Source organism: Pelophylax lessonae, assembly GCF_965119305.1.
Source record: "Pelophylax lessonae genome assembly, chromosome: 10".
Classification (NCBI taxonomy): Eukaryota; Metazoa; Chordata; class Amphibia; order Anura; family Ranidae; genus Pelophylax; species Pelophylax lessonae.
Window position 1 is genome coordinate 3101347 of NC_138777.1, and position 72089 is coordinate 3173435.

Sequence of the window (72089 nt, forward strand, 5' to 3'; positions counted from 1 at the left end):
ACGTGGCCGACAAACCCGAGGAGCCGATGGAGCACTAGAGTTCATTTTTTTTATTTTACATTCCTGTTTATTCGACCATCAATGTCCTCCCGGGTACGGGGTGTACGCCCGTCTCTACCCCACCCCCTCCCACAAGTACGGCATGTACACCCCCGTCTCCCCCGGCTGGGCTGAACAGAAATGGTTCTCTTTTTCTATGACTTGTGTTGCTTTGATCCCCAATGAGGTGAATAAAATAAAATATTTTTTTTCCTTGATTTGAATTTTATTTTTGAAAATTTGAAAAGTTTTTTTTTTTTTTTTTTTTCCATTTTAAGTTTCAGGTATCACAGACAGTATCCGTTTCTATATACCGTATATACTCGAGTATAAGCCGAGGCCCCTACTTTTATCACAAAAAGATGGGAAAAATGATTGACTCGAGTATAAGCCTAGGGTGAGAATGCAGTGTGGCTGGCATGGTACAGGAGAATGCAGGGTGACTGGCATGGTACAGGAGAATGCAGGGTGGCGGGCATGGTACAGGAGAATGCAGGGTGGCTGGCATGGTACAGGAGAATGCAGGGTACTGGCATGGTACAGGAGAATGCAGGGTGACTGGCATGGTACAGGAGAATGCAGGGTGACTGGCATGGTACAGGAGAATGCAGGGTGACTGGCATGGTACAGGAGAATGCAGGGTACTGGCATGGTACAGGAGAATGCAGGGTGGCGGGCATGGTACAGGAGAATGCAGGGTGGCTGGCATGGTACAGGAGAATGCAGGGTGGCTGGCATGGTACAGGAGAATGCAGGGTACTGGCATGGTACAGGAGAATGCAGGGTGACTGGCATGGTACAGGAGAATGCAGGGTGACTGGCATGGTACAGGAGAATGCAGGGTGACTGGCATGGTACAGGAGAATGCAGGGTACTGGCATGGTACAGGAGAATGCAGGGTGGCGGGCATGGTACAGGAGAATGCAGGGTGGCTGGCATGGTACAGGAGAATGCAGGGTGGCTGGCATGGTACAGGAGAATGCAGGGTGGCTGGCATGGTACAGGAGAATGCAGGGTGGCTGGCATGGTACAGGAGAATGCAGGGTGACTGGCATGGTACAGGAGAATGCAGGGTGGCTGGCATGGTACAGGAGAATGCAGGGTACTGGCATGGTACAGGAGAATGCAGGGTGACTGGCATGGTACAGGAGAATGCAGGGTGGCGGGCATGGTACAGGAGAATGCAGGGTGGCAAGCATGGTACAAGAGGATGCGGGGTTGCGGGCATACTAGTGCGGCTGTGTTTCACTTACCTGTTCCAGAGGCGCCTTCATTTTAAAAATGGCGCCGCCCGGCGCCGACAAGTCATTGTGCAAGCGCCGCCGCTGCTCGGGAAAGCTGGTATACGTTCGGCTATTTCCGGCTTGTCCCGAGCGGTGGCGGCGCATGCGCAGTGACATGTATACGCCGGGCGGCGCCATTTTTAAATCTTAAACGCGTCGGAGTGGCCGGGAACTTTTTTTTTTTTTGTTGACTCGAGTATAAGCCGAGGGGGACTTTTTTTCAGCACAAAAAAATGTGCTGAAAAACTTGGCTTATACTCGAGTATATACGGTAATAATGCCAACATCAAACGGGGGAGTTTTTCAGATGAATGTTAACCACTTCTTGACTGAAAGGATTTCCCCCTTAATGACCAGGCCATTTATTGCGATTCGGCATTACATTACTTTAACTGACAATTGCGCAGTCGTGCGACGCTGTGCCCAAATACAATTGATGTCCTTTTTTCCCCACAAACAGAGCTTTCTTTTGATGTATGTATGTATGTATATGTATGTATGTATGTATATGTATGTGTATATATATATATATATATATATAATTTTTTTATTTTTTCACTTTCTGCTATTTAACATTCCCAATTAAGAAAAAAAAATGTAAAATCTAAATTTTTCATCATTTTAGGCCAATTTGTTTTTGACTACATATTTTTGGTAAAAAAAAAATCCCAATAAGCGTATATTAATTGGTTTGCGCAAAAGTTATCGCCTCTACTAACTAGGGGAAATATTTATATAGTTTATATTTTTTACTAGTAATGGCGGCGATCTGCGTTTTTTTTTTTTTTTTTTTTGTTAGCGGGATTGCGGCGGGCAGATCGGACCCCTGATTGACATTTTTGACACTTTTGGGGGGGCCAGTGACATTAATACAGTAATCAGTGCTATAAATATGCACTGTCACTGTACTAATGACACTGGCAGGGAAGGGGTTAACACTGTGGGTGATCAGGGATAAATGTGAACCTAGGGGGTGTTTGGGGGAGGGGCTTGTGAAATGATCATAGAGACAGGTGTTCCTATATAGAAGGATCACAGGAGCTCTGTGATCATTCCGGGGAGAACGGTCAGCTGTGTTCACAACATCCGACCGTCCTCTCTCAGCGGGGAGTGATGGCGGGTGTCAGGGGGCAATCGTGCCGCCAGTCCCATGGATCTTCATCCCTGCTGCCTATGCACTGTCACTGTACTAATGACACTGGCAGGGAAGGGGTTAACTCAGGGGCGATCAAAGGGTTAAATGTGAGCCTAGGGGGTGCTTTTTAACTGTGGGGGGGGGCTTGTGGAATCAGCACCAAGATCTGTGTTTCTAAATAGGAGGATTCCTGTGTTCATAACTAACAGAACAGCAGACCGTCGTTCTCTCTCCACGGGGAGCGATCGCGGATGTCCGGCGGTAATCATGGTCACCGGCCCCATGGATCAGCTTCTCGGCTGGCTAATGGGGGGGGGGGTGTATGCATGCTCCCAGGATCGATCCCGCGGATCGCCGTACAGGTACGGTCATTCACGCATCCGAGCCAGCCTGCCGCAGTATATCTGCAGTGGGCGGTCAGCAGGTGGGTAAATTCGTTGTAAGGCCTCCTGCACACCGGAGATGTGAGGTACCGCCACGAACGTTAGTGCAGGAGCAATAATTCTATCCCTAGACCTCCTCTGTAACTCTAAACTGGGAACCTGTAAACAAATTTTAAAGGGTCGCCTATGGAGATTTTTACATACTGAAGTTTGGTGCCATTCCACGAATGTGCGCAATTTTGAAGCATGACATGTTAGGTTTCTATTTACTTGGCGTAACATCAACTTGAACATTGTACAAAAAAATTGGGCTTTTTTTTTTTTTTAATTTAATTGTGTTTTTTTTTTTTTTTCCAGAAAAATCGCATTTGCTGCACAAATATGTGACATAAAAAATCGCAATGACCACCATTTAATTCCCTAGGCTCTCTGCTAAAACAATAATATATAATGTTTGGGGGTTCTGAGTAATTTTTTGTTAGCAAAAAAAAATAATTTTTACATGTAGGAGAGGAATGCAATAATTGGCTCTGTATGGAAGCTGTTAAATTGGCCACTGGATGGCGCCACACACACACAACCCATGTGATTCTATGCAATTCATTCATTTTGTATTGACGCAAATCGCAAAGTATTGGGAGCATGTGGGCAAGTACCGATATTCGCCCCTAATTTCAATAATAAATTTATGTACAAAGAGATATAAAAAAATAAAAACAATCCAACCAATCGGTGATCAGATCCTCTTCAGGGAAGGGTTGCTGGGATGGACCATAGAAACATAGAATGTGTCAGCAGATAAGAACCATTTGGCCCATCTAGTCTGCCCAATATATCTGAATCCCCTATATATTCAGGCTCCACCATGAACCCGCAGCGAGTCTGGGATCACATGTGGAGCGCTGCAGGGGGCGGTGTGTTTGGCCAGGATAGAACTCCCATGGATACAATACATATTTTGAATATCTTGGTAGAATGGTAACATTTCAGAACCACGCCCCTTCATCAGGTATGTGACGTCCTATGCCTCATAAAGGGGGTCCTGCGTGGCTTCAAAACATCGCCATTATATCATTATGTGACGCGGAGGCGTAACTAGAACCTACCCCTAGTTTAGGCCCTTCCCTTCAAGCCTGGGGCTCTTCCCACTGATCCCCGGGCCCTTTACTGTACGCCCCTTCCTGCCATCTTGGGGGCCTCCCCACGGTTGGTGGAATCCCAGGGCCCGGTCACAAGTGTGACCTTTGTGATCCTGGAAGTTCACCCACTGGTGTCAGTAGTTTTTATTTTTTAGTATTTTAATTGTATTATTTTTTATAATTTTATTTTTTTTTACAATGTGACTGACTATGACTCTGTCCATTCAGAAAAGGAAGGAGCTGGTAAATTACATATTTACCGACCCCTTCCTGGTTCTCTATTGTGACTCATCCCCTGCAGCAGCTGGCAGGAGAGGGAAGGGAGCACAGTGGGGGGGGGGGGACCAGGGGAGCACACAGGGGCCCAGAGACAGCAGAACACAAGTGAACTGGATAGGAGGAGTGGCGGGGGCAGCTTACAGAGGAACCAATCTCCTCCATTTTCCTCCTGCAGCTACAGGAGGAGGAAGGAGGACAGTGATTTCTCTACATGCTGCCCCCGCCGCCCCTCCTATCCAGGTGTACAGGGGAGCCGCACAGGCCTGGAGCATGGGGCCCGGTTGCAATTGCATCCCCTGATGTGACCTCTAAAATAAACCTTGGACCTATTTTGGAGGTCCTGGTGAGCCGGTGACTTCTTGCTTTGTTCCCCCATAGGGTGACAACTCTCTCCCTGTCTTCCAATTGTACTCCAGTGTTGTCACACTAATTTCAAATGGTGGCTACAAGTGGCTGTTTCAGCACACATGACACCGCCATGGTCCCCTGTTGTCACCTTTGTGGAACCTGCTCTGAGATGTGCTGTGCAGCCAGCGCTGGAATGGATGTGGACAGGAAGTGGCTGCAAAGAGGTTGCAGGAAATCCGCATCAATGAACTCTAACAAAGGAGGGGAAAAAAACCGTTAATATTACTACTGTGATGGAATTCACATTGAAGCTGACCACACCCATTATTATTCTTTCCCACAATTTAATTTCCTGTTTCTTTACAATTCAGTTTTCTCATTTTGATGATCAGATATTGTGACTGCGGCGTCTCTACAAACAGCGGTAGAAATATTCTACAATGTGAAGGTTAAATCAGAACTCCAGGAACATAACTCTTCATGTACAGACATTCCTCCATAGACACGAAGGATATAAATCCACATCCAGTTATTACCATGTAAAACTAGCAGTGAGATCATCATTGTATATTCCCTGTTCAGGGGGCAGAACGGTAGGAGGGGCCCAGAAGGCTCCACCCGCTACGGGGGGGGGGAGGACAAGCTGTCCCCCTGCAAGCTAAGCAGAGTTTTAGGCGGGACCCAGAAGCCTCCACCCACTACAGAAAGATATAGAAGGGGGTGGTAACAAGACCAGTCACCCTGCACAAGGTGAGAGAGCAGAGATGTGGGAGGGGCTCAGCAGGCTCCACCCATTACAGAAAACTGCAGGAGGGGGAAGGGACAAGCCCAGTCCCTCAGCAGAAGGAAAGAAAGCAGAGGTGTATAGGAGGGGTCCATCAGGCTCCACCCACTATAGAAAACTAGAGGAGGGGGTGGAGACAAGACCAGTCCCCCTGCACAAGGAGAGAGAGCAGAGCTGTGGGAGGGGAACAGCATGCTCCACCCACTATAGAATATTAGAGGAGGGGCCAGAGACAGGACCATTCCCCAACACAAGGAGAGAAAGCAGAGCTCTGGGAGGGGCACAGTAGGCTCCACCCACTATAGAAAACTAGAGGGGGCGGAGACAGGACCAGTCCCCCTGCACAAGGAGAGAGGGCAGCAGTGGGCGGTCTTAATACAGGAAGTCTCGCACCGGATTACTGCACAGATCTGGAAGAAATACACAAAGATCTCTGAGATTCAGGAATAAGATTTATGAGCGACGGATTTATTATCCCATCCCCCGCACACAGGGATACACTGAGCCCTCCTGAGGATGATGAGGAATCCTCTCCATACACCTCACACCGTCCTCTCTATGAACATTCTTCCCTCGGTTGGTGGAGCTCCTGCAGTTGGGAGGTGAATGTTCCTCTCGGCTCGTCTTTGGGGGGTCGAAGGTTCCTATAATTGAGCGCACGTTTCCCGTGGCCAGACGTCTCCTCGGGGAGCTGTGGGGAGGAAGGGCTTCCGGAGGGAGAGTCGGATTGTTCTGTACTGACTTCTCAGGAGGGGAAACAATTCGGCCAAATCCCTTCTACAACATCCAGTCTGGGTCGGATGAGGGGCGAGGGGAGGAGGAAAGGAGGGGCGAGGGGAGGAGGAAAGGAGGGGCGAGGGGAGGAGGAAAGGAGGGGCAAGGGGGGGCGAAGGGGAGGAAAGGAGGGACGACGGGAGGAAAAACTTTAAAGCTGAATGTTTAATCTGGTAATATTTCACCTTCCCTGCCCCCCCCCCCCCAATCAACATACATTTCCCTTTTATCACACACCTTATTTTATTCCCAGTGATGTCATTACTGGGTCTCTGTGCTTCTCTATGCAATGCAGGCAGATCATGGCTGGTGGGAGGGGACTGTGGCACCCTGTCTCAGTACTACTCTGAAGAGCCCTCAGTCCTGATGCAAGCAGTGGGAGGAGTTATGCAAATATAAAAATGCCTGGATGGGCGGGTGTCAGTTGGTAGGAGTGGGCGTTCCCAGGTGTCTTCCCCAACCCTCTATGCACTAGTCACCAAGCTGGACCCCACCGGTCTGAACACCCCAAAACCCTAAAATCTCCCTTCTCCCACTTTCCCCAAACTTCTAGAGCCTTTCTGATCCCCTACACAGGGCCAGGGACAAGGGGTGGGCAGGAGGGACAAGTGCCCTGTCAGCTCTGATCACATCCCCCAAAAATAACCCCACCCTGATCACATGTCCCAGATACCCCCACCATGATCAAACCCCCCAAATACCCCCCACCTTGATCACCCCCCCCCCCCAAACAACCCCACTCTGATCACACCCCGCAGATACCCCATCCTGATCACATCTGTAACGGAACCGCAACCCACACTGTACTTGTGGCTTCCTCCCAGTCGTGAACATAGATATCAGATTTTCCAGCCGCCCCCATACAAAGCTAGCCGACAACTTAGCTTGTACTGGAACTTTCACACAGTTTTTATACAGCATGGACACCCCCCCTCCTGGTCAGATTACCCCATCAGGACAGAGGTTGCCTGATTAAATTATCATATGCAGATGAAATTGTATACAGAAATAGAATTAACCTGAACTAATTATCTAGCCATCTGGACAGAAACAATATGTGAGTTTATTAACAATTAACAATGGGACAGACAGGCTTAACAGAATCCACGTCACACCTCAATACACAGACAATAGGGAGAGCCTGTCTCTGACATTGAAGTACAATACACATTATCATAAGTGTAAACACAGAACCCATCTGAAGCAATCCAAACCATTAATTATCTGTCCTTCTCTCCCAGTGACGGTGAGTACCGTCACAACACCCCCTAAATAACCCCACCCTGATCACACACCCAATACCCCCACTCTGACCACATACTCCAGTTACCCCACCCTGGTCACACCCCCAAGATACCCCCACCCTGATCACACCCCACAGATACCCCCAGATACCACCACCCTGATCAAACCCCCCTAAATAACCTCACCCTTATCACACCCCAGATACCTCCACCCTGATCATACCCCCAAGATACCCCTTCACCCTCATCCCACCCTCAGATACCCCTCCACCCTGATCACACACCCCAGATACCCCACCCTTTTCACACCCCCCAGATACCCCTCCACCCTAAACACACCCCAGAGACCTCCACCCTGATCACACCCCCAGATCCCCCCCACTCTGATCACACACCCTTGATACCCCCACCCTTATCCCACCCCCCAGATACCCCTCCACCCTTATCACACACCCCAGATACCCCCCACTCTGATCACACCCCCCAGATACCCCCATCCTGATCACACCCCCAGATACCCCTCCACCCTTATCAGACCCCCCAGATACCCCCCATCCTGATCACAACCCCCAGATACCCCTATTTCAATCACACCCCCAGATACCCCCCCCCTCTGATCACACTCCCAGCTACACCCCACACACACACTCTGATCACACTCCCAGAATTCCCCTCACTCTGATCACCCCCCCCCCCCCAGATACCCCCTACCCTGATCACATCCCCAGATACCCCCTACTCTGATCACACCCCACAATTACCCACACCCTGATCAAAACCCCCAGATACCCCCCACTCTGAGCACACCCCCAGATACCCCCACTTGGACCACACCTCCAGATACCCCCACCCACCTTTATCACATTCCCCAGATACTCCTCCACCCTGATCACGCCCCCCAGATACCCCACTCCTTCATCACACACACAATGCCCCCACATCTCACCGGTCCTGCAGCACCAGGGTCAGGAGGGTTAGCTGTGTCCCGCAAAGGCAGGACTCCAGCAGGATTTCCAGTGGCGGTGGCAGCAACCAGCGGCGGGGAACCTCTTTCACCCTGACCTCCTCCTCTGCCGCGCCCCCCCGGCTCACTGCCTATTGTTGTGCCAAGGATGATTGCACTGGCCGCCCCCCCCCCCCCCCCACACGCTATGCCACTGGACCTGGATAAGAAAGTTGTGGCCAAAGCCCTCTCACCACTATGCAGTCTGGTGTCTGGAATAGGTGGCGTTGACTCCGGGCTGTGTAGTGGTGATCTCTCACAAAACCTCAGCAGGCCTCTCCACCCATCACCTTTCACTTCCCACCTGAGTCTAAGGCCTGATAGGTGCCTCCTGGGGACTACATTCCCCATAGTTCCAGTCTCAGCAGCCTTTCCCCCTCTACTTGGGATGGGCTTTGCTCAGCTTCCCTGTAGGTGGGCGTGGTTGTCCTCCAGCTTGCTGTGGCTGCAACTGCAGCCAAGTCCAGTGTTTTCTGGCCGACTCTCTCTCTCTTCTCCCCCCCACACAGCCGCCTGGGGAGAAGGAAAGAATCTGTGTGTGAGTGGTTGTGGCATTTTCAGTGACAGCTCGGTCCTGGCAGCTGTGGGCGGGGAGCTGTCAAGTACCTGATCCGAGACCAAGGTGCTGAGAGGGCTCCCCTTGCAGCTAAGTGCGGTACACCCCTGAAGGTGGGGCGGGAGGTGTAGCACCCAAAGAAGCACAGGTTGCCAACCGGGTGCTGTAGAGCTGGGCCGGTGATCCCCTGGTGGATACTGGAGAGTACAGGGTACACAGCTGGGCAGATGTCTCTCGGGAAGCTCCAGATGAACTTGGCAAACTTGTGCACATGGCAAACTGGAGTAGAGGCCAGACCTGAGGGTCGAACGCAGGTAATCCGTCCGGGGGTGCAGGCAGGTAGCGGAAACAGGAACTTGGCCGAGGTCACAGCAGGAAGGCAGGCAGGTAGCAATGGCAAAGTCCGTAAAGCAAGCCGAGGTCATACACAAGTGATCAAACAGGAGCAAGCCAGAGGGTCAACGCCAGAAGAAGGAGATCAGACAGGTCAGGAACAAGCTGGGTCACAACAGGAAATCCAAGATAAATACCCAGAGGCCCAGGACAAGGGAAGGCTGGCGACAATCCAGCAAATTGATGGGATCAGCAGTGGTCTTATATAGGCCAGCAAATGGCCTCATCTGTCCCGTAAGGTGTGCGCCAATTCGTCATTCTTCTGCACATTCTTCAATGCGCATGCGTACAGTTGTGTGCCTGATGCACCCATCTCTAGTATTGGCAGCAATGCCAGTTCTTTCACGGCCATTTCCCTGACAGGAGCACTGCGGACCGGGGCTACACTTCCTATCTGCTAAATCCAATGGCCTATACTCCGTACCCTTACTACGGAGTTAGACCTTCCTGCTGTCTTTGGTATGATTGACCGCCCGCTCCTCCTCAAACAACTCCACTCCCTTGACCTTCAAGATTCTGCTCGTTCCTGGTTCCCCTCTGAAAGATTGTATTAACATGCCTTATTATATTTCATATATATTTCAGCTTATGCCCATTCTATTATGGAATGTGGGCCCTTGCATTTACATAGTAACGAGCCAGGCTAACACTCATTCATACAACCCTGGACATCAGACAGCTGTATTTTGCATTTAGACGACATGTTAAACACCTTTCCATTCATTCATTTGGACACTTGACAAAGTTAAGTCTGCACATAGAGATTAATGACACCACCTAAACACATTTGACAATTGCTTACATTAACACATGACAGCTGAATACAGACAGAGCGACTCGTCCCACAAAACACAGATTCAGATACAAGAACACCTCATATTGACACAGATGCATAGCTAAAACAAAAGCCCTTTCATGTACTGTTCTGTGAGATATGTGCTATTGTTAATTTGACTGATGAATTGTAACCAGTTTGGAGCAGTCTTTCCCGCTCAAAACATGCCTTAAATATGAGCGAAACTTGCAATAAAATCAGTTGTGTTTGCGCTAAGTTTGAGTGCTATGTGTCGTCACACCTCCTGGCCGGATGAGGGAAAATTCACTATCTAGGGGGGGTTAGCAACTGAAGGGCCGTGTATATCATCGTGAAATTGCCTCCTGACGTGATTTGAGCTAACACCCTCCTACCTATCCCAGCCCTCTTTCAGAGTCACCTACAACTCTACTTCCTCATCTTCTCTTATTGGAGGGGTCCCCCAACATTCCATCCTCAGACCCCTTCTCTTTTCTCTATCTACCCCTCCTCCCTTAGTCAGTTGATAATGATAATGTTTCCCTTGAAGACCTCTTCAATTCTCTATCTCCTTCTCCCTTGGTTAGCTGATAACCTCTCGTGGCTTCCAAGACTCTGCTCATTCTTGGTTCTCCTCATCGCTATTCCAGTGCTCCTTCAGAGTCACCTACAACTCTACTTCCTCATCTTCTGATACTGGAGGGGTCCCCCAACATTCCATCCTCAGACCCCTTCTCTTCTATATCTACCCCTCCTCCCTTAGTCAGTTGATAACTCCCCATGGCTTCCAATACCATCTCTATGCTAAACAATAAAAAGAGATGACACCACTCAGTCAAATCAAAATCCACAATCTAGGGTAGGCGCTGAACCTCGGCTCGCCACCAGGAGAAGCATCTGAGAAGAAAATGGTCGCACCCCACCACGGAATCCAATGAAGAGACGTTCCTTTATTCACATAAGTCGTACAGGTACAGCAGGGTAGGACAGTAGACGCGTTTCATACGACTCCGACGTGCTGACAACACCCAAACCTATCTCTCTACTTCTCCGCTCACGACCCTCAACTCCACCTCCTTCTCCCCTCTGATTCTTTGCTTAGTGGTCCCCCAAGGTTCTGTCCTCTGGCCCCCTTTTATTCTCTATCTAATACTCCTTCCGTAGTCAGTTGATAACCTCCCATGGCTTCCTCTGCGCTATATAAATCCTGTATAATAATAATAATAAAACCTGAATAATAATAATCAGGAATTATATTATAATTATTGTTGTAGTTGGTAATATTATTCTTATTCAGGGTTTATATTATTATTCGGGTTATTTCATATTATTATTTTTATTATTACATAAATCCTGAATAATAATATATACAAATCCAGAAAAATAATCATATATGAATTCTAAATAATATTATATATTATTAATACTATTATTATTCTCAATTTATACTATTATTATTCATGATTTATAAGGTATATTATAATAATTATAATTATTATCCAGGATTTATATATTATTATTATTATAAGTAGTTGTACTTTTCTGGATTTAAATAATAATAAAAATCAAAAAAATAATATTAAAATCGTGAATATGAATAATCAGGATTTATATTATTATTGTTGTTATTATTATTATTCCAGATTTATATTTTTATTTAGATTATTTCATATTATTATTTTTATTATTAACATAAATCCTGTAAAATAATAATTATATACACATCCTGCAAAATAATAATAACAAAATTTAAATTCTAAATAATATTATATATTAATGATCCTATTATTATTCTCAATGTATATAATTTGTATTCATGATTGATATGGTAAATTATATTAATTATTATTATCCATACTTTATATATTAATAATACTATTAGTTGTTGTAGTATTCTGGATTTAAATATCAATAATAATCGTAAAAATTATATATAAATCCTAAATAATAATTATCATGATTATATATATTATTGTTGTTGTTATTATTATTATTCAGGATTTATATTATTATTCAGGTTATTATATATTATTATTTTTTATTATTAACATAAATCCTGAAAAATAATAATTATATACAAATCCTGAAAAATAATCATATATGAATTCTAAATAATATTATATATTATTAATACTATTATTATTCTCAATTTATACTATTATTATTCACGATTTATAAGGTATATTATAATAATAATTATTATTATCCAGGATTTATATATTATTATTATAAGTAGTTGTACTCTTCTGGATTAAAATAATAATAAAAATAAAAAAATAATATAAAAATCCTGAATATGAATAATCAGGATTTATATTATTAGTGTTAATATTATTATTCCAGATTTATATTTTTATTTGGATTATTTCATATTATTATTTTTATTATTAACATAAATCCTGAAAAATAATAATTATATACACATCCTGCAAAATAATAATAATAAAATTCTAAATAATATTATATATTAATAATACTATTATTATTCTCAATTTATATCATTTGTATTCATGATTGATATGGTAAATTATATTAATTATTATTATCCATAATTTATATATTAATAATACTATTAGTTGTTGTAGTATTCTGGATTTAAATATCAATAATAATCGTAAAAATTATATATAAATCCTAAATAATAATTATCATGATAATATATATTATAATTATTGTTGTTGTTATTATTATTATTCAGGATTTATATTATTATTATTCAGGTTATTATATATTATTATTTTTTATTATTAACATAAATCCTGAAAAATAATTATATTTTAATTCTAAGTAATATTATATATTATTATTACTATTATTATTCTGGATTTTTTATTATTCATGATTTTTATGGTTTATTATAATAACTATTATTATCCAGGATTTATATATTATTATTATAAGTAGTTGTACTTTTCTGGATTTAAATAATAATAAAAATCAAAAAAATAATATTAAAATCCTGAATATGAATAATCAGGATTTATATTATTATTGTTGTTATTATTATTATTCCAGATTTATATTTTTATTTAGATTATTTCATATTATTGTTTTTATTATTAACATAAAATCATAAAAAATAATTATATACACATCCTGCAAAATATTAATAATAAAATTCTAAATAATATTATATATTAATAATATTATTATTATTCTCAATTTATATCATTTTTATTCGTGATTGATATGGTAAATTATATTAATTATTATTATCCATAATTTATATATTAATAATACTATTAATTGTTGTAGTATTCTGGATTTAAATATCAATAATAATCTTAAAAATTATATATAAATCCTAAATAATAATTATCATGATTATATATATTATAATTATTGTTGTTGTTATTATTATTATTCAGGATTTATATTATTATTATTCAGGTTATTATATATTATTATTTTTTATTATTAACATAAATCCTGAAAAATAATAATTATATACAAATCCTGAAAAATAATAATATTTCAATTCTAAGTAATATTATATCTTATTATTACTATTATTATTATTCTGGATTTTTTATTATTCATGATTTTTATGGTTTATTATAATAATTATTATTATCCAGGATTTATATATTATTATTATTATTATTATTATTATTATTATTATAAGTAGTTGTACTTTTCTGGATTTAAATAATAATAAAAATCAAAAAAATTATATTAAAATCCTGAATATGAATAATCAGGATTTATATTATTATTGTTGTTATTATTATTATTCCAGATTTATATTTTTATTTAGATTATTTCATATTATTGTTTTTATTATTAACATAAAATCATTAAAAATAATAATTATATACACATCCTGCAAAATATTAATAATAAAATTCTAAATAATATTATATATTAATAATATTATTATTATTATTCTCAATTATTTTTATTCATGATTGATATGGTAAGTTATATTAATTATTATTATCCATAATTTATATATTAATAATACTATTAGTTGTTGTAGTATTCTGGATTTAAATATCAATAATAATCATAAAAATTATATATAAATCCTAAATAATAATTATCATGATTATATATATTATAATTATTGTTGTTGTTATTATTATTATTCAGGATTTATATTATTATTATTCAGGTTATTATATATTATTATTTTTTATTATTAATATAAATCCTGGAAAATAATAATTATATACAAATCCTGAAAAATAATAATATTTCAATTCTAAGTAATATTATATCTTATTATTATTATTATTATTATTATGGATTTATTATTATTCATGATTTTTATGGTTTATTATAATAATTATTATTATCCAGGATTTATATATTATTATTATTATTATAAGTAGTTGTACTTTTCTGGATTTAAATAATAATAAAAATCAAAAAAATTATATTAAAATCCTGAATATGAATAATCAGGATTTATATTATTATTGTTGTTATTATTATTATTCCAGATTTATATTTTTATTTAGATTATTTCATATTATTGTTTTTATTATTAACATAAAATCATTAAAAATAATAATTATATACACATCCTGCAAAATATTAATAATACAATTCTAAATAATATTATATATTAATAATATTATTATTATTCTCAATTTATATCATTTTTATTCATGATTGATATGGTAAATTATATTAATTATTATTATCCATAATTTATATATTAATAATACTATTAGTTGTTGTAGTATTCTGGATTTAAATATCAATAATAATCGTAAAAATTATATATAAATCCTAAATAATAATTATCATGATTATATATATTATAATTATTGTTGTTGTTATTATTATTATTCAGGATTTATATTATTATTATTCAGGTTATTATATATTATTATTTTTTATTATTAATATAAATCCTGGAAAATAATAATTATATACAAATCCTGAAAAATAATAATATTTCAATTCTAAGTAATATTATATCTTATTATTACTATTATTATTATTATTATTATTATTATGGATTTATTATTATTCATGATTTTTATGGTTTATTATAATAATTATTATTATCCAGGATTTATATATTATTATTAGTAGTAGTTGTAGTATTCTGGATTTAAATATCAATAATAATCATAAAAATAATATTAAAATCCTGAAAAATAACAATAATCAGGATTTATATTATTATTATTGTTGTTTTTATTATTATTCAAGATTTATATTATTATTTTTATTATTAACATAAATCCTGAATATAAATAATTATATATAAATCCCGTATAATAATAACAATAATATATAAATTCTAAATAATATATTATTATTACTACTACTATTATTTGGGATGTATACTATAATTATTCACGATTTAAAAGTTATATTATAATTATTATTATACAGGATTTATATATTATTATTATTCTAGATTTAAATATTAATAATAATAGTAACAATATTAAAATCCTTCATAAATATATTCCGGATTTATTATTAATAATAACATAAATCCCGAATAATAATAATTGTATATAAATCTTGTATAATAATCATTATGATATTAATTATAAGGTTAGACAGTGATAAAGGGCTGCTCAGCTTTGTCACCATCCATCCTCCCGGTGACACCGCTCAGCTCTCCTAGAATTTTACAGTGAGCTGAGCTGTCCTCGCAGCGACCAATCAGGTGTCACCCTTCACCTCTCGGGTCCCTGGTTGGACAATACTAGTGCCCATCAGAAACAGAGCTCTCCCCAGGGTGTGGTCAAGGCTCCTGGCGTCACTTCCTGCGGCTCTTTAACAACTTCCGGTCACCAGACGCGGATATCCGCCATTCTGCGTTCCAGTGTGTCTGTACTTCCGCCTTTCTGCGTTCCGGGGTGACGGAAGTTCCGGCGCTTGGTGGGCGGGGTTACGCACAGTCGATGTGTCCGGAGCTCTTCCACGTCACCGAGCCGAGACCTACTGACACCGGGCGGGAGCAGGTAGAGTACAGGGCCCGGGGCCCCTCACCTTCACCCCCCTGACTTCTTCCTCAGGGGCCCCCAATACCCCCCTCCTCCTGTGTACCGGATGTGTGTTCCTCTTACCCTTCCCCCTCCGGGAATAAATGCCCTCAGGGGCCCCTCAGGTCCGGGTATTCGGTTCTGGGTTACCAGAGGGGAGAGAGAGGCCTGTGACAGGAGAGTGTCCGGGTACAGAATCAGAGGAGAAGGGAGTCATGTGACGGGAGACTGCCAGAGACTATGGATGTGTGACGGGAGAGTGCCAGAGACTATGGATGTGTGACGGGAGACTGCCAGAGACTATGGATGTGTGACGGGAGAGTGCCAGAGACTATGGATGTGTGAGAGGAGACTGCCAGAGACTATGGATGTGTGAGAGGAGACTGCCAGAGACTATGGATGTGTGACCGGAGACTGCCAGAGACTATGGATGTGTGACCGGAGACTGCCAGAGACTATGGATGTGTGACCGGAGACTGCCAGAGACTATGGATGTGTGACCGGAGACTGCCAGAGACTATGGATGTGTGACTGGAGACTGCCAGAGACTATGGATGTGTGACTGGAGACTGCCAGAGACTATGGATGTGTGACGGGAGACTGCCAGAGACTATGGATGTGTGACTGGAGACTGCCAGAGACTATGGATGTGTGACTGGAGACTGCCAGAGACTATGGATGTGTGAGAGGAGACTGCCAGAGACTATGGATGTGTGACTGGAGACTGCCAGAGACTATGGATGTGTGACTGGAGACTGCCAGAGACTATGGATGTGTGAGAGGAGACTGCCAGAGACTATGGATGTGTGACTGGAGACTGCCAGAGACTATGGATGTGTGAGAGGAGACTGCCAGAGACTATGGATGTGTGACTGGAGACTGCCAGAGACTATGGATGTGTGACTGGAGACTGCCAGAGACTATGGATGTGTGACTGGAGACTGCCAGAGACTATGGATGTGTGACTGGAGACTGCCAGAGACTATGGATGTGTGACTGGAGACTGCCAGAGACTATGGATGTGTGACAGGAGACTGCCAGAGACTATGGATGTGTGACCGGAGACTGCCAGAGACTATGGATGTGTGACTGGAGACTGCCAGAGACTATGGATGTGTGAGAGGAGACTGCCAGAGACTATGGATGTGTGACGGGAGACTGCCAGAGACTATGGATGTGTGACGGGAGACTGCCAGAGACTATGGATGTGTGAGAGGAGACTGCCAGAGACTATGGATGTGTGACCGAAGACTGCCAGAGACTATGGATGTGTGACCGGAGACTGCCAGAGACTATGGATGTGTGACCGGAGACTGCCAGAGACTATGGATGTGTGACTGGAGACTGCCAGAGACTATGGATGTGTGACGGGAGACTGCCAGAGACTATGGATGTGTGACGGGAGACTGCCAGAGACTATGGATGTGTGACGGGAGACTGCCAGAGACTATGGATGTGTGACCGGAGACTGCCAGAGACTATGGATGTGTGACAGGAGACTGCCAGAGACTATGGATGTGTGACAGGAGACTGCCAGAGACTATGGATGTGTGACCGGAGACTGCCAGAGACTATGGATGTGTGACAGGAGAGTGCCAGAGACTATGGATGTGTGACAGGAGAGTGCCAGAGACTATGGATGTGTGACAGGAGAGTGCCAGAGACTATGGATGTGTGACAGGAGAGTGCCAGAGACTATGGATGTGTGACAGGAGAGTGCCAGAGACTATGGATGTGTGACAGGAGAGTGCCAGAGACTATGGATGTGTGACAGGAGAGTGCCAGAGACTATGGATGTGTGACCGGAGACTGCCAGAGACTATGGATGTGTGACCGGAGACTGCCAGAGACTATGGATGTGTGACTGGAGACTGCCAGAGACTATGGATGTGTGACGGGAGACTGCCAGAGACTATGGATGTGTGACGGGAGACTGCCAGAGACTATGGATGTGTGACGGGAGACTGCCAGAGACTATGGATGTGTGACGGGAGACTGCCAGAGACTATGGATGTGTGACGGGAGACTGCCAGAGACTATGGATGTGTGACGGGAGACTGCCAGAGACTATGGATGTGTGACGGGAGACTGCCAGAGACTATGGATGTGTGACGGGAGACTGCCAGAGACTATGGATGTGTGACGGGAGACTGCCAGAGACTATGGATGTGTGACGGGAGACTGCCAGAGACTATGGATGTGTGACTGGAGACTGCCAGAGACTATGGATGTGTGACTGGAGACTGCCAGAGACTATGGATGTGTGACTGGAGACTGCCAGAGACTATGGATGTGTGACTGGAGACTGCCAGAGACTATGGATGTGTGACGGGAGACTGCCAGAGACTATGGATGTGTGACGGGAGACTGCCAGAGACTATGGATGTGTGACGGGAGACTGCCAGAGACTATGGATGTGTGACGGGAGACTGCCAGAGACTATGGATGTGTGACTGGAGACTGCCAGAGACTATGGATGTGTGACGGGAGACTGCCAGAGACTATGGATGTGTGACGGGAGACTGCCAGAGACTATGGATGTGTGACGGGAGAGTGCCAGAGACTATGTATGTGTGACGGGAGAGTGCCAGAGACTATGTATGTGTGACGGGAGAGTGCCAGAGACTATGTATGTGTGACGGGAGAGTGCCAGAGACTATGTATGTGTGACGGGAGAGTGCCAGAGACTATGTATGTGTGACGGGAGAGTGCCAGAGACTATGTATGTGTGACGGGAGAGTGCCAGAGACTATGTATGTGTGACGGGAGAGTGCCAGAGACTATGTATGTGTGACGGGAGAGTGCCAGAGACTATGTATGTGTGACGGGAGAGTGCCAGAGACTATGTATGTGTGACGGGAGAGTGCCAGAGACTATGTATGTGTGACGGGAGAGTGCCAGAGACTATGTATGTGTGACGGGAGAGTGCCAGAGACTATGTATGTGTGACGGGAGAGTGCCAGAGACTATGTATGTGTGACGGGAGAGTGCCAGAGACTATGTATGTGTGACGGGAGAGTGCCAGAGACTATGTATGTGTGACGGGAGAGTGCCAGAGACTATGTATGTGTGACGGGAGAGTGCCAGAGACTATGTATGTGTGACGGGAGAGTGCCAGAGACTATGTATGTGTGACGGGAGAGTGCCAGAGACTATGTATGTGTGACGGGAGAGTGCCAGAGACTATGTATGTGTGACGGGAGAGTGCCAGAGACTATGTATGTGTGACGGGAGAGTGCCAGAGACTATGTATGTGTGACGGGAGAGTGCCAGAGACTATGTATGTGTGACGGGAGAGTGCCAGAGACTATGTATGTGTGACGGGAGAGTGCCAGAGACTATGTATGTGTGACGGGAGAGTGCCAGAGACTATGTATGTGTGACGGGAGAGTGCCAGAGACTATGTATGTGTGACGGGAGAGTGCCAGAGACTATGTATGTGTGACGGGAGAGTGCCAGAGACTATGTATGTGTGACGGGAGAGTGCCAGAGACTATGTATGTGTGACGGGAGAGTGCCAGAGACTATGTATGTGTGACGGGAGAGTGCCAGAGACTATGTATGTGTGACGGGAGAGTGCCAGAGACTATGTATGTGTGACGGGAGAGTGCCAGAGACTATGTATGTGTGACGGGAGAGTGCCAGAGACTATGTATGTGTGACGGGAGAGTGCCAGAGACTATGTATGTGTGACGGGAGAGTGCCAGAGACTATGTATGTGTGACGGGAGAGTGCCAGAGACTATGTGTGACGGGAGAGTGCCAGAGACTATGTGTGACGGGAGAGTGCCAGAGACTATGTGTGACGGGAGAGTGCCAGAGACTATGTGTGACGGGAGAGTGCCAGAGACTATGTGTGACGGGAGAGTGCCAGAGACTATGTGTGACGGGAGAGTGCCAGAGACTATGTGTGACGGGAGAGTGCCAGAGACTATGTGTGACGGGAGAGTGCCAGAGACTATGGATGTGTGACGGGAGAGTGCCAGAGACTATGGATGTGTGACGGGAGAGTGCCAGAGACTATGGATGTGTGACGGGAGAGTGCCAGAGACTATGGATGTGTGACCGGAGACTGCCAGAGACTATGGATGTGTGACCGGAGACTGCCAGAGACTATGGATGTGTGACGGGAGACTGCCAGAGACTATGGATGTGTGACGGGAGACTGCCAGAGACTATGGATGTGTGACGGGAGACTGCCAGAGACTATGGATGTGTGACGGGAGACTGCCAGAGACTATGGATGTGTGACGGGAGACTGCCAGAGACTATGGATGTGTGACGGGAGACTGCCAGAGACTATGGATGTGTGACCGGAGACTGCCAGAGACTATGGATGTGTGACCGGAGACTGCCAGAGACTATGGATGTGTGACCGGAGACTGCCAGAGACTATGGATGTGTGACAGGAGAGTGCCAGAGACTATGGATGTGTGACCGGAGACTGCCAGAGACTATGGATGTGTGACCGGAGACTGCCAGAGACTATGGATGTGTGACCGGAGACTGCCAGAGACTATGGATGTGTGACCGGAGACTGCCAGAGACTATGGATGTGTGACCGGAGACTGCCAGAGACTATGGATGTGTGACCGGAGACTGCCAGAGACTATGGATGTGTGACCGGAGACTGCCAGAGACTATGGATGTGTGACCGGAGACTGCCAGAGACTATGGATGTGTGACCGGAGACTGCCAGAGACTATGGATGTGTGACCGGAGACTGCCAGAGACTATGGATGTGTGACGGGAGACTGCCAGAGACTATGGATGTGTGACGGGAGACTGCCAGAGACTATGGATGTGTGACGGGAGACTGCCAGAGACTATGGATGTGTGACGGGAGACTGCCAGAGACTATGGATGTGTGACGGGAGACTGCCAGAGACTATGGATGTGTGACTGGAGACTGCCAGAGACTATGGATGTGTGACTGGAGACTGCCAGAGACTATGGATGTGTGACTGGAGACTGCCAGAGACTATGGATGTGTGACTGGAGACTGCCAGAGACTATGGATGTGTGACGGGAGACTGCCAGAGACTATGTATGTGTGACGGGAGAGTGCCAGAGACTATGTATGTGTGACGGGAGAGTGCCAGAGACTATGTATGTGTGACGGGAGAGTGCCAGAGACTATGTATGTGTGACGGGAGAGTGCCAGAGACTATGTGTGACGGGAGAGTGCCAGAGACTATGTATGTGTGACGGGAGAGTGCCAGAGACTATGTATGTGTGAAGGGAGACTGCCAGAGACTATGTATGTGTGAAGGGAGACTGCCAGAGACTATGGATGTGTGACGGGAGACTGCCAGAGACTATGGATGTGTGACGGGAGACTGCCAGAGACTATGGATGTGTGACCGGAGACTGCCAGAGACTATGGATGTGTGACCGGAGACTGCCAGAGACTATGGATGTGTGACCGGAGACTGCCAGAGACTATGGATGTGTGACCGGAGACTGCCAGAGACTATGGATGTGTGACCGGAGACTGCCAGAGACTATGGATGTGTGACCGGAGACTGCCAGAGACTATGGATGTGTGACAGGAGACTGCCAGAGACTATGGATGTGTGACCCGAGACTGCCAGAGACTATGGATGTGTGACCCGAGACTGCCAGAGACTATGGATGTGTGACCGGAGACTGCCAGAGACTATGGATGTGTGACCGGAGACTGCCAGAGACTATGGATGTGTGACCGGAGACTGCCAGAGACTATGGATGTGTGACCGGAGACTGCCAGAGACTATGGATGTGTGACCGGAGACTGCCAGAGACTATGGATGTGTGACCGGAGACTGCCAGAGACTATGGATGTGTGACCGGAGACTGCCAGAGACTATGGATGTGTGACCGGAGACTGCCAGAGACTATGGATGTGTGACGGGAGACTGCCAGAGACTATGGATGTGTGACGGGAGACTGCCAGAGACTATGGATGTGTGACTGGAGAGTGCCAGAGACTATGGATGTGTGACGGGAGACTGCCAGAGACTATGGATGTGTGACGGGAGACTGCCAGAGACTATGGATGTGTGACGGGAGACTGCCAGAGACTATGGATGTGTGACGGGAGACTGCCAGAGACTATGGATGTGTGACGGGAGACTGCCAGAGACTATGGATGTGTGACGGGAGACTGCCAGAGACTATGGATGTGTGACTGGAGACTGCCAGAGACTATGGATGTGTGACTGGAGACTGCCAGAGACTATGGATGTGTGACTGGAGACTGCCAGAGACTATGGATGTGTGACTGGAGACTGCCAGAGACTATGGATGTGTGACGGGAGAGTGCCAGAGACTATGTATGTGTGACGGGAGAGTGCCAGAGACTATGTATGTGTGACGGGAGACTGCCAGAGACTATGTATGTGTGAAGGGAGACTGCCAGAGACTATGGATGTGTGACGGGAGACTGCCAGAGACTATGGGTGGGGGGGGGTGATCAGGCCCCTATAGTAAAGTTGGGGGGGTGATCGGGCCCCTATAGTAAAGTTTGGGGAGGGGATCGGGCCCCTATAGTAAAGTTGGGGGAGGGGATCGGGCCCCTATAGTAAAGTTGGGGGAGGGGATCGGGCCCCTATAGTAAAGTTGGGGGAGGGGATCGGGCCCCTATAGTAAAGTTGGGGGAGGGGATCGGGCCCCTATAGTAAAGTAGAGGCCCGATCACCTCCGACCCCCCCCCCCCACCCTAAAAAGTGGTATTGTATTCAGAGAACTCTGTGACTCTGTCCTTTCTTATATCCGTCTGTCCTCCAGGGACACCTTCCTGCCGCACAGCGATCCCTATTGGACGGCATAGAGAAGTGGCAGCCATGACGGCGGCAGAGAATGTTTGTTACACCCTCATCAATGTCCCCATGGACTCCGAGCCTCCATCTGAGATCAGCCTGAAGACCGACCTGGGTAAGGACCGCCTACTGCCAGCTCTCACTACATTGGCTGTGAGGGGTCACATGGTGTCAGAGGACTGCCAGCTCTCATTACATTGGCTGTGAGAGGTCACATGGTGTCAGAGGACTACCAGCTCTCTCTACATTGGCTGTGAGAGGTCACATGGTGTCAGAGGACTGCCGGTGTTCCGTGAAAAAACCATACCCGTGAGAAAACCATACCCTCGTCACTTCCGGAGGGTATGGATTTCTCATGGCAGTGTGTGTAACGTTATACTTGCCGCCGTTACATTAAAACAGCTCCTCTGCACTATGAGTGATCTCCGCTCCTCTCCCTGTCACTTCCCTGATCTGGGGTAATAAATATAAAAGCGGATCACGGAGCCGACATTTACATCTCATACACCCGCCGCCGCTTTTTATATTTATTAGCCGACATCAGGAAAGTTACAAGGATAGGAGCGGAGGTGTCTCATAGTGCAGCCGCGCTGTTTTATGTAACCGCCGCAAGTTTAACATTACTTTCACTACCGTAATTATTTCATACCTTCTGAGCATGCGCACTTGTCATCTTCTCTGCTCTTCCATGTTGTTTCCGGCTCTCTGAGCATGCGCACTCCTTCGCTGCTCAGCTGTTTCTCACAGGAAGTGACGAGGGTATGGTTTCTTCACGGGGTATGGTTTTTTAACGTTACACCGGCTCTCATTACATTGGCTGTGAGTGGTCACATGGTGTCAGAGGACTACCAGCTCTCTCTACATTGGCTGTGAGTGGTCACATGGTGTCAGAGGACTGCCAGCTCTCTCTACATTGGCTGTGAGTGGTCACATGGTGTCAGAGGACTGCCAGCTCTCATTACATTGGCTGGCAGAGGTCACATGGTGTCAGAGGACTACCAGCTCTCATTACATTGGTTGTGTGTGGCCATCATGGAAATCCAAAATGTTAACAGTTGTCACCAGAACAGGAATAGAGGTGAAATGGTCCTATGGGGGACACCCTATCCATGTGGGGAGATTTCCTCTGATTTCCTGTTGTGTGTCTGGGACAGGATGTGAAGGGAAATCTCCCCCAGAGGGGGGGGGGCAGAGATGTGGATCTGGTTGTGATGTCTGTTTCCTCTCTCTCTGCAGAGAAGGGGGATGTGAAGGGAAATCTCCCCCGGGGGGGGGGGGGGACAGAGATGTGGATCTGGTTGTGATGTCTGTTTCCTCTCTCTGCAGAGAAGGGGGATGTGAAGTCGAAGACGGAGGCTCTGAAGAAGGTGATCATTATGATTCTGAATGGAGAGAAGCTCCCGGGACTCCTGATGACCATCATCCGCTTCGTCCTCCCCCTCCAGGATCACACCATCAAGAAACTTCTCCTCGTCTTCTGGGAGATCGTCCCCAAAACCACCCCAGACGGGAAACTTCTGCAGGAGATGATCCTCGTCTGTGACGCCTACAGGAAGGTGAGTGCGGCCTACAATGGACTCCCTGCTTCTCTATGGATTGCTGGTGGGAGGGGCCAGAAGGGGGCGGTACATAGCTGCCTGATAACATCACAGCCCCCTTCAGTACGTCCCAAGAGCCCTCAAGGGGCAGGGTTGTGGGAGGAGTTATGCAAATAAAATGCCTTGATGGGTGGGTTTCAGGGAGAGTGGGCATTGCTAGGCAGGCTACTAGCTGCCTTCAGACTGCCCTAAGTAACGCCCACCTGTGATGCTGAATGATTAGAAGAACTGGAATGCAGTGCATGAAAGAGGCGGGACAGTTAAGCTGAGGAGGAAAGAGCTAGATGATGCTGGAAGTCCGGTCTTTCTCTTTATACAATGTGTTTACCAGCTCTTTGTGTTTTCTTTCCCCCCCCCCCCCCAGGATCTCCAACACCCCAATGAGTTTATCCGTGGCTCCACCCTGCGTTTCCTGTGCAAGTTGAAGGAGGCGGAGCTGCTGGAACCCCTAATGCCGGCCATCCGGGCGTGTCTGGAGCACCGCCACAGTTATGTCAGACGGAACGCCGTGCTGGCCATTTATACCATATACAGGTGAGAGCATCTGCTAATGTGACTCCTCCCCTCAGGGCGGGGCTTCCTGTCCTGATATATGGGCCATATACAGGTCCTTCTCAAAAAATGAGCATATTGTGATAAAGTTGATTATTTTCTGTAATGTACTGATAAACATTAGACTTTCATATATTTTACATTCATTACACACAGCTGAAGTAGTGAAGCCTTTTATTGGTTTAATATTGATGATTTTGGCATACAGCTCATGAAAAACCAAAATTCCTATCTCAAAAAATGAGCATATCATGAAAAGGTTCTCTAAACGAGCGATTAACCTAATCATCTGAATCAACTAATTAACTCTAAACACCTGCAAAAGATTCCTGAGGCTTTTAAAAACTCCCAGCCTGGTTCATTACTCAAAACCGCAATCATGGGTAAGACTGCCGACCTGACTGCTGTCCAGAAGGCCATCATTGACACCCTCAAGCAAGAGGGTAAGACACAGAAATTTCTGAAGGAATAGGCTGTTCCCAGAGTGCTGTATCAAGGCACCTCAGTGGGAAGTCTGTGGGAAGGAAAAAGTGTGGCAGAAAACGCTGCACAACGAGAAGAGGTGACCGGACCATGAGAAAAAATTGTGGAGAAGGACCGATTCCAGACCTTGGGGGACCTGCGGAAGCAGTGGACTGAGTCTGGAGTAGAAACATCTAGAGCCACCATGTACAGGCGTGTGCAGGAAATGGGCCACAGGTGCCGCATTCCCCAGGTCAAGCCACTTTTGAACCAGAAACAGCGGCAGAAGCGCCTGACCTGGGCTACAGAGAAGCAGCACTGGACTGTTGCTCAGTGGTCCAAAGTACTTTTTTCGGATGAAAGCAAACTTTGCATGTCATTCGGAAATCAAGGTGCCAGAGTCTGGAGGAAGACTGGGGAGAGGGAAATGCCAAAATGCCTGAAGTCCAGTGTCAAGTACCCACAGTCAGTGATGGTCTGGGGTGCCATGTCAGCTGCTGGTGTTGGTCCACTGTGTTTTATCAATGCAGCTAGCTATCAGGAGATTTTGGAGCACTTCATGCTTCCATCTGCTGAAAAGCTTTATGGAGATGAAGATTTCATTTTTCAGCACAACCTGGCACCTGCTCACAGTGCCAAAACCACTGCTAAATGGTTTACTGACCATGGTATTACTGTGCTCAATTGGCCTGACCTGAACCCCATAGAGAATCTGTGGGATGTTGTGAAGAGAAAGTTGAGAGACGCAAAACCCAACACTCTGGATGAGCTGAAGGCCGCTATCGAAGCATCCTGGGCCTCCATAACACCTCAGCAGTGCCACAGGCTGATCGCCTCCATGCCACGCCGCATTGAAGCAGTCATTTCTGCAAAAGGATTCCCGACCAAGTATTGAGTGCAGAACTGAACATCATTATTTGAAGGTTGACTTTTTTTGTATTAAAACACTTTTCTTTTATTGGTCGGATGAAATATGCTAATTTTTTGAGATAGGAATTTTGGTTTTTCATGAGCTGTATGCCAAAATCATCAATATTAAACCAATAAAAGGCTTCACTACTTCAGTTGTGTGTAATGAATGGAAAATATATGAAAGTCTAATGTTTATCAGTACATTACAGAAAATAATCAACTTTATCACAATATGCTCATTTTTTTGAGAAGGACCTGTATACCATATACAGGTGAGAGCATCTGCTAGTGATGTCTGACCCCTCCCCTCAGGGCGGGGCTTCCTTCTGACTCCTGTATAGAGGTAATTTTATACATCTAATTTTTCATATATTATATCAGGAAGGATTTGCTTGTTCTAGTGAGATGTTTTGGGAAGATTGTAATGTGTGTGGTCTGCTGGAGAGCAATCTAGGCAGTCAGGGGGCGTGTCTTGTAGGAAGATTGGGGGCGTGTCTTGTAGGAAGATTGGGGGCGTGTCTTGTAGGAAGATCGGGGGCGTGTCTTGTAGGAAGATCGTTATGAGATTTCATGTATAACCTTCGTTTTTCTAGAAACTTTGAGCACCTTATACCGGACGCCCCGGAGCTCATCCATGACTTCCTGGTGAATGAGAAGGATTCCAGCTGCAAGAGGAACGCCTTCATGATGCTGATTCATGCTGACCAGGTATGAGGCTCATTGACTCCGCCTACCTTCACCAAGACTGTTCATTGGTCAGGGAGGAAGGAGGGGAACTAAAAAAGAAAAAAAAATCTACCTGGAGTTCCATCTAAAGATATTTGATTTTTTTCTGTTCTTTTTCCTGACATTTCTTTAAGTTGGTGAGAGGGTCTCTTTTTATGGTGGCCCCTCCTGTAACGTTGGGTACGGCAGCACTGGACGCACTGATAGGTGGCGGCTCAGACCTTGTAGGCAGCGATTGTCTCATTGTATATATGGTGAGTGTAACCTTGTCTCTGCTCCCCCCCCAGGACCGCGCTCTGGACTACCTGAGTACCTGTATAGACCAGGTCCACACCTTCGGGGACATCCTACAGCTCGTCATCGTGGAGCTCATTTACAAGGTGGGTGAGGGGAGAAAGTGTCCTCTTCATTATACAGCCAAGATCTCCTCCCCTGTCCTTTATACCGCCCACATCTCCTAACCCCTCCTTTTATACCACCCACATCTCCTAACCCCTCCTTTTATACCACCCACATCTCCTAACCCCTCCTTTTATACCGCCCACATCCCCTACCCCTTCCTTTATACCGCCCACATCCCCTAACCCCTTCTTTATACCGCCCACATCCCCTAACCCCTCCTTTATACCGCCCACATCTCCTAAACGTCCTTTATACCGCCCACATCTCCTAAACGTCCTTTATAACGCCCACATCTCCTAACCGTCCTTTATACCGCCCACATCTCCTAACCCGTCCTTTATACCGCCCACATCTCCTAACCCCTCCTTTATACCGCCCACATCTACTACCCCGTCCTTTATACCGCCCACATCTCCTAACCCCACCTTTATACCGCCCACATCTCCTAACCCCACCTTTATACCGCCCACATCTACTACCCCGTCCTTTATACCGCCCACATCCCCTAACCCCACCTTTATACCGCCCACATCCCCTACCCCTTCCTTTATACCGCCCACATCTCCTAAGCCGTCCTTTACACGGCCCACACGTTCTACCCCTGTCCTTTATACCGCCCACATCCCCTAACCCCTTCTTTATACCGCCCACATCCCCTAACCCCACCTTTATACCGCCCACATCCCCTAACCCCACCTTTATACCGCCCACATCTCCTCCCCCGTCCTTTATACCGCCCACATCTACTACCCCGTCCTTTATACCGCCCACATCTACTACCCCGTCCTTTATACCGCCCACATCCCCTACCCCTTCCTTTATACCGCCCACATCTCCTAAGCCGTCCTTTACACGGCCCACACGTTCTACCCCTGTCCTTTATACCGCCCACATCCCCTAACCCCGTCCTTTATACCGCCCACATCCCCTACCCCGTCCTTTATACCGCCCACATCCCCTATCCCCACCTTTATACCGCCCACATCTCCTAACCGTCCTTTATACTGCCCACATCTCCTAACCGTCCTTTATACCGCCCACATCTCCTCCTAGCCCATCCATTATACCGCCCACATCTCCAACCCCTTCCATTACACGGCCCAGCACTCAGGGCTCATATTCTTTTCATTACCCCCTTCATTGTACAGCGCAGGGCTCATATCCTCCTTTAATGCACTGACCAATGGTGCATTTCACTGCCTAGCAAACAAAGGCTTAAAGGGAACCGGTCAGAGCAATAGAAGTTGCTGATGTCTGCGTGTGTCCCATGTTATCATCCTGATCCTCGCTTCACTGCTTAGTCACTGATTAGAACAAGTATGCAGCGAGTGCATGTAGGAGGACTGAGTCCCTGAATGGTGAAGCTGCGATGATGGATGGATTGTTGAATAATGGATGAGATGATGATGAAGAGTATCGATGAATGATGATGGAGAGTACGGATGGAAGAATGATGATGATGGGTGAATGATGAGGATGACTATGGAGATGATGGAAGAATGATGATGGATGAACGGTGATGGATTAATAATGGTGGATGAATTGATAATGGAGATGGTAATGGATGAATGATGATGGATGGATTGTTGAATAATGGATTAGATGATGATGAAGAGTATCGATGAATGATGATGGAGAGTACGGATGGAAGAATGATGATGATGGGTGAATGATGAGGATGACTATGGAGATGATGGAAGAATGATGATGGATTAATAATGGATGGATTGGTAATGGATGAAGGATGGTGGATGGATTGATGATGAAGGATGAATTATGGTGGATGGATGACTAATGATGGAGATGGTAATAGATGAATGCAGATGGATGGATTGATGATGAGGGTATTGGATGAATAATGGTGGATGGATTTATGATGGATGGATGAATGTTGATGGAGATGGCATTGGATGATGGAAGGATGTGGATGGATGAATGAGGATGAAGGATGAACATTGGTGAATCGATGAATGATTATGTGGATAAATTGAGTGGAATGGTGGATGGAGAATGGTAATGGATGGATGAGCGATGATGAGGATGGGTGATGGATGGATGGATGGATGAATAATGATGAGGATAATGGGTGGATGGATTGATGAATGATGATCCTTTTAGGGGGATAGTTACTTTACCCATTCAGGGCACTAGTTGCCCCCCACCCCGGGTATGCTCATGTTCCTTTGTTGCCTCCCTGTTGCTGCAGTCCCCCTGAGAAGGGGTCGGTGTCGGATGGTTTGGGGGTGCAATGATCCTCTTCTGGTGGGAAGATGCATTTGAACCAGACTTGCAGTGTGATTGGTGTGCAACATTCCCTCTTTTATACGTTTGATTATTGTTTCCTGTTTCTGATATCCGGTCTATGATATTCTGTATCGTTTTCTGCATGACATTTGTAGAATTCTGGGATTATTGGTGGTCGGGGGAGCTGATTTGCTCTTTGAGTAGAAGGTATCGGGATGTGAAGTTACACGGGGAGTTTGTCAACAGCAAAGACTGACATCACTATCAACTTATTTCACATGAGCCCAAAGCAATAATTGTGGAATAGGCGGGTGTGTGCGATGTTCTGTTTGGGGGGTGTGGAAATAATCTGCCTCGTTTTATGTCAGGAGTGACCTCTTTTCTCTGTTCCATCAGGTGTGTCATGCCAATCCCTCAGAGCGAGCGCGCTTCATCCGCTGTATCTTCAACCTCCTCCAGTCCTCCAGTCCTGCTGTGAAATATGAAGCAGCCGGGACATTGGTCACTTTGTCCAGCGCTCCCACCGCTATCAAGGTAAACCCCGAAACGCCTCAGAGTTCAGGAGCCAGTCAGTCCCATTTTAGATATCTACAGAAATGTATAAGTCACTGGGGGCTGTGTGTTTCCATTGATATTGAGGGAACCAATTATGCAGATCTGTAAATCGCTGCATATTAATGGGTTGCCTTTTTTTTTTTTAGTAATTGATTTTTAAACGTTGTTAAAGGTGTAAACAGGAAATATGAGGTGAAGGGAAGACAGAAAATATCGTTCTCCTTCACTTCCTGTTTTGGTGCCACCTGTTGAGGAAGTGCAAGGAATAAACACAGATGTCAATTAGAGACAGGCTGTATTACTGCAATTAAAAGCATAAATAGACAGCGCTAACAGGTGACAAAATGTAAATGAATTATAAATATATATAAATGTGCTACAATAATTAATTGGTGCCCTAAAACATTGATGCTCTAAAAAATTGGTACAACCAAAAAGTGTATATATAAACAATACATATATAATAAATACTAAAGTGCTAAGATTAAGTGTCCATAATATAACCATTAAAAATTTAATGGTTATATTATGGACACTTAATCTTAGCACTTTAGTATTTATTATATATGTATTGTTTATATATACACTTTTTGGTTGTACCAATTTTTTAGAGCATCAATGTTTTAGGGCACCAATTAATTATTGTAGCACATTTATATATATTTATAATTCATTTACATTTTGTCACCTGTTAGCGCTGTCTATTTATGCTTTTAGTTTTTTCTGGTATTTCACCTAGTGAGCAGCAGCTTCAGGTTTTATACATTGTTTATATTTTATTTTTTCACCAAAATATACATCACAGCGCGGAAAATAAGTTATTGTTTTACATGTATTACTGCAATGCAGCATTAGACGGTGTCATCACCTACTCTACCTTCTCCAATGAATTGATTTGCAGCATGTGGAGCGGGGGATTTACTAAAACTGGAGCACTCAGTCTGGTGCAGCTGTACATGGCAGCCAATCAGTTTCTTCAGCTTGCTGAATTAAGCTTTGACAATAAAACCTGGAAGCTGATTGGTTTCTATGTATAGCTGCACCAGATTTTGCACTCCCCAGTTTTAGTAAATCTCCCCCAAGTGTTTCCCTACAACTGGCTTTTTTGACACTTTTATATTTTGTTTCATGTTTCAGCCCACAGTTTCTGCCCCTTCCTATTGGCTCAGCACTATGATGAATGGCCTAATTGGCATCTATTGGCACTTTTCCACTGCAAGTACCGGCTCGGCTCCACTCGGCCCTGCTTGGCTCGGTTTGGTTTTTCCACTGCATGGTACCGCATGGTACGGTGTTAGAACGGTTCGGTACGGGTTGCTTTTCCACTAAAGTAATAAGTGGGTGGGATAACAACAATTCTCTGACCAATCAGTGGCTAGTAATGACAAACAGTCAAGGCTGCATGCAAAGGATTGTGGGATATGGTACCGGTACGGCCCTCTTGGAACCCCAACCGAGGTGGTACTGTTCAAGCGAGCCGTACCGTTCAGTTCCATGTAGTGGAAAAGCGCCACCATACCTAACCGTTCCAACACCGTACCATTCGGTACCATGTAGTGGAAAAGCAAGCCGAACCGTTCGGTTCCATGCAGTGGAAAAGCGCCATAAGGGTATTCCATTCCCTGCATGCATTGCAGTGCTGAATCTTGCCTGTACTATTTGGGTTCTAACAGGTGCGTTTTATTGCTGAAATGACCTTAAGTTGGCTCTCGGTTGGGTCGTTGGCTATCGGTTGGGTAGCTAACTCTTGGTTGATTCGCTGACCCGCGCTTTGGTGGCCGTCGCCAACTCTCACTTGAGTCACTGTCTGTCTTTTGCCCTCAGGCTGCCGCTCAGTGCTACATCGATCTGATCATTAAGGAGAGCGATAACAATGTCAAACTTATCGTTTTGGATCGCCTGGTGGAATTGAAGGACCATCCCTCCCATGAGCGCGTCCTGCAGGTTGGTTCCCATGTTTTGTACGTTGAACTTGCTGCAGTTGGAAGTCAGATTCATAGTCTGGTTTAGTGATCATATATGTTCTGGGTGTTCAGATGGTTCAGTTTCCGCTCTTCTCTCTCTCCCAGGATCTGGTGATGGACATCTTGAGGGTCCTCACCACACCGGATCTGGAAGTTCGTAAGAAAACTCTACAGCTGGCTCTGGATTTGGTGTCCTCCAGGAATGTGGAAGAGGTGGGGCTCTTCGTTGTCTGTTGGAGATTCTAGACTGTCTGTGTGAGGGTCGGAGGTCTCACGTTGTCCCGTTCTTTTTGTAGCTGGTGATCGTCTTGAAGAAGGAAGTCATAAAGACAAACAACGTGACGGAACACGAAGACACAGACAAGTACCGGCAGCTTCTGGTTCGCACCCTCCACTCCTGCAGCGTCAGATTCCCAGAAATGGCTGCTAACGTCATCCCGGTGGTAGGTACCGCATTTACAGTCCTCAGTCCTGGGTCTGGACCATGGCTGTATGGCCATGGTGGGGACACTGATCCTCCTGTGTGCCGGGATAGCCATGGTGGGGACACTGAACCTCCTGTGTGCCTGTATGACCATGGTGGGGACGCTGACCCTTCTGCATTGTCTGGATGACCATGGTGGGGACGCTGACCCTCCTGCGTGTTTGGATGACCATATTGGGAACGTTGACCCTCCTGCGTTGTGTGGATGACCATGGTGGGGATGCTGACCCTCCTGCGTTGTGTGGATGACCATGGTGGGGACTCTGACCCCCCCTGCATTATCTGGATGACCATGGTGGGGACGCTGACCCTCCTGCGTTGTCTGGATGACCATGGTGGGGACGCTGACCCTCCTGCGTTGTCTGGGTGACTACGGTGGGGACACTGACCCTCCTGCGTTGTCTGGATGACTATGGTGGGGACACTGACCCTCCTGCGTTGTCTGGATGACTATGGTGGGGACGCTGACCCTCCTGCGTTGTCTGGATGACCATGGTGGGGACGCTGACCCTCCTGCGTTGTCTGGATGACTATGGTAGGGGCGCTGACCCTCCTGCGTTGTCTGGATGACTATGGTGGGGACGCTGACCCTCCTGCTTTGTGTGGATGACCATGGTGGGGACGCTGACCCTCCTGCGTTGTCTGGATGACTATGGTGGGGACGCTGACCCTCCTACTTTGTGTGGATGACCATGGTGGGGACGCTGACCCTCCTACTTTGTGTGGATGACCATGGTGGGGACGCTGACCCTCCTGCTTCGTGTGGATGACCATGGTGGGGACGCTGACCCTCCTGCTTTGTGTGGATGACCATGGTGGGGACGCTGACCCTCCTGCTTTGTCTGGATGACCATGGTGGGGACGCTGACCCTCCTGCATTGTCTGGATGACCATGGTGGGGACGCTGACCCTCCTGCTTTGTCTGGATGACCATGGTGGGGACGCTGACCCTCCTGCTTTGTCTGGATGACCATGGTGGGGACGCTGACCCTCCTGCTTTGTCTGGATGACCATGGTGGGGACGCTGACCCTCCTGCATTGTCTGGATGACCATGGTGGGGACGCTGACCCTCCTGCGTTGTCTGGATGACCATGGTGGGGACGCTGACCTTCCTGCGTTGTCTGGATGACCATGGTGGGGACGCTGACCTTCCTGCATTGTGTGGATGACCATGGTGGGGACGCTGACCCTCCTGCGTTGTCTGGATGACTATGGTGGGGACGCTGACCCTCCTGCTTTGTGTGGATGACCATGGTGGGGACGCTGACCCTCCTGCGTTGTCTGGATGAACCTTTTCTTCCTGAGTAATCCTCTCCTCGTCAATATTTGCAGCTGATGGAATTCCTGAGTGACAGCAATGAGGCAGCAGCTGCTGATGTCCTGGAGTTTGTTCGGGAGGCCGTTCAGCGATTCGATAATTTACGAACACTAATAGTGGAGAAAATGCTGGACGTTTTCCACGCCATTAAGACAGTCAAGTAAGTGAAAAGTCAATGATAGAGGATTTTTTTTTTTTTGGGGGGGGGGGGGGTGTTACTCCTTATTTCCTAATCATAATTCCCGGACATTGCAGTGGGTTCCTGGTTCTTTTTTTCTTTAGCAGAGACCCTGAAGAATAAAATCGTTGCATCATTTTTTTTATGTCACGCGGCAGATTTTTTTTTTAAATACATTTTAACTACTTGCCAACCGCCAGCAGTACATATACTGTACATCCTTTTGTGGGACCGCTAGCGGGGGCGCGCACACGCCGATTGGCTACAGGGGGAGCCAATCAGTGGGCCGGCGGCCACGATTGCCGTCTGGCACCCGCGATTGCTCCCCGTGGGGACAGAACGGCGGTCTGCTGTTGTAAACACGGCAGACCGCTGTTCTGTCAGTAATGAACGCAGGGCTCCTCTTTTTTAGGAACACAGATCTCGGTGTTCATTCAGTGAATACAACCCCCCCCCCCCCCCCCACAGTTAGCACCCCCTAGGGACACATTTAACCCTTTGATCGCCCCTGGTGTTAACCCCTTCCCTGCCAGTGCCATTAGTACAGTGACAGTGTATATTTTTAGCACTGATTACTGTAGTAATGTCACTGGTCTCCCCAAAAGTGTCAAAAATGTCAGTCAGGGGTCCAATCTGTCCGCCGCAATGTCGCAGTCCCGCTAAAAATCGCTGATCGCCGCCATTACTAGTAAAATAAATAAATAAAAAGGACATAAATCTTTCCCATAGTTTGTAGATGCGATAACTTTTGCGCAAACCAATCAATATACACTTATTGGGATTTTTTTTAACCAAAAATATGGAGCAGAATACAAATTGGCCTAAAATGATGAAAAAATTAGATTTTTTTATTTTTTTATTTTTTTTTCTATTGGGAATGCTTTATAAAAAGTAGAAAAGTAGCAAAAAGTAGAAAATATTCTTTTTTTTTTTTTTCAGAATTGTGGTTTTCTTTGTTTATAGCGCAAAAAATAAAAATCGCAGAGGTGACCAAATACCACCAAAAGAAAGCTCTGTTTGTGGGAAAAAAAGGAAATCAATTTGATTTGGGTACAGCGTCGCATGACCGCGCAATTGTCAGTTAAAATAACACAGTCCCGAATCTCAAAAAATGGCCTGGTCATTAAGGGGGAAAACCTTCCGGTCCAGAAGTGGTTAATAAATTTTAATGCAAGAAAGCACAATATATAACCCAATTTTTTGGTAAAATAAAAAAGATGATTTTATGCCAAGTAAATAACATGTCACGCTTTAAAATTGCGCATGCCCATGGAATGGCGACAAACTACGATACTTAGAAATCTCCATAGGCGAAGATTTAAAAATTTTTTGCAGTTTAGAGTTATAGAGGAGGTCTAGGGCGAGAATTATTGCTCTCACTATAACGTTCGCGGCGATACCTCACATGTGTGGTGTGAACACCGTTTACATATGTGTGCACGACTTATGTATGCGTTCGCTTCTGTGCGTGAGCACGGAGGGAAGGGGGCGCTTAAATTCTTCTTATTATTTTTTTTTTTTTTGACACTTTTTTTATTTCTTTCACAAGAAATGTTACATTCCTTGTGATAGAAATAAGGGATGACAGGTCCTCTGTATTGCGAGATCTGGGGTGTATAAGACCCCAAATCTCTTCTCTACCTTTTAAAGCATGAGATAAAAAAATAAAGTTTTGCTTTAAAAAAAAAAAAAAAAAAAAATAGTTTACTTCTGCCCTAGACCGGAAGTGATGTCATGACGTCGCTCCAGTCCTCCTAGATCATAGAGGTGAGCAGAGACTATCTGTGGCCAGCCACGTGAACCATCAGATCATTTCCGGGGCTTTCCGGTGTTTCTCGGGCTTACCGTTCCCAGCAGTGAGCCCGGGAAATGCTCCGATGGAGACGACCAGAGAATGCAAAATATAAGCCGATATCTTCAGCTTTAGTTTCTAATCAGAAGCGCTCTGCTGAATACAGCCAATAGAGGATAACTAATACAGACTCCTATTTCAGAATTTTTCGTGGAGCGCTGTGGATTTTGGGTGAATATTGCAGCACAAAGGAAGATATCCAGAGCGTGATGACAGAAGTGCGCAGGTCTCTGGGAGAGGTGGGTATCGTCCAAAAGATTCCGTTCCCCTTATATCGAGGCAGACCTCATAACACGAGGTGTTCCCTTGTCTGTAGGTTCCCATTGTGGAGACGGAGATCAAGAAGGAATCCGGAGAGACGAAACAGGAGGAGGAGGTGACCATCGGCAACACCCAGAGGCTGGTGACGGAAATGGGCACATACGCCACCCAGAGCGCCCTCAGCAGTGCCAGGCCGTCCAAGAAAGAGGAGGAGAGGTTTGTTGTGGTTCTGCAATGCTTGATACGGGCTCATTTGGCTTTTTACACGGGGGTTGGGGGGTGGTTAGTATATGTCTGGGCAAATGTTTTGGGGTTAATTTGTTCAAACTGGTGAGTGCAGCTGTGCATAGCAGCCAATCCGCTTCTAACAGGGTGCTGCGCTAGTTAAAAATGTGTAAATACCAATGTAAATATCCAAATATATAACACAAAACCAATATAGTATGTAAAAGTGCTGACAAAAAAACTATAAGTGCAATACACTGAATAAAAAAAAAATACTATACTTCAAAAAAATACCTGAAATTCTACATAAATCAATGACTATGACAAGTGCAATAATAAATCAAAAAGATAATATTGAACGAATGAACAATCGTACTGGGACAGAAAGAAAAAGTCTATTTTCGCAGCATCTCCCTTCACCGTGTGATAAATATGTGATGAAGGTAAGGTGATATCAGAAATCCTCCACTATAGTGTCACCTCAGGGCTCTCAGGCCGCTCCCCACGTGTCTGTGACGTAACGCGTAGGGCAGAGGCATCCCGGAAGAGACATCCGGACTAGCCCGGCGGACTAACAATCTCCACTAAAAAGCAACGAAGTACTCACATTTGAACAAATATAATATAATAATATTGAATACAAGTATGCAATCCTAACATCCACGATTCCCTGATGAAGTCAGGTGTCTGTGACGTAACGCGTAGGGCAGAGGCATACCGGAAGAGACATCAAGACAAGCCCGGCAGACTAACAATCTCCACTAAAAAGCAACGAAGTACTCACATTTGAACAAATATAATATAATAATATTGAATACAAGTATGCAATCCTAACATCCACGATTCCCTGATGAAGTCAGGTGTCTGTGACGTAACGCGTAGGGCAGAGGCATACCGGAAGAGACATCAAGACAAGCCCGGCAGACTAACAATCTCCACTAAGAGATTGTAAAGGCTGCTGGTGCTCTGTGAAAAAACAAAGTGGTTGAAACCTCCAATTATTCCTGCTGTACACTTACCGGAAATAACTATGTTGGAGTTTTCGGCAGAACATCAGTCTACCTTGCCGTACTGTGAGGGAGGAAAATGGAGATCTAAGCAGAAACCCAGATCTCTGTTTTCCTCCAGTCACATCTTTCCCCCACAGTTAGCACTCCCTAGGCACACATTTAACCCTTTGATCGCCCCTAATGTTAACCCCTTCCCAGCCAGTGTCAGTACAGTGACAGTGCATTTTATTTTTAGCACTGATCACTGTATTGGTGTCACTGGTCCCCAAAAAGTGTCACTTAGGCCCCTTTCACACTTGTGCAACTTGTCCCGCGACTTGGGGCTGCAAAGTCACATGACAAGTCGTACTCCATGATTTCCAAAATATACCGTTCATATCTGTGCCACTTTGATGTGTTTTCACAGGCATCGCTTCAAGTCCAGTCAAAATCAGTCGACTTTTAGGTTGCACAAGTATACAAGGAGCCTTAGTGTCAGATTTGTCTGCTACAATGTCGCAGTCCCGTTAAAAATCGCAGATTACTGAAAAATCAATAAAAAAAATATATATACACACAGGGCTGCTGCTTTTGTAGCAATGAAACTGCTATAGGGTGCTCAGCAAGTGGGTCATTTCTCTTCCTCTCTTTCCTATAGGCCGCCTCTCCGAGGATTTTTATTGGATGGAGATTTCTTTGTCGCTGCCGCTCTCGCAACAACGCTTACTAAGATTGCACTGCGCTATGTGGCCCTGGTCCCAGAGAAGAAGAGGCAGAATGTAAGTCTGGAAAGAGTCTGTGATGCCTGGTAAAGTTGTGTTGGACCCGGTATGGGAGTGCCGGATCTTCTAGTCAATAGGCCGATGTCCTGAGCAGCCGCAGAGTAAGTGTCCCAGTCATGGATCCGGCCCAGGGACCAGTAGCTATAGCAGTACAGCGGCTCCCACTGACCAGCAGGATAAGTATACAAGCAGGTCACCCTGGAGGATGACGGGCTTACCTAAAGTGTGGGGTCTAAGCACTAACTGGTGTTTATCAGAGCTCCTGATGGTGGGGATGGGTTTTGCTGCGGGTTAGTACTAGGGATTGACTGATTATTGGCAATGCCCATTTATCGGGGGCCGATATGCACTTTCCCCGATTATATCAGAATCGGCCCCTGAGGTTATCGATATTACAGGTAAGTGCTTGTACCGGAGTGATGCCTGCAGCTAGAGGCATCACCCCGGTACCGGCGTCCATAGCCGACGGTCGGCTGTGTTGCATTGACAACCGATGCAGCTGAGAAGCCGCTAGGCTGTCATTACAAGGAGCGGAAGGAGACGTCCCGCCACCTTCCGCGGGTCGCCCGGGTCTCCCGTCCCACAGAGAGACCTGGGCATCCTAACTGCACGGCCGCCGAAGGGAAGACCCGATCAAAGCTGCATTCGGCTCTGATTGGGTCTCCATGTAAAAACCCGGAAGTGATGTCATGACATCACTTCCGGGTACTCTGCGGCAAATTTTGAGAAAATGCAAGCATTCAAAACAGCCAAACTTGGCATTTTGAATGCTTTTAAGTGCAGAGGAGGGGTTTGGGGTCTTTTAGACCCCCAGATCCCTCCACCAGAGTACCTGTGAGAAAAAAAAAAAAGATTTTACATGTCCAAAAATATCAGCCGATACCGATATCCGATGAGCAAAATATCGGTATCGGCAATAAAAAAACGATATCGGTCCATCACTAGTTAGTACCAGGTCACAGTCCTCAGGATCGCCCCACCAGAAGGTGAGCAAGCCGGGGTTCAGTAGCCGATATAGCAGGTAGGGATCAAGCAGAAGTGTAGTCAGTAAACGAGCCAAAGGTCGGTACCAAGTGGTAGTGAAGATTAGACAAGAGGAGAGACAAGAGCGACATATTGGCTTGAGGGAGTACAATAATCTGGCAAACAGGAAGTGCTAAAATAGGAAGTTCATGGGAGGAGCAAAGGATTCAAGAGAAAGAGACAAGGCAAGGTAGTCTAAGGGTTGTCCAGCATCTCGGGTGGCTCAGCAAGAGGAGATGCTGCCAGACATAGCAGAGGTTGTAGGTTCAGACCCGGGTCCTCAAAGTAAGGCACCGTTCACATGGGTGTATTGCCATGATGTGAATCCCAGCAGGAACAATCTGATTCCTACTGGGATTGACAGCTGTGTACATAAAGCAGCGTTGTCAAGCTTGTATATTGCAATGACAGGCTGTCAGCAGCTGCAGCTATTCATACCACCTATTCCCATGTCCGATCTGTTCCCCATGTCCGATCTGTTCCCCATGTCCGATCTGTTCCCCATGTCCGATCTGTTCCCCATGTCCGATCTGTTCCCCTTGTCCGATCTGTTCCCCATGTCCGATCTGTTCCCCATGTCCGATCTGTTCCCCATGTCCGATCTGTTCCCCATGTCCGATCTGTTCCCCATGTCCGATCTGTTCCCCATGTCCGATCTGTTCCCCTTGTCCGATCTGTTCCCCTTGTCCGATCTGTTCCCCTTGTCCGATCTTCCGATCTGTTCCCCTTGTCCGATCTGTTCCCCATGTCCGATCTGTTCCCCATGTCCGATCTGTTCCCCCATGTCCGATCTGTTCCCCCATGTCCGATCTGTTCCCCATGTCCGATCTGTTCCCCATGTCCGATCTGTTCCCCTTGTCCGATCTGTTCCCCTTGTCCGATCTGTTCCCCATGTCCGATCTGTTCCCCCATGTCCGATCTGTTCCCCCATGTCCGATCTGTTCCCCCATGTCCGATCTGTTCCCCCATGTCCGATCTGTTCCCCCCATGTCCGATCTGTTCCCCCCATGTCCGATCTGTTCCCCCCATGTCCGATCTGTTCCCCCCATGTCCGATCTGTTCCCCCCATGTCCGATCTGTTCCCCAGATCCTTGTCTCTCATGCTCTATCATTGCTTCTCTCCACCTGCAGTCCTTTGTAGCAGAAGCCATGTTGTTGATGGCGACCATCTTGCACCTGGGGAAATCCTCGCTGCCCAAGAAGCCAATCACAGACGACGATGTGGACCGGATTTCTCTGTGTCTGAAGGTTCTTTCCGAATGTTCTCCACTGATGAGCGAAATCTTCAACAAAGAGTGCCGCCTGTCCCTCTCCAACATGCTGTCCGCCAAGCTGGAGGAGGAGAAGATCTCCCAGAAGGTAACCTCCTGACTGCTCCTCCTTTTCTGTGTCCATGGACTTCTCTTGGTGTCCACTTTCCTGACAGGTCCCCTTTTTGTGTATCTATGGACCTCTGTTGGGGGTCATCCCTCCTGACCAGTCCCCTTTATGTATATCTGTGGACTTCTGTTGGCGTCCATCCCTCCTGACTCTATGGACTTCTGTTGGGGGTCATTCCTCCTGACAGGTCCCCTTTATGTGTATCTATGGACCTCTGTTGGGGGTCATCCCTCCTGACAGGTCCCCTTTTTGTGTATCTATGGACCTGGAGAAGACTTGACATGATTGGCTCACCTTGTTCCCTTTACTCTCCACAGAAGGAGTCAGAGAAGCGCAGTGTGACGGTTCAGGCCGACGATCCAATCTCCTTCATGCAGCTCACCGCCAAGAGCGAGATGGCGTCTAAGGAGGATCAATTCCAGCTGAGTCTGCTGGCCGCTATGGGGACCACCCAGAGGAAGGAGGCGGCTGACCCTCTGGCATCCAAACTGAATAAAGTAAGTGCCCCGCCTTTGTGTCTTCCAGGAGGAGCCCCACATATAACTAAACTGTGAAGACCAACTGCCATTGTACATGTCAGTCATGTGACCTTCATTCCCCGGGCAGACAGTCCACCAGATAATAATGACCCCGCCTCCACCAGATAATGACCCCGCCTCCGCTCATCTTTATATTTAAATAAAAGAGAAGGCCAATCCAATAACCCCTTCAATACCCTCCCCCCCTTCCTGCCCAGGCCGACTTTCAGCAATGTCATGCTTTGCATGACAAAATAAATTGCATACTGTCAGCAGTGCAGTACATTGTCATCCTATAACTGGTTTGGTGATCAGGAATACTGACTGGTGACAGTATATATTAGAAAAAAAATGATATATATATATATATCTATCTGATAGATACACACACATATATTTATTAGAAAAAAAAATAGAAAATGTAATACCTAAAAAATATATTTAAAAATAAATATATATATAAATATATATACAGGTCCCTCTCAAAAAATGAGCTTATTGTGATAAAGTTGATTATTTTCTGTAATGTACTGATAAACATTAGACTTTCATATATTTTACATTCATTACACACAGCTGAAGTAGTGAAGCCTTTTATTGGTTTAATATTGATGATTTTGGCATACAGCTCATGAAAAACCAAATTCCCATCTCAAAAAATTAGCATATTTCATCCGACCAATAAAAGAAAAGTGTTTTTAATCCAAAAGAAGTCAACCTTCAAATAATTATGTTCAGTTATGCACTCAATACTTGGTTTGGAATCCTTTTGCAGAAATGACTGCTTCAATGCGGCGTGGCATGGAGGCGATCAGCCTGTGGCACTGCTGAGGTGTTGTGGAGGCCCAGGATGCTTCGATAGCGGCCTTCAGCTCATCCAGAGTGTTGGGTCTTACGTCTCTCAACTTTCTCTTCACAACATCCCACAGATTCTCTATGGGGTTCAGGTCAGGCCAATTGAGCACAGTAATACCATGGTCAGTAAACCATTTACCAGTGGTTTTGGCACTGTGAGCAGGTGTCAGGTCGTGCTGAAAAATGAAATCTTCATCTCCATAAAGCTTTTCAGTAGATGGAAGCATGAAGTGCTCCAAAATCTCCTGATAGCTAGCGGCATTGACCCTGCCCTTGATAAAACACAGTGGACCAACACCAGCAGCTGACATGGCACCCCAGACCATCACTGACTGTGGGTACATGACACTGGACTTCAGGCATTTTGGCATTTCCCTCTCCCCAGTCCTCCTCCAGACTCTGGCACCTTGATTTCCGAATGACATGCAAAATTTGCTTTCATTCGAAAAAAGTACTTTGGACCACTGAGCAACAGTCCAGTGCTGCTTCTCTGTAGCCCAGGTCAGGCGCTTCTGCCTCTGTTTCTGGTTCAAAAGTGGCTTGACCTGGGGAATGCGGCACCTGTAGCCCATTTCCTGCACACGCCTGTACACGGTGGCTCTAGATGTTTCTACTCCAGACTCAGTCCACTGCTTCCGCAGGTCCCCCAAGGTCTGGAATCGGTCCTTCTCCACAATCTTCCTCAGGGTCCGGTCACCTCTTCTCGTTGTGCAGCGTTTTCTGCCACACTTTTTCCTTCCCACAGACTTCCCACTGAGGTGCCTTGATACAGCACTCTGGGAACAGCCTATTCCTTCAGAAATTTCTCTCTGTGTCTTAACCCTCTTGATTGAGGGTGTCAATGATGGCCTTCTGGACAGCAGTCAGGTCGGCAGTCTTACCCATGATTGCGGTTTTGAGTAATGAACCAGGCTGGGAGTTTTTAAAAGCCTCAGGAATCTTTTGCAGGTGTTTAGAGTTAATTGATTCAGATGATTAGGTTAATCGCTCGTTTAGAGAACCTTTTCATGATATGCTAATTTTTTGAGATAGGAATTTTGGGTTTTCATGAGCTGTATGCCAAAATCATCAATATTAAACCAATAAAAGGCTTCACTACTTCAGCTGTGTGTAATGAATGTAAAATATATGAAAGTCTAATGTTTATCAGTACATTACAGAAAATAATCAACTTTATCACAATGTGCTCATTTTTTGAGAGGGACCTGTATATATAAACAAAGTAACACTGTACCACTATGGGGAGGTGATTAGGATTTCTTCTTTTTTTTTTTTTTTTTTTACTTTTTGTTATTTATTTTTTTATACACACTATAATTTCTTAGAACTGTGAATGTCTCCGTTATAAGCAACCATTTTTTGTGAATAAATACTCAGTTACGTTCACTATTGTGATTAGCTGTAATTGGCCACAACTAATCACATGGTACAGATGGACTGTGATTGACCCTGTTTGTACCATGTGATGACTGTGACCAATCACAGAGCTCATCACAATAGTACACAATGAATGGCAGGAATCAAAGCCTTTCATTGCGTACAACTGTCATGTGATCTGTGATTGGCCACAGCAATCACATGGTACTGACTGCGGGCCGGTACAGTGATCTGTCATCGGCCGTGTCTGGTAGACAGTGGGTGAGAAATGGCCCTGGAGTGCGGCCTGATCCTCGGAGGACGTCATATGCTGTCCCCTGAGCTCCTGCCTGGCTGGGAAGGGGTTAATAAGCTATTTGTGGAGGTAGGTGTTTGGGTGTGTATACCGTTTCCTCTTTCTGTTATGAAGGTGAATGGTATAAATGGTGAATGTTATAAATGGTGAATGTTATGAAGGTGAATGGTAGAAATGGTGAATGTTATGAAGGTGAATGGTAGAAATGGTGAATGTTATGAAGGTGAATGGTAGAAATGGTGAATGTTATGAAGGTGAATGGTATAAATGGTGAATGTTATGAAGGTGAATGGTATAAATGGTGAATGTTCTCTGCTTTCTTCCAGGTGACACAGCTGACCGGCTTCTCAGATCCCGTGTACGCAGAGGCGTATGTACATGTAAACCAGTACGACATTGTCCTGGATGTGTTAGTTGTCAACCAGACCAACGACACCCTACAGAACTGCACGCTGGAACTCGCTACACTCGGTGAGGATATCAACCAGGAGACGGGGGCCCTGGCTTGCAGCCAGGGGGAAGCCGGGGGGGCCCTGGCTTGCAGGCAGGGGGAAGCCGGGGGGCCCTGGCTTGTAGGCAAGGGGAATTCGGGCCTCTGGATTGTAGGCAAGGAGAGCTGGGGCCCTGGTTGTTGGTAGGGAGGAGATGAGATTTTGGCCCTAGTTTGCGGGGGCCGGTGGGGGCCCCCCTGGCTTGCGGGGGGCCGGTGGGGGCCCCCTGACTTACAGGCCGGTGGGATCCCCCTGGCTTGGCTGCTCAGAATGTCCAACCACTAAGAGATTTTTGGAAAGACTTGTCAATAAACAGCGGTAGACACGTCCATCCTCATCTCCAAGGTAGCAGAAGGAGGTGCCAGGGGGTTCAATGTTCCATTATCCAGTAATGAATTACCAGTTGTGGGCAGACTGGTTCAGAACAGGAATGGGGTCTGTAGATGTGATAAGTTTTTCTGCATCTCATTAGTTGTAGTTCCTTGTTGGGGACACCAGGTGGCAGTAGTGCCCTTTACGCACATTTCACATTATGAAGCTTAGTCACGATCGGCAGGTGAAAGCTTTTGTGCTGCTTGTTGTAGCCAATGAGGTTTAACCTTCATCTCTGCACTGGAGTTAGATGATGAATCCTGACACCTCATTGGTTGCTGTGGAGTTTTCTCGGCTCCCGATAAAAGGGACAGTATGACTGATCTTCTTCTAATTCCAGGTGACCTGAAGCTGGTGGAGAAGCCGTCTCCTCTCACTCTCGCTCCGCACGACTTCGCCAACATCAAGGCCAACGTGAAGGTGGCCTCCACAGAGAACGGCATCATATTCGGGAATATAGGTGGGTGTGGTCTTCCGTCAATATTATACATTTACAATGGAGGGATTTGTGTAACGAGTCCACTGTATAAGCGACTATTTTTATGAATGACATCCATTCGTGTGCCATTGTGTATAATTGTGATTGCTGTGATTGGCCACAGCTATCACATGGTACAAGTCTACTGTGATTTGTCCCCTGTTCCATGTCATCACTGTGACCAATTACAGAGAGCCAAAAGAGAAAGTGAGGTCACTCAGACATCAGCCTTCACCCCTCCAGTGAGACTCCACCCCCACAGGGACAGAGATATGGTGGACAGGTAAAGGTTAATGTCTTGGTGACCTCACTTACTCTTTTGCATGTCGTGTTGATGGGAGGAGCGTTGTCACCCTGGGACAGGAAGTCTGTAACCGGTATAATCACCAGGTGAAAATAAAGAAAACTAACGCAGTGATGAGCTGTGTAATCCAATCTGATTTCTGGGTCTTACATGGAATTTTGTGACCCCCGCAGTGTACGACGTCTCGGGTGCCGCCAGTGACCGGAACTGTGTGGTCCTCAGTGATATCCACATCGACATCATGGATTACATCCAGCCGGCCGCCTGCACAGACACCGAGTTCAGGCAGATGTGGGCGGAGTTTGAGTGGGAGAACAAGGTTAGTGTGTGTCTCTATGTACTCTCCACCTGGGGGCGCCATTCCCACTGCTATTCACTGCACTGAGAAATCCCACAGCATCCATTTCTGTGTCCTCCCAACATCCAATGGTCTTTGTGCTGCAGCTGGAGGATGTAGATTAGGAATGGAGAGGGCTGTGATCTATAAATCCCCTCCACTAGCCCTGCAGTGTGCCGCCTGTCCTGCCAGAATAGTGTGAGGTGTACTGTCCACATGTGAGGCCCTTCATGGGATAGGTGGATACTCCTACTTACCATCTATGTCAAGGTGGCATATTGGACACATTTATATTCTGCACATCGACCTCTTTAAGGCACGCCTGGGTGAGTAGTAGGGGGGGGGATCTGGGGCTGTCATATAGGCCTATAGGTGGGATCTGGGAATATTGAGACCTAAGTAGTGGGAAGGATCTGGTGTTCGGTATCTGGGTGTGTCAGAGAGGTTTATGGTGGGTAGGAATTGGTCATGTCTGGTCTATGGTGGGTCGGATCTGTGTGTACTACAGGGGTCTATGGTGGGAAGGATCTGGGTATGTCAGGTCTATGGTGAGAAGGATCTGGGTATGTCAGGTCTATGGTGGGAAGGATCTGGGTATGTCAGGTCTATGGGGGGGAAGGATCTGGGTGTGTCAGGTCTATGGTGGGAAGGATCTGGGTATGTCAGGTCTATGGTGAGAAGGATCTGGGTATGTCAGGTCTATGGTGGGAAGGATCTGGGTATGTCAGGTCTATGGTGGGAAGGATCTGAGTATGTCAGGTCTATGGTGGGAAGGATCTGGGTATGTCAGATCTATGGTGGGAAGGATCTGGGTATGTCAGGTCTATGGTGGGAAGGATCTGGGTATGTCAGGTCTATGGTGGGAAGGATCTGGGTATGTCAGGTCTATGGTGAGAAGGATCTGGGTATGTCAGGTCTATGGTGGGAAGGATCTGGGTATGTTAGGTCTATGGTGGGAAGGATCTGGGTATGTCAGGTCTATGGTGGGAAGGATCTGGGTATGTCAGGTCTATGGTGGGAAGGATCTGGGTATGTCAGGTCTATGGTGGGAAGGATCTGGGTATGTCAGGTCTATGGTGAGAAGGATCTGGGTATGTCAGGTCTATGGTGGGAAGGATCTGGGTATGTTAGGTCTATGGTGGGAAGGATCTGGGTATGTCAGGTCTATGGTGGGAAGGATCTGGGTATGTCAGGTCTATGGTGGGAAGGATCTGGGTATGTCAGGTCTATGGTGGGAAGGATCTGGGTATGTCAGGTCTATGGGGGGAAGGATTTGGGTATGTCAGGTCTATGGTGGGAAGGATCTGGGTATGTTAGGTCTATGGTGGGAAGGATCTGGGTATGTCAGGTCTATGGGGGGAAGGATCTGGGTATGTCAGGTCTATGGTGGGAAGGATCTGAACATGTCAGGTCTATGCTGGGAAGGATCTGGGTATGTCAGGTCTATGGTGGGAAGGATCTGGGTATGTCAGGTCTATGGTGAGAAGGATCTGGGTATGTCAGGTCTATGGTGAGAAGGATCTGGGTATGTCAGGTCTATGGTGAAAAGGATCTGGGTATGTCAAAGATCTATTGTGGGCTGGAACTGGGTGTGTCGTGTCTATGGTGGGTTGAATCTGGGTGTGTTATAGAGAGGTCTGTTGTGGGCAGGATCTGAGCATTTCAGGCTTTTGGTTGGTGGGGGTCAGATGTCTATGGTGTGATCTGGGCGTGTCAGATGTCTATGGTGGATGGGATCTGGGTATGTCAGGTCTATGGTGGGAAGGATCTGGGTATGTCAGGTCTATGGTGGGAAGGATCTGGGTATGTCAGGTCTATGGTGGGAAGGATCTGGGTATGTCAGGTCTATGGTGGGAAGGATCTGGGTATGTCAGGTCTATGGTGGGAAGGATCTGGGTATGTCAGGTCTATGGTGGGAAGGATCTGAACATGTCAGGTCTATGGTGGGAAGGATCTGGGTATGTCAGGTCTATGGTGGGAAGGATCTGGGTATGTCAGGTCTATGGTGGGAAGGATCTGGGTATGTCAGGTCTATGGTGGGAAGGATCTGAACATGTCAGGTCTATGGTGGGAAGGATCTGGGTATGTCAGTTCTATGGTGGGAAGGATCTGGGTATGTTAGGTCTATGGTGGGAAGGATCTGGGTATGTCAAAGATCTATTGTGGGCTGGAACTGGGTGTGTCGTGTCTATGGTGGGTTGAATCTGGGTGTGTTATAGAGAGGTCTGTTGTGGGCAGGATCTGAGCATTTCAGGCTTTTGGTTGGTGGGGGTCAGATGTCTATGATGGGATCTGGGCGTGTGAGAGGTCTATGGTGGATGGGATCTGGGTATGTTGGATGTGTGTGGTGGGTGGGATGTAGGTGTGTTGGATGTCTATGGTGGGTGGGATCTGGGTATGTTGGATGTCTGTGATGGGTTGGATTTAGGTGTGTTGGATGTATATGGTGCGTGGGATCTGGGCAGGTCTGGTGGGTGGGATCTGGGCAGGTCTGGTGGGTAGGATCAGGGCAGGTCAGGTGTGTATGGTGGGACCTGGGCATGTTGGATGTCTATGGTGGGTGGGATTTGGGTATGTAAAATATCTATAGTGGGTGGGATCTTGCCGTTTTTAGATGTCTATGGTGGATGGGATCTGGGCAGGTGTGTATGGTGGGATCTGGGCATGTTAGATGTCTATGGTGGGTGGGATCTGGGCAGGTCAGGTGTGTTTGGTGGGATCTAGGCATCTTAGATATCTATGGTGGGTAAGATCTGGGCGTGTTAGATGTCTGTGATGGGCGGGACCTGGGCGTGTTAGATGTCTGTGATGGGCGGGACCTGGGCGTGTTAGATGTCTGTGATGGGCGGGATCTGGCAGTTAGCCATTCATAACAGTGATAACAGACCGTATAGATCGGGAGGGGGTCATATTTGGGGGGGGGGGGGGTATTCCCCTGGATAGACTGATTTGGGTCTTTATATTTGTATGCAGACAGAAGTTGGCCGCAGTTTCTCAGATTCCCTCCAATCTCCTTTTCTTGGAATAAAACTGCGAATCATTTCCTGTCTGAGTTCCAGCCACTCAGATATCTCCTTTTAGAATCCATCGTTCTGTCTGCTTAATGCTGATATCTGATTGGCTGGGCTGGGTTTTGCTAGTTTGCACATCATTTCTCTCTTGTAATAATCCTCCCGCTCACTGACTCCGCTCTCCCTTCAGGTGACAGTGAACACGAATATCCTGGATCTAAACGAGTATTTGCTTCACATCCAGAAGTCCACAAACATGAGATGTCTGACACCAGAGAAGGTGAGTGACCCCCCAGGCCAAGAACTAAGAATGCTTCATGCAATCCTCCCTGGGAAGTTGTGGGCGGGGTCTCGGGTGGCCATGTGTTCAGGGCTCCCAGGCTGGGTTGGCGGGGTCTCAGCTGGCCATGTGCTCAGGGCTCCCAGTCTGGGTTTGTGGGCGGGGTCTCAGCTGGCCATGTGCTCAGGGCTCCCAGTCTGGGTTGGTGGGTGGGGTCTCAGCTGGCCATGTGTTCAGGGCTCCCAGGCTGGGCTTGGTTGGTGGGCGGGGTCTCAGCTGGCCATGTGTTCAGGGCTCCCAGGCTGGGTTGGTGGGCGGGGTCTCAGATGAGTCTTCTCTAAACGAGTATTTACTTCACATCCAGAAGTCCACAAACGAGAGATATCTGACGCCAGAGAAGGTGAGTGATTTCAACTGGCCGTGTGTTCAGGGCTCCCAGGGTGGACTGGGTTGGTGGGCGGGGTCTCAGCTGGCCGTGTGTTCAGGGCTCTTAGGGTGGGCGGGGTGTCAGCTAGCCGTGTGTTGAGGGCTCCCAGGGTGGGCTGGGTTGGTGGGCGGGGTCTAAGCTGGCCGTGTGTTCAGGGCTCTTAGGGTGGGTGGGGTGTCAGCTGGCCGTGTGCTCAGGGCTCCCAGGGTGGGCTGGGTTAGTGAGTGGGGTCTCAGATGACCCTGTGTTCAGGGTGGGCGGGGTCTCAGATGGCTGTGTGTTCAGGGCTCCCAGGCTGGGCACATGGGGGGGGGGTCTCGGACTGTCATGTTCAGGGCTCCCAAGCTGGGCTGATGGGGGGGGGGGGGGGGTGTCTCCGACAGTCATGTGTTCAGGTCTCCCAAGCTGGGCTGGATTGGTGGGTGGGGTCTCAGATGGCTCCCAGGCTGGGCTCATGGGGGAGTCTCTGACAGTCATGTGTTCAGGACTCCTAGGCTGGGCTCATGGGGGGGGGGGGGGGTCTCTGACAGTCGTGTGTTCAGGGCTCCCAAGCCGGGCTGATGGGGGGAGGGGGGATCTCGGACAGTCGTGTGTTCAGAACTCCCAGGCTGGGCTGATGGGGGGGGGGGGTCTCAGACAGTCGTGTGTTCAGGACTCCCAGGCTGGGCTCATGGGGGATCTCGGACAGTCGTGTGTTCAGAACTCCCAGGCTGGGTTGATGGGGGGGGGGGGGGGTCTCGGACAGTCATGTGTTCAGGACTCCCAGGCTGGGCTGATGAGGGGGGGGGTCTCGGACAGTCATGTGTTCAGGACTCCCAGGCTGGGCTGATGAGGGGGGGGTCTCGGACAGTCATGTGTTCAGGACTCCCAGGCTGGGCTCATGGGGGGTCTCGGACAGTCGTGTGTTCAGGGCTCCCAGGCTGGGCTCATGGGGGGTCTCGGACAGTCGTGTGTTCAGGGCTCCCAGGCTGGACTCATGGGGGGTCTCGGACAGTCGTGTGTTCAGGGCTCCCAGGCTGGGCTCATGGGGGGTCTCCGACAGTCATGTGTTCAGGACTCCCAGGCTGGGCTGATGAGGGGGGGGGGGGGGGTCTCCGACAGTCGTGTGTTCAGGGCTCCCAAGCTGGGCTGATGAGGGGGGGGGGGGTCTCGGACAGTCGTGTGTTCAGGGCTCCCAGGCTGGGCTCATGGGGGGTCTCGGACAGTCGTGTGTTCAGGGCTCCCAGGCTGGGCTCATGGGGGGTCTCGGACAGTCGTGTGTTCAGGGCTCCCAGGCTGGGCTCATGGGGGATCTCGGACAGTCGTTTATTCAGGACTCCCAGGCTGGGCTCATGGGGGGTCTCGGACAGTCGTGTGTTCAGGGCTCCCAGGCTGGACTCATGGGGGGTCTCGGACAGTCGTGTGTTCAGGGCTCCCAGGCTGGGCTCATGGGGGGTCTCCGACAGTCATGTGTTCAGGACTCCCAGGCTGGGCTGATGAGGGGGGGGGGGGGGTCTCCGACAGTCGTGTGTTCAGGGCTCCCAAGCTGGGCTGATGAGGGGGGGGGGGGGGGGTCTCGGACAGTCGTGTGTTCAGGGCTCCCAGGCTGGGCTCATGGGGGGTCTCGGACAGTCGTGTGTTCAGGGCTCCCAGGCTGGGCTCATGGGGGGTCTCCGACAGTCATGTGTTCAGGACTCCCAGGCTGGGCTGATGAGGGGGGGGGGGGGGGGGTCTCCGACAGTCGTGTGTTCAGGGCTCCCAAGCTGGGCTGATGAGGGGGGGGGGGGTCTCGGACAGTCGTGTGTTCAGGGCTCCCAGGCTGGGCTCATGGGGGGTCTCGGACAGTCGTGTGTTCAGGGCTCCCAGGCTGGGCTCATGGGGGGTCTCGGACAGTCGTGTGTTCAGGGCTCCCAGGCTGGGCTCATGGGGGATCTCGGACAGTCGTTTATTCAGGACTCCCAGGCTGGGCTCATGGGGGGTCTCGGACAGTCGTGTGTTCAGGGCTCCCAGGCTGGACTCATGGGGGGTCTCGGACAGTCGTGTGTTCAGGGCTCCCAGGCTGGGCTCATGGGGGGTCTCCGACAGTCATGTGTTCAGGACTCCCAGGCTGGGCTGATGAGGGGGGGGGGGGGTCTCCGACAGTCGTGTGTTCAGGGCTCCCAAGCTGGGCTGATGAGGGGGGGGGGGGGGGTCTCGGACAGTCGTGTGTTCAGGGCTCCCAGGCTGGGCTCATGGGGGGTCTCGGACAGTCGTGTGTTCAGGGCTCCCAGGCTGGGCTCATGGGGGGTCTCGGACAGTCGTGTGTTCAGGAATCCCAGGCTGGGCTCATGGGGGGTCTCGGACAGTCGTGTGTTCAGGGCTCCCAAGCTGGGCTGATGATGGGGGGGGGTCTCGGACAGTCGTGTGTTCAGGACTCCCAGGCTGGGCTGGGGGGCGTCTCCGAAGGCTTTGTGTTCAGATCTTTCAGACTGGGTTGGTAGGGCCTCGGACAGTCCTATGCAGGGCAGGGGGTGAGGTCTCTGACAGTCGTTTGCTCAGGGCTCCCAGGCTGTAAGCTACCCTAGGTCTGTAAATACTTTAAAGAATCTGTTGCTCTTTGCGGGGGAGGGGGGGTCACATGACATGCTGGTGCCGGTGTGCAGTGGCCCCGGTCCCAGGCGTATGAATGTGTTTGTTTTAATGGAAAGATTCATCTGTTTTGTTTGCTCCACCCACAGGCCTTGTCCGGGTCATGCGGTTTCATGGCAGCCAATCTCTATGCTCGCTCCATATTCGGTGAGGACGCCCTTGCCAATGTCAGCATAGAGAAGCCAATCCACCTCGGACCCGACGCTCCAGTTACCGGGCACATACGGATCAGAGCCAAGAGCCAGGTGAGGGGCTGCCGGGCCACGTATACATCTCTCATACAGTGCTGGTTCTCGGTCTTCTTTTGTTGATCCTCTGCTTACAGTACTAAGGGTTCATTCACATAGGTGGCTGGGGGGCAGTAAAATCAGGCAGTATGTGTAACTAGTTTTGTCTTCCCCGCAGGGGATGGCGCTGAGCCTCGGCGATAAGATCAATCTATCTCAGAAGAAGCCGTCTGTATAGATGGAGCCGTACCCAGAATCCTCCTCTCTGACTCCAGCCGCCAATCATCATCCATCATGATTTGGGCCCCGCTGTGCTCCACCCGTGTGCTTCGTAGAATGTAGAATTCCTGGCGGAGAATTCCTCATCATTCCCAATGTTTCTCTTTTTTGTGTTTTATCAGTTCACTAACCGAGTTCAACAATAAATCTGTCTTTTGATTAATGGTGGAGTGGGTGTGTGACTCCAGGGGATGGGGGTGGGGGGGGGGGGAAATGTTAGCCGGCCAGCGGTGCTCCGTGTCTGCCGACCTGAAGCGGCTCCGCCTGGATCTGTGAGATTCTCTCATTCTGTGATAGGTGGAACCAATCGCTTTACTGTATGAGAACAAACTTCTGCGGCTTCCATGATACAGTGCCCCCCGGGTCTAGCGACCAATCGCTAGGCCTTAACACTGTTATGTGATGCAAGGGGCGGGGTCTTAACCCCCCTCCCCCATAGTCCCACACTATTATTAATATTATTATTATTCTACATTTATATAACTCTGACATATACCGCAGTGCTGTACAGAGATCACTGAGCCAATCACATCAGTCTCTGTACCAGAGGAGCTTACACTCTAATGTCCCCTCACCCACAGTCACATCAGTCTCTGTACCAGAGGAGCTTACGCTCTAATGTCCCTTCCCCCACAGTCACATCAGTCTCTGTACCAGAGGAGCTTACACTCTAATGTCCCCTCCCCCACAGTCACATCAGTCTCTGTACCAGGGGAGCTTACACTCTAATGTCCCCTCCCCCACAGTCACATCAGTCTGTGTACCAGAGGAGCTTACACTCTAATGTCCCCTCACCCACAGTCAGATCAGTCTCTGAACCAGAGGAGCTTACACTCTAATGTCCCCTCCCCCACAGTCACATCAGTCTCTGTACCAGAGGAGCTTACACTCTGTCTCCTCCCCCACAGTCATATCAGTCTCTGTACCAGAGGAGCTTACACTCTAATGTCCCCTCCCCCACAGTCATATCAGTCTCTGTACCAGAGGAGCTTACACTCTAATATCCCCTCCCCCACAGTCACATCAGTCTCTGTACCAGGGGAGCTTACACTCTAATGTCTCCTCCCCCACAGTCACATCAGTCTCTGTACCAGGGGAGCTTACACCCCCTTCTTCCCCCCCGCCTCCCCACAATCACACTCTATTTTTCTTTATTTGTTGAAATATTTTCTATCCTTCCACAACCTCTGCTAAGAAATTACAATGTAACATCTGACCCATTTCCTGTTCAGTGACATAAAACAGAAAACTTCTATATGTCAGCTGAGAATTCTTCCTCCACCCACCGCAGAATGTCTGAATAATTACCCGTGCACGCCCTGTACTGTACTGTCCACATATTGTACCCCAAAATCTCTGTCCTTCCCCCAACTGCTCCCCTGTACTGCACACCGGACCATTCATACCCCATCTGCCCCGTATTGTACTCCAAATCCTATCCTATCTATCCACAGCTACCCATGGTTTCTACCTTAGAGCCTCCATCCCTCTGCAACTGCCCTCTGTATTGTACCCTACAGATTAATTCCTGTCATTGTACCCCAGAGCCTCTGTCCTTCCATATCTGCCCTCTGTATTGCACCCCACACCCTCTGTCTCTCCACAACTCCCCCTATATTGAGCCCCAGACACAATTCTCCTTGTATTGTATCCTAGAGCCTCTGTCCCTCCTTATTGTGTACCCTAGAGCCTCTGTCCCTCCTTAACTGCCCTCTGTATGGTATCTCAGAGACCCCTGTATTGTTTACCCTAGAGCCTTTGTTCCTTCTCAACTGCCCCCTGTATTGTTTACCCGAGAGTGTCTATTCCTCCTCCAGTGCCCCCTGTATTGTACCCTGAGCCTCTGTCCCTCCTCAAATGCACCCTGTATTGTATCTTGGAGGCTCTGTTCCTCCTCAGCTGCCCCCTGTAATTGTGTACCCCAGAGCCTCTGTTCCTCCACTGCCCCCCATATTGTATCCTAAGCCCCTGTTCCTCTTCCACTGCCGCCTGTATTGTGTACCCCAGAGACTCTGTTCCTCGACTGCCCCCTGTATTGTGTACCCCAGAGCCTCTGGCCCTCCTCAGCTGCCACTTGTATTGTGTACCCCAAAGCCTCTGGCCCTCCTCAGCTGCCACCTGTATTGTGTACCCCAGAGCCTCTGTTACCCCACTGCCTCCTGTATTGTGTACCCCAAAGCCTCTGTTCCTCCATTGCCTCCTGTATTGTGTACCCCAGAGCCTCTGTTACCCCACTGCCTCCTGTATTGTGTACCCCAAAGCCTCTGTTCCTCCACTGCCTCCTGTATTGTGTACACCAAAGCCTCTGTTCCTCCACTGCCTCCTGTATTGTGTACACCAAAGCCTCTGTTCCCCCACTGCCCCCTGTAATTGTGTACCCCAGAGCCTCTGTTCCTCCTCAGCTGCCCCCTGTATTGTGTACCCTAGAGCCTCTATCCCTTTTTCACTGCCGCCTATATTGGGTACCCCAGAGCCTGTGTACCCCAGATCCTCTATCCCTCTTTCACTGCCCCCTATATTGTACCCTGAGCCTCTGTCCTTCCTACACTGCCCCCTGTATTGTGTACCCTGAGCCTCTGTCCTTCATCCACTGCCCCCTGTATTATACGTCATACCTCCTGTCTCTCCACAACTCTCCTTGCATTGTGCCCCAGACACAACTGCCCCCATACTGTACGCCAGAGCCTCAGTTTCCCCGGAACTGCCCATATACAGATTTTTTTCCCTATCTCTTCTCAACTGCCCCTTTTATTATACCCAAGAGCTGCCGTCCCTTTATAACTGCCCCTGTATTTTACTCCAGACCCTTCACCCCTCCACAGCGGACCTTGTATTGTACCTCCTTCCATCACTCTACAATTGCCCCGTATTGTACGCCAGACATTTTGTTTTTATAGCTTTTCATTTTTATTGATGGCTCTCTTCTAATCAAACCTCTCAGCAAGATCTGTTGGGTGCAAATGAATCCCTCAGCCCAGCAGACACAGTATGAGATATGTAATGCGCGAGGGGGAGATGCACAAATCTGATGGATCACTGACTACAGGGGGAAGACCATCGGTGGAAAAAAACTCGCCTGTAGTTCATTTGAAAAAAAAAAACAAAACACAGACTCCCCCCCCCATGTGGTTCGGTCACCGGTTACATTTCTTGTTGTCTGTCTTGTAATGCAGCGTGACACATCACCCACATCTGAGACTGTTGTCACCTTACCTTCTAAAGTTTACTCTCCGCAGGGGGAACGGCAACCTTCCCACCTCAAAGACCTCCGACATTTCCCAAAAACGATTTCCCACCAGGAAAAGGTCTGAGTTTTGGGCTGACCGTATTCCGATTCTGATAATGTATAAAGAAATGCAGCCTGCGAGTGCTAAAATCTCCATTTTTATCCAGCCGATAACAATTTCGGAAGGGTGACATTTTGTTACAAAAACTTTTATTTGGCCAGTTAGAGTGCCTGTACTGACAGTGAAAATGTATAACGTAGTGGTTGTCACCACAAACATTTCCCAGAGAAAAATGGGCCTGGTTTGTGAGAAAAGTGTAGCCGGGTGGAGGAGCGGGCTGTGCTCACTCTCCTCCCCTCCTCACCACTGTTCTGCAGAGTGGGCTGTGTGCTTCAGCCAGGTTCCCTTCCTCTGTTGGCTGTGCATGTGATCTCTTCCCTCTCTGCCTGGAACTGGTGGCAGCAAAGACATTCACCGAAACTTGATGATGCAACTGCTCATCTCCTCTCTCAACTGATGATGCCATTAAGCCTGCGATCCTGGGAGATGCAGTCCTGGAGGGGAATGAATTGAATACGGTGAAAAACTACAACCCCCCAGTACTCTGTGCTGACAAAAGGAAGAGAGGCAGAACTTCCCAGGAAATTCTAGAGAGGTCAGGGTTTTCCCCGGGAGGAAGCCAAGGCCTTTGCTGGGACTGTGCAGACTAGGGGCCATAGAAGTTTTTGCCAAGGGGGACAGAGAGTGCAGACCCACACCAGAGACCAAAAGACAGACAAAAAAAGTTCTCTTGCCGTGCTGGGAACTGTTTCTGCATGCACCTACAGTCAGCGAGGACCTGATTGGGAGGACTAAGATGTGTGGGACCAGACCTGTTGCATGCCAGGACTCACAATCGGAACTACAAAGCTTAATGCCTTTCTGCACAAAGAGACTGCTTCTTACTTAGCAGCCCATCAGCCATCCATTGCACACTCCATTAGGGACAGCTCCACGTGCACCACTTTACAGAAAGGCCCTATAGCCGTCTAATATTGACAATTGGGCACCGGGTACTTTATAGCTACCTTCAGGGGAAGGTAGGAGGAGGGAAGGCTCATTGATGGAGGTGGGAGGAGAGAAGGCTCATTGATGAAGGTAGGTGGGATGAGGGAAGGCTCATTGATGGAGATGGGGAGGGGAGGCTCATTGATGAAGGTGGGAGGAGGGAAGGCTCATTGATGGAGGTGGGAGGAGGGAAGGCTCTTTGATGGAGACGGGAAGGGGATGCTCATTGATGGAGACGGGGAGGGAAGGCTCATTGATGGAGGTGGGAAGGCTCATTAATGAAGGTGGGAGAAGGGACGGCTCATTTGATGATGGTGGGAGGAGGGAAGGCTCATTGATGAAGGTAGGTGGGAGGAGGGAAGGCTCATTGATGAAGATGGGGAGGGGAGGCTCATTGATGGAGGTGGGAGGAGGGAAGGCTCATTGATGGAGGTGGGAGGAGGGAAGGCTCATTGATGGAGTCGGGAAGGGGATGCTCATTGATGGAGACGGGGAGGGAAGGCTCATTGATGGAGGTGGGAAGGCTCATTAATGAAGGTGGGAGAAGGGAAGGCTCATTTGATGATGGTGGGAGGAGGGAAGGCTCATTGATGGAGGTGGGAGGAGGGAAGGCTCATTGATGGCGGTGGGAGGAGGGAAGACTCATGGATGAAGGTGGGAGGAGGGGAAGGCTCATTGATGGAGGTGGGGAGGGGAGGCTCATTGATGGGGGAGGGGGAAGGCTTATTGATGGAGGTGGGGAGGCTCATTGATGGAGGTGGGAGGAGGGAAGGCTCATTTGATGATGGTGGGAGGAGGGAAGGCTCATTGATGGAGGTGGGAGGAGGGAAGGCTCATTGATGGCGGTGGGAGGAGGGAAGACTCATGGATGAAGGTGGGAGGAGGGGAAGGCTCATTGATGGAGGTGGAGAGGGGAGGCTCATTGATGGAGGTGGGGGAGGGGGAAGGCTTATTGATGGAGGTGGGGAGGCTCATTGATGGAGGTGGGAGGAGGGAAGGCTCATTCCCCAGATGATGTCTAAGCAGACGAAACGCATTGGGTTGACTTCTGTCCATGCTACTACCTGTTGATGCTATTCACTGATCCGGATTTAGGCGCTTTTTAACTACCTCACTGAAAGTGTTCTGAACTTTTAATAAAAACCCTTTGCTTATGGTTTTTCACTATATGAAGCCTTTTGTTTCCTTTCTTTGATGATTCATCCATCATGGGAGAGTATTCATCTTGAGGTCTACATTCTCTGCACTTATTTGGATTACTGATGGTTTATGCGATTTTTCCAAAGAAAATACAAAGGCGACTGGGGTGAAGGGCAACTCATTGTCCTCCCTGGCCTATTGGGTGTATATACACCAACGCATGAGTTGACTCACTTTGCTTACGCCAAACTGAGTCCACTCACTCCAGGAAGCCTCCTTATATATATTGGTGGGGGATGGTGTCACAGCAAATTTTCAGTTATTCACTTCTGGAATACACGTTTGAAGATTTTTCTATATTCTCTCGACTTCTTTCCCTTATTCACATTTTTTTTATTATTCTATATTATTTTATTATATTAATAGTATGTTTTATTATTTATTATTATATATTTGTTTTTATATGTATTTTTCACAATATTTGTGTATGTGTTCTTTACAATGTTATGAATTTTCACTGATTATCATATGGTAATTATCTATGAGTGCTGCACATTTCCATATTTATTCATTGATGGAGGTGGGAGGAGGGAAGGCTCATTGATGAAGGTGGGAGGAGGGAAGGCTCATTGGTGAAGGTGGGAGGAGGGAAGGCTCATTGATGGAGGTGGGAGGAGGGAAGGCTCATTGATGGAGGTGGGAGGAGGGAAGGCTCATTGATGGAGGTGGGGAGGGAAGGCTCATTGATGGAGGTGGGGAGGGAAGGCTCATTGATGGAGGTGGGAAGGGAAGGCTCATTGATGGAGGTGGGAGGAGGGAAGGCTCATTGATGGAGGTGGGAAGGCTCATGGATGGAGGTGGGAGGAGGGAAGGCTCGTTGATGAAGGTGGGAGGAGGGAAGGCTCGTTGATGGAGGTGGGAGGAGGGAAGGCTCATTGATGGAGGTGGGAGGAGGGAAGGCTCATTGATGGAGGTGGGGAGGGAAGGCTCATTGATGGAGGTGGGGAGGGAAGTCTCATTGATGGAGGTGGGAGGAGGGAAGGCTCATTGATGAAGGTGGGAGAGGGGAGGCTCATTGATGGAGGTGGGAGGAGGGAAGGCTCATTGATGGAGGTGGGAGGAGGGAAGGCTCATTGATGAAAGTGGGAGGAGGGAAGGCTCATTGATGGAGGTGGGAGGAGGGAAGGCTCATTGATGGAGGTGGGAAGGCTCATGGATGGAGGTGGGAGGAGGGAAGGCTCGTTGATGGAGGTGGGAGGAGGGAAGGCTCATTGATGGAGGTGGGAGGAGGGCATTGCTCATTGATGGAGGTGGGGAGGGAAGGCTAATTGATGGAGGTGGGAGGAGGGGAGGGCTCATTGATGGAGGTGGAAGGAGGGAAGGCTCATTGATGGAGGTGGAAGGAGGGGAGGGCTCATTGATGGAGGTGGGGAGGGAAGGCTCCTTGATGGAGGTGAGAGGAGGGGAGGGCTCATTGATGGAGGTGAGGAGGGAAGGCTCATTGATGGAGGTGGGGAGGGGAGTCTCATTGATGGAGGTGGAAGGAGGGAAGGCTCATTGATGGAGGGAAGGCTCATTGATGGAGGTAGGGAGGGGAGTCTCATTGATGGAGGTGGAAGGAGGGAAGGCTCATTGATGGAGGTGGGGAAGGAAGGCTCATTGATGGAGGTAGGAAGAGGGAAAACTCATGGATGAAGGTGGGAGGAGGGGAAGGCTCATTGATGGAGGTGGAAGGAGGGAAGGCTCATTAATAGAGGTGGGGAAGGAAGGCTGGCCCGTGTAGTCCAATTCAATAGAAGAGCTACTGGAGCTCAAATTGCTGGAAAAGGTAATGCTGGTTCTGATAGGACAGTGTCACACACAGAGTATCACAGCTTGTTGTGTATGGTGGCGGTGTAGCTGCAGACCGGTCAGGGTGTCCATGCTGAGCCGTCTCCACAGCCAAAAGCGCCTGCAATGGGCACATGAGCATCTGAACTGGACCACGGAGCAATGGAAGAAGGTGGCCTGGTCTGATGATCATATGGATAGCCGGATGCATCACTTACCTGGGAAAGAGCTAGCAACAGGATGCAGTATGGGAAGAAGCCAGCAGAGGCAGTGTGATGCTTTGGACAATGTTCTGCTGGGAGACCTTGGCTCCTCCCATTCAGGTGGATGTTACTCGACATGTACCACCTACCTAAACATTGTTGGTGACCCAGTACAGCCCTACGTGGAAACAGTATTCCCGCATGGCAGGGCGAGTCAGGAAAGGGGGACCTACTTAATATTAGGTGCATAGGTGTGCACCCCAAAGCTCAAACCCGTGTGTGTATATATATATATACACTGATGGTGTCAGTAGGGCTGAGATTGAAGGCAGTGGTTTTTATTTTTATCATTTTATTTCTTATTTTTACAACTTTTATTTATTTTACAGTTTTTTTTTTCAGAGCCCCGTTAGGGGGTGCCACACGGGGTTATTAGGGTGTGCCCAGGCACACCCTGTACACATGCCTATGATTAGGTGGGTGGTCATGAAGTTATGGCTGATTGCTATATATATATATATATAATTTAATATTCTTGCACTTTTTGTGACAGGGCCCAGATCAATATAATAATGAATTCTCATGCTGTGGTCACAGCTCCGCCCATACAAAGCCCGCTGTGACTCTTTGTCAGATGACTCCACGCACTTCCAACGTCTTGAATGATGACCCCCCCCCCCCCCGCCCCCCCGGCGCTCATTACCTCATACACATTATATTAAAGAAAAGAATCACTTAGACTCCCCACAGCTCCGTCCCCAGACACAGAATCACATTAGTGGGGGTCATTACTCACCGCCAGCCGACAGAAAGAGTCCCGATGGCCGTCCGCTGATCCATCTCCATTCCTCCAGTGAGGTTTAATCACATCCAGTCATTTGTCATCTCTGGAAAGCCTAAAATACAAAGCCTATAATACGGGGGTCTGCAGGGGCAGACTGGCAACCTTCAGTCCAGGGGGGCAAGTACACACCAGAGGCCCATGGTGCAGCGACTCGGGCCCTCCCCCCCTCCCACTCTCCCTCTTCCCTGTCTCCTCCAGACCCCCATTCCAGGCTAAAGCTCCGCTCCTGGTACTCTCTACTCCCCTGGCCAGCAGGGGGCAGTTGGGGGGCTCAGTCAGGGCTGGCCAAAGGAGGAGAGTGTCCAGTGGGGCATGGAACCGGCCTCCACCAGCTGGGGGGCTGCGCTCTGCCCTTGTCTTCATCCCGCACTCAGTAGGTCAGCAATGGGAAATTTTACTTCTCTTCACCAGGAATTCTTTAGGCATGTCTGTGGCAGAAGCGGTGCAGCCTTTATATGGGGCATCAGAGTGGCCCTGGGGGCATTTGCCCCACTGCCCCTGTCCTTCCCTGGGGTCTATAAATACTGAAAAATTGTAAGATTTATATAAGCCGATTTCCCAATTTTTTTTCAATTCTGAAATAAGTACATAAATATGCCACAGCCTGAGTATGTGAGACCACTGCTTCCGCACAGAGACCAAGGGTCCTCCCCTGCAGTGTGCTGGCCGGGGACAGGCTTCTCTACTCTGTGGCTGCCTTCCAAAGAAGAGTAACCGTAAGACTTTGCACACCTTTTGTTTTGATGCACCTGGGATGCGTTTATCTGGCTTAAGCGAAGGCCGGTTCCACATCTCGGTGAAGCAGTAATACAGTACAAAAAGTATTCACAGCGCTTCACTTCTTCCACATTTTGTGATGTTACAGCCTTATTCCAAAATGGATTAAATTCATTATTTTCCTCAAAATTCTACAAACAATCCCCCATAATGACAACGTTTGTTTGAAATCTTTGCAAGTTTATTAAAAATAAAAATGGAAAAAATCCCATGTACATAAGTATTCACACCCTTTGCTCAATACTTTGGTGAAGCTCCTTTGGCACCAATTACAGCCTCCAGTATTTCTGAGTATGATGCTACAAGCTTGGCACTCCTATTTTTGGGCAGTTTCTCTCATTCTTCTTTGCAGGACCTCTCAAGCTCCCATCAGGTTGGATGGGGGAGCGTCGGTGCTCAGCCATTTTCAGATCTCTCCAGAGATGTTCAATAGGGTTCAGGTCTGGGCTCTGGCTGGGCCACTCAAGGACATTCACAGAGTTGTCCCGTAGTCACTCCTTTGTTATCTTGGCTCTGTGCTTAGGGTCGTTGTCCTGTTGGAAGATGAACCTTCCCCCCAGTCTGAGGTTCAGAGCGCTCTGGAGGAGGTTTTCATCAGGGATGTCTCTTTACATTGCTGCATTCATCTTTCCCTCCATCCTGACTAGTCTCCAGGGGAGGACTGGGCCAGGGGGCAGGGAGGCAATTGCCCCCCAGGCTGCTCTGATGCCCTGTAAAAAGGCTGCACCACTTCTGCCACAGACATGCCTAAAGGATTCCTGGAGTAGAGAAGTAAAAAGTCCCCACCGCTGACCTACTGAGTGTGGGATGAAGACAAGGATAGAGCGCAGCCCCCCCCTCCCCCCAGCATGGATGGTATAAACTGTGTCTGAGCAAAGGCCGGTTCCATGACCCACTGGAGGCTTTCCCCCCCGAACCAGTCCCAACCAAGCTGTCCCAGCTCCCCCCAATCACCCCCTGCTGGCCAGGTTGGGAACCCAGATTTGGCCAGTGAGTAGAGAGTACCTGGAGCAGAGGTTTTGCCTGGAATGGGTGTCAGGAGGGGGGCCGAGCCGCTGCACCATGGGCCTCTGGCTTGTATTTTCACCCTGGGCCAAAAGTTGCCAGTCAGCCCCTGCTAGTCTCCCAGTTCCTGCCGCTGAAAAACATCCCCACAGCATGATGCTGCCACCACCATGCTTCACAGTAGGGATGGTATTGGCCAGGTGATGAGCGGTGCCTGGTTTCCTCCAGACATGATGTTTGCCATTCAGGCCAAAGAGTTCAATCTTTGTTTCATTAGAGCAGAGAATTTTGTTTCTCATGGTCTGAGAGTCCTTCAGGTGCCTTTTGGGAATCTCCAGGTGGGCTGTCATGTGACTTTTACTGAGGAGTGGCTTCCATCTGGCCACACCCATACAGGCCTGATTGGTGGAGTGCTGCAGAGATGATTGTTCTTCTGGAAGGTTCTCCTCTCTCCACAGAGAAACACTGGAGCTCTGTCAGAGTGACCATCGGGTTCTTAGTCACCTACCTACCCCGATCCCTCAGTTTGGCCGGGCGGCCCGCTCTAGGAAGAGTCCTGGTGGTTCCAAACTTCTTCCATACACAATGTGCAAGGTGGTAAAATCAGCGCAACTAATAATATTATTAAGTGATAGGCAACTATACCATAAACTTACTTCACAACAAGTGGAAGAAGAATATAAAGCGAAGGTACAGTGGTAAAGTGCCTCGGTGTAAAAATAAAGTGCTATTATTCAATAAAAGTGGCACAGTGCTGAGCGCGGTTCACCATCAAACGTAACGTGCAGGTGTGGTGTTAACCACTTGCCGACCCCTGCAAGTACATATACTGCAGCGGTCAGCCCCTCCTGGGCAAAGTGACGTACCGGTACATCGCTCACCCACGAGCCTCTAGGGGGCGCTCCCACCCCCGCTCGTTCCCTGACTTCCCCGCGCGAATGACCGGTGGCTCCGATGTCCGCCGGCCACTCGCAATTTCCCGCTGGAGAGGGAGAAAGGCAGGCGGCTGATGTAAACAAAGCCGTCTGTCATTCTCCCTGGTGTAACTGCAGAGATCATACCATCCTGCTATGTAGGATCTTATATCTCTGTGGTTACATCACAAGCCACGCCCCCTAACAGTTAGAATCACGCCCCTAGGGACACACTTAACCCCTTGATCACTAATAAAGTTAACCCCTTCCCTGCCAATGTCATTACAGTAACAGTGCATATCTATAGCACTGATTACTGTAGTAATGTCACTGGTTCCCCCGAAAAGTGTCAAAAATGTCAGTCAGGGGTCCGATCTGTCCGCCGCAATGCCGCAGTCCCGCAAAAAAAATCGCAGATCACCGCCATTACTAGTAAAAAAAAAAACAAAAAAACAATAAAAATGACAAAAATCTTTCCCTTAGTAAACACAATAACTTTTGCGCAAACCAATCAAAATACGCTTATTGCGATTTTTTTTTTACCAAAAATATGTAGCAGAAAACAAATTGGCCAAAAATGTTAAAAAATTTTGATTATTACATGTTTTTTTTTTTGTGGAGAATTTCATATAAAAAAATGTGAAAAATATTGTTATTTTTTCAAAATTGTCGGTCATTTTGTTTATAGCGCTAAAAAATAAAAATCGCACAGGTGATCAAATACCACCAAAAGAAAGCTCTGTTTGTGGTAAAAAAAGGACATCAATTTCATTTGGGTACAGCGGCGCACGACCGCGCAATTGTCAGTTAAATTCACGCAGTGCCAAATCACAAAATAGGCCCTGGTCTTTGAGCAGCCAAGTCCTCCGGGGCTTAAGTGGTTAAATGTGCAAAATTAGCAAAAATCAGTGCGACTCAAAAATATATAAATATTATACAGCAGCTATACCAAAAACTTCCTCACGGAAAAAGTGCTAAAATGTATAAAATGTAAGGGTACAGAACAGCGCTATAGGAAAGCAAATAATAGAAGGAGCTTCATAAACCTTAAAGTGATAAAGTGCTTTTTTTTTTGCAATATCCATAATGTATTCAATAGGTTACATATAGATATCTCACAATATCAAAGGGGCATAAATGAAAAAAGGGGACAACAATAAAGTGCAGAAGAAGTGTTCAAGTCCAATCCAAGAATGTCCCCCAGTGTAAACCCAATATACAAAGTGCTTGATAGAAGTCTCCATCCACAATGTGATCATAAACAATACCACCAATGGCCACAAGGTGGCCTCTCACCTCAAATAAATGTAAGGGAAGCAATAAATCCATAATGAAGGTGGGTCCGGAAAGCTGGATGCCAATCACTGGACTGCCAGTGTCACCAACTCAGCACAATCAATTTGCATGAAAGAAAAGGTAGCAAGAGATCTAAGTGCTCTCTGTAAATAAACCCTTTATTGAAATAATAAAATGTGACTCACATTGTAAAGCACCATTCTAGCTTGTGCGGGCCGCGCAGGTAAAAACATGTGCTGTAAGGTCGCCGCTCGTCCGTCAGAGTCTCCGCCCCCTATACGCGTGGCGTCATACACTTGCGCGTCACGACTTCGTCAGTAGGGGTCCATTTACAAATGATGGAGGCCACTGTGCTCATTGGGACCTTCAATGCTGCAGAAATGTTTCTGTACCCTTCCCCCGATCTGTGCCTCCATACAATCCTGTCTCCGAGGTCTACAGACAATTCCTTGGACTTCATGGCTTGGTTTGTGCTCTGACATGCACTGTTACCTGTGGGACCTTATATAGACAGGTGTGTGCCTTTCCAAATCATGTCCAATCAACTGACTTTACCACAGGTGGACTCCAATCAGGTTGTAGAAACATCTCAAGGATGATCAGTGGAAAAAGGATGTGCCTGAGCTCAATTTTTAGTGTCATGGCAAAGGGTGTGAATACTTATGCTGGCCAGGGGCAGACTGGCAACTTTCAGCCCAGGGGGCAAGTACAAACCAGAGGCCCATGGTGCAGAAAGCTCGGCTCCTCTGCCACTCTACCTCTTCCCGGCCTCCTCTTGACCCCCCATTCCAGGCTGAATCTCCGATTCCAGGTACTTTCTGCTCACCAGCTAAATCGGGGTTCACAACCTGGCCAGCAGGGGGCGGTAGTGGAAGCTGGGACAGCTCAACTGGGGCTGGCCAAGGGAGGAGAGTCTCCAGTGGGGCATGGAACCGGCCTCTGCTCAGACACAGTTTACACCATCCATGTTGGGGGAGGGGAGGAGGCCTGCGCTCTGTCCTTGTCTTCAACCCGCCCTTAGTAGGTCAGTGGCAGGGACTTTTTACTTCTCTTTACCAGGAATCCCTTAAAGCATGTCTGTGGCAGAAGCGGTGCAGCCTTTTTACAGGTCATCAGAGCGGCCCAGGGGGCAACTGCCCCCCTGACACCTGGCCCAGTCCTCCCCTGATGCTGGCATACACTATACGAAAAATTGGCCAAAATTCGGTCATTTGTACAGTTTGTTTTTTTCGGGCAGTTAATGGGCACAAATCAATAATCGGTGAATTGGTTGAGCCGAAAAAACGAGTTTGGAAATTTTCTGCTGAACGAATGAGAAATTGAAAAGTTATTGTGTTTCTCATCTAAACTGTTTGCACCGGATATATGTGAGAAAAAGCGGATCCATTTATGTCCATTGAACGATTTATCGGACATTACATGATGTCACCATCGATCGCTCTCACGGTCGAGCGTTCGTTTTTCGAAAATGAGTTTGAATGATTTTTCATACAATGTATGGCCGGAATTATGTACATGGGATCTGGCAAAGATTTCAAACTTCTCTCACGTTGTCATTATGGGGGATTGTTTGTAGAATTCTGAGGAAAATAATGAATTTATTCCATTTTGGAATAAGAATGTAACATAAAATGTGGAAGAAGTGAAGCTCTGTGAATATTTTCCGGATTCACTGTATATGAGCGTAAAATTATCAGCTGACATTGATGAGCTTTGACAAACTTTTTTTTTTTTTTCTGTAACACTCAGAAGTCTGAGCGCCGCACATTCATCCCTATAATATGGTTTCCATGGATCGGCTGAGCGCAGGGCGATCGGCGGTCCCAGCGAGGGCTCAGAGACTGGCACAGCGTCACTTACAATGTACTTATTGTTCCCGCAGAGTGACGGCACGCCAGCTGACCGCGGCTCTCCATGTCTGCCAACAGTTTGTGTTTGTCACATGACCTCTGGAGGGGAACGCAGCGTGCGGTTACACTGCCATGATGATGCCGCTTGTTTTGTCGCTGTTGTTGGATGCGGAATCCCCCCGCCACCGTCCTCAGTCACCCCGACAATGAAACAAAAAGCTGAACCTCCTTATATCTATCGAAGGATTTCCTGGAGATTTCTCAATCTGAGAATCGATCGCCTTTTATGGGGGTTAGTAGGGAATTCTTCATTCACCACTTTCTGCCCCCACGCTGGGTGAGCATGGCGCTAAACTACGCAACAAACATGGCGACCGGACGATAAATAATAAAGAAAAGATACAATTCTTGCTGTCATTAGTATATATATATATATAAGACCTCTCTGTCCTCATATGATATGCACCGTGTCCGGATAATATAATATATGTGTTCTTATACTATTATGATATGTAAAGTGTTCTCATTATATATATACAGGATCTCACAAAAGTAAGTACACCCCTCACATTTTTGTACATACAAACCTGATTCCAAAAAAGTTGGGACAAGGCGATGTTTACCACTGGGTGGCCTCCCCTCTTCTTTTTATAACAAACGTCTGGGGAGAGGAGAAGTTGCTGAAGTTTAGGAATAGGAATGTTGTCCCATTCTTGTCTAATACAAAGTATCCTCATAGTATAATATACAATGTATCCTCATATATAATATACAATGTATCCTCATATATAATATACAATGTATCCTCATATATAATATACAATGTATCCTCATATTATAATATACAATGTATCCTCATATTATACAATGTATCCTCATATATAATATACAATGTATCCTCATATTATAATATACAATGTATCCTCATATTATACAATGTATCCTCATATATAATATACAATGTATCCTCATATTATAATATACAATGTATCCTCATATTATAATATACAATGTATCCTCATATATAATATACAATGTATCCTCATATATAATATACAATGTATCCTCATATTATAATATACAATGTATCCTCATATCATAATATACAATGTATCCTCATATTATAATATACAATGTATCCTCGTATATAATATACAATGTATCCTCATAGTATAATATACAATGTATCCTCATATATAATATACAATGTATCCTCATATTATAATATACAATGTATCCTCATATATAATATACAATGTATCCTCATATTATAATATACAATGTATCCTCATATTATAATATACAATGTATCCTCATATTATAATATACAATGTATCCTCATATTATACAATGTATCCTCATATATAATATACAATGTATCCTCATATTATACAATGTATCCTCATATTATAATATACAATGTATCCTCATAGTATAATATACAATGTATCCTCATATATAATATACAATGTATCCTCATATTATAATATACAATGTATCCTCATATTATAATATACAATGTATCCTCATATTATAATATACAATGTATCCTCATATTATACAATGTATCCTCATATTATAATATACAATGTATCCTCATAGTATAATATACAATGTATCCTCATATATAATATACAATGTATCCTCATATTATAATATACAATGTATCCTCATATTATAATATACAATGTATCCTCATATTATAATATACAATGTATCCTCATATTATAATATACAATGTATCCTCATATTATAATATACAATGTATCCTCATAGTATAATATACAATGTATCCTCATATTATAATATACAACGCATACAATGTGTCAGCCATCTATAAAGTTGGTCAATGATCGCGCTGTCACCCAGACGCAGCGTCTAATTGGCTGGACAGACAGCCGGGCTCCTGATGTCCTGCAATCTCTGGAAGAGGAAGCTGTAGAAACAGACGGTTGCCATGGAAACGGGACAAAACCAATTTTGCTTAAAATGTCAACAATTAGAGGAGAAAACCTGACATTTCCCGCTTTTATTTTTATCCTCTAATTCCCCTTTGTGTCGGGGGAGGGGACCCTCTCCTGGGAGATTTTAGGCCTCAGGCAAAACTTTCCTTCAGATGCATGAAAACATCTTCCAGTGACCTCCAGAGATGACCCTCCATCAGGACCATAGGAAAGCGGCGGCCGCCATATTTTCACACGGCGAGCTGCAGCAGTCCCTGCACTGAGCGCGTCCAGCCGCTGCCATGCAGATTATGCGCGGTGAATGTGGGCGGGGCCATTGTTGGCTCATCATACAGTCTGCAGTGATTGATGGAAATCCATTATTGAGACCTGCAGTGTGATCAAGGCTCCGCCCACACGGAATTTTCTGACAATAGGTGCAGAAACTCCCCCTTTCTGAGTCACCCCCTTGGTCCCACCCCCTACCCACCCCCCCTACCCACCCCCCTAGTATTACGGAACTAAGTAACAATTGTGGAGCACTGCTAAGTCATTTGTACGGAATTTGTTACTGATAACAAGAAAACCAGTAAAATAGATCCCCCCTCAGCAACAATGGACCACCCGCAACAAAATACCCCCCTCCCCCAACAAGAAAAGATCCCCATCAGCAATAGTAGATCTCCCTGCAGCCAACTTCAATAGATTCTCCAGCAGCCAGCAACAACAGATCCATCAGCAACAACGGACCACCCGCAACAAAATACCCCCTCCCCCAGCAACCACAGAACCCCAGCAGCAACAACAGATCTCTCTGCAGCATAGGTGTGCGCAGCCTATTGCATTAGGGTGTGCACCCCAAAGTTTAAATACACATGCATGTGTTTGCCTACATGTACATGGCCCCGATACATTACTCTCCCTGCTGACAAAGTGAAATAGAAGTGTGTGGCACATCTCTTATGGCAGAGCAGGTCCGAGGGAGATCTTTCCCATCTCCTCACTGGCAAACAGAGCGATAATGCTAATGTGCCCTAGGTGATTAGGGTGTGCCCAGGCACACCCGGCACACCCTGTGCGCACGCCTATGCTCTGCAGCAAGCATCGATTGACCCTGCAACAGTAGATCCCACCCAGCAACAACTAACCCCCACCCCCAGCAACCACAGAACCCCAACAGCAACAACAGATCTCTCTGCAGCAAGCATCGATTGACCCCGCAACAGTGGATCCCACCCAGCAACAACTAATCCCCCCACCCCCAGCAACAATAGAACCCCCTGCAAAAATGAATCCCCTCCATCAACAATAGATCCCCCCAGCAGCCAGCATCAATAGACCCCTCAACAGTAGATCCCACCCAGCAACAACCAACCCCCACCCCCAGCAACAATAGAACCCCCTGCAAAAATGAATCCCCTACATCAACAATAGATTCCCCCAGCAACCAGCATCAATAGACCCAGCACCCCTTGCCATTGGATGCATTCAATGCTGGAGGTGCTGGGACTGCCTTAGACCCCCCCCCCCCCCCCCCGCTGAAAAAAATCCCTGATTATACAATGGGATGGAAACAATGTAGCAGAGACGGCGACTTTCTTGGAAGTTTTCTAGGCAGATTTTTGGGCATCAGAGCAGCCAATGAATTCTGTGCTGTGTGACTTCCAGCCTTTCTGGACCACCAATCAGCGCCATCTTAAGAGCTTTAACCACTTCAGCCCCGGAGGATTTGGCTGCTCAATGACCAGGCCCTATTTTGCGTTTCGGCACTGCGTGACTTTAACTGACAATTGTGCGGTCGTGCAACGATGTACCCAAATGAATTTGATGTCCTTTTTTCCCACAAACAGAGATTTCTTTTGGTGGTATTTCATCACCTCTGCGATTTCTATTTTTTTTTGCGCTATAAACAAAAATAGAGCAAAAATTTTGAAAACAATAATAATATTTTTCACATTTTTTTATATGAAATTCTCAAAAAAATTTAAAAATCAAATTTTTTTAACATTTTAGGCCAATTTGTTTTCTGCTACATATTCTTGGTAAGAAATATCGCAATAAGCGTATTTTTATTGGTTTGCGCAAAAGTTATTGCGTTTACTTACTAAGGGAAAGATTTATGTCATTTTTATTGTTTGTTTTTTTTTGCTAGTAATGGCGGTGATCTGCGATTTCTTTTGCGGGACTGCTACATTGCGGCGGACAGATCGGACCCCTGACTGACATTTTTGACACTTTTGGGGGTACGATTAACATTACTGCAGTAATCAGTGCTATACATATGCACTGTTATAATGACACTGGCAGGGAAGGGGTTAACTTTACTGGTGATCAAGGGGTTAAGTGTGTCCCTAGGGGCGTGATTCTAACTGTTAGGGGGCGTGGCTTGTGAGATCATCACAGAGACGTACGCTCCTATATAGCAGGATCACATAGCCTCTGTGATGATCTAAGGGAGAATGACAGACGGCTGTCCAAATCAAGGACAGTCCATCCAAATCAGGGACAGCCCCTCCAATCAAGGACAGCCCCTCCAATCAAGGACAGCCCCTCCAATCAAGGACAGCCCCTCCAATCAGGGAAAGTCCCTCCCAAATCAGGGACAGCCCCTCCAAATCAGGGACAGCCCCTCCAATCAGGGACAGTCCATCCAAATCAGGGACAGCGCCTCCAAATCAGGGACAGTCCATCCAAATCAGGGACAGTCCCTCCAAATCAGAGACAGTCCCTCCAAATCAGAGACAGCCCCTCCAAATCAGGGACAGTCCCTCCAAATCAGGGACAGTCCCTCCAAGTCAGGGAAAGTCCATCCAAATCAGGGACAGTCCATCCAAATCAGGGACAGCCCCTCCAATCAGGGACAGTCCATCCAAATCAGGGACAGCCCCTCCAATCAGGGACAGTCCATCCAAATCAGGGACAGCCCCTCCAATCAGGGACAGTCCATCCAAATCAGGGAGACCCCTTCCAAATCAGGGACAGTCCATCCAAGTCAGGGAAAGTCCATCCAAATATGGGACAGTCCCTCCAAGTCAGGGACAGCCCTCCCAAATGAGGGACAGCCCCTCCAATCAGGGACAGCCCCTCCAAATCAGGGACAGTCCATCCAAATCAGGGACAGTCCCTCCAAATCAGAGACAGCCCCTCCAAATCAGGGACAGTCTGTCCAAATCAGGGACAGTCCCTCCAAATCAGGGACAGCCCCTCCAAATCAGGGACAGTCCCTCCAAATCAGGAAAAGTCCCTCCAAATCAGGGACAGTCCCTCCAAATCAGGGAAAGTCCCTCCAAATCAGGGAAAGTCCCTCCAAATCAGGGACAGTCCCTCCAAATCAGGGACAG

The 72089-nt window shown here is 47.2% G+C and overlaps 2 protein-coding genes across 3 annotated transcripts in view; both read left to right on the forward strand.

The window, feature by feature from the left end:
• The window catches only part of PSMA1 (proteasome 20S subunit alpha 1), a 176453-nt gene extending 176338 nt beyond the window's left edge, over positions 1-115 (forward strand). For both annotated transcript variants that reach the window (XM_082269800.1, XM_082269799.1), the window contains one exon: positions 1-115. This exon is cut by the window's left edge and continues 19 nt beyond it. In XM_082269800.1, coding sequence (XP_082125926.1) covers positions 1-38 — 38 coding nt within the window. In that variant the 3' untranslated portion in view covers positions 39-115.
• Positions 116-15973: 15858 nt separating this feature from the next.
• On the forward strand, positions 15974-52835 carry COPB1 (COPI coat complex subunit beta 1). Its single transcript, XM_082270792.1, has 22 exons — positions 15974-16086; positions 22875-23021; positions 24233-24462; positions 24869-25038; positions 27024-27138; positions 27444-27536; positions 30199-30336; positions 32182-32301; positions 32427-32534; positions 32618-32764; positions 34139-34284; positions 36297-36393; positions 36471-36631; positions 38288-38408; positions 40566-40793; positions 41132-41311; positions 44186-44330; positions 45063-45182; positions 45678-45823; positions 49043-49132; positions 52256-52411; positions 52572-52835. Exons 2-22 carry the CDS (start codon positions 22931-22933, stop codon positions 52629-52631), a joined length of 2862 nt encoding a protein of 953 aa, XP_082126918.1. The 5' UTR covers positions 15974-16086; positions 22875-22930; the 3' UTR covers positions 52632-52835.
• The last annotated feature ends 19254 nt before the right edge of the window (positions 52836-72089 follow it).

Coding starts and splice junctions, on each gene's coding strand:
- COPB1 (XM_082270792.1), top strand. CDS start 22,931: ATGACGGCGGCAGAGAATGTTTGTTACACCCTCATCAATGTCCCCATG. Junction 34,285..36,296: donor CACGCCATTAAGACAGTCAA/GTAAGTGAAAAG, acceptor CTCCTATTTCAG/AATTTTTCGTGGAGCGCTGT. Junction 52,412..52,571: donor GGATCAGAGCCAAGAGCCAG/GTGAGGGGCTGC, acceptor TCTTCCCCGCAG/GGGATGGCGCTGAGCCTCGG.